General features: G+C 54.0%; 2 protein-coding genes across 4 annotated transcripts in view; both read right to left on the bottom strand.

The window, feature by feature from the left end:
- ARHGEF17 (Rho guanine nucleotide exchange factor 17) overlaps positions 1 to 22,961 on the bottom strand; it is a 56,011-nt gene extending 33,050 nt beyond the window's left edge. Inside the window, exon 1 of the mRNA XM_079788895.1 lies at positions 19,388 to 22,961. Within this exon, the coding sequence (XP_079645021.1) occupies positions 19,388 to 22,570 (3,183 nt within the window). The 5' untranslated portion in view covers positions 22,571 to 22,961. The remainder of the gene's footprint in view (positions 1 to 19,387) is intronic.
- Positions 22,962 to 30,950: 7,989 nt separating this feature from the next.
- On the bottom strand, positions 30,951 to 66,354 carry P2RY6 (pyrimidinergic receptor P2Y6). 3 transcript variants are annotated; one of them, XM_079788902.1, is made up of 4 exons: positions 66,208 to 66,354; positions 38,318 to 38,425; positions 33,262 to 33,350; positions 30,951 to 32,185 (listed from the first exon to the last, which is right to left on the bottom strand). In XM_079788902.1, exon 4 carries the CDS (start codon positions 32,150 to 32,152, stop codon positions 31,166 to 31,168), a length of 987 nt encoding a protein of 328 aa, XP_079645028.1. In that variant the 5' UTR covers positions 32,153 to 32,185; positions 33,262 to 33,350; positions 38,318 to 38,425; positions 66,208 to 66,354; the 3' UTR covers positions 30,951 to 31,165. The 3 variants fall into 3 exon arrangements, with proteins under 3 accessions (XP_079645028.1, XP_079645027.1, XP_079645029.1); XM_079788901.1 differs by lacking the exon at positions 38,318 to 38,425; XM_079788903.1 differs by lacking the exons at positions 33,262 to 33,350; positions 38,318 to 38,425.
- Positions 66,355 to 70,475: the final 4,121 nt, after the last annotated feature.

Below are 70,475 nucleotides of genomic sequence, written 5' to 3'. Positions count from 1 at the left end.
CATAACCCAAGCAAAGGACTAACCTCCCTGACATGTATTTAAAGGTTCCTAAAAATTGATAAAACAAAAAGGCCAACAGCCCAATAGGAAAACAGGCGAAGGACGTGAACTGTGCACAGAAGAGGGAAAACAAATGCCTCTTGGGTATGTGGGCAGATGACCAGTCTTACTCATCCTATCTAATAAAGAGGGAATATGCAAATTGACCGTCACATGGTCACAAAGATGGCGGTGCCCATAGCCACAAGATGGCAGCACCCAGTCCCCTCAGCCCCGCCGGAGTCACCCAGTCCTTTCAGCCCCGCGGGGTGGGGAGGGGGGCGGGGGGTGGCAGGCGCGTGGTACAGCTGGACCCGCCCTCAGCCCTCCAGCTGCCCAGGGCGGGCCCGAGGCACAGGCAAGCCTCGGATGGCGGCTGCCCGAGGCTCAGGTAACCAGGGCCGGCCGAGGCTTGTGCTGCTGGTAGTGGCAGCAGCAGAGGTGTGATGGGGGCATCGTCTTCCCCTGATCACAGGGTCGCCTCCCGCCCCTGAGGGTTCCCAGACTGTGAGAGGGGGCAGGCCGGGCTGAGGGACCCCCGCCCTCCAGTGCATGAATTTTCATGCACCGGGCCTCTAGTTATGAGATAAATACCAACTAAAACACACCAAGGTGCCATTTTCCACTTATAAGATTAGGAAAGTACCCCCAGGTCTGACTTGGTGAGGCTGTGGGAACCACGTGTCTTGGTGGACTCCTGTGGATAGCATCAAATTAGAATCACATATACCTTCTGTCCCAGCAATTCCACTCCTAAGGTGCCCTCAAAATACGCCAGCCTCCACACAAATGACCTATGAATGAGTTTGTTCACTGCAGGACTGTTTGTAACAGCCCAAGATGGAAAATAACTGAAATAGCCTTTATATCACACAGTACAAGAAAGAATACAGAAGCTCTGAAAGTGCTGATAAAGCAAGATCTGCAAGCGATGCTACGTGGAGAGCAGTGTGGACAGTGTGCTGCTGTCTGTGAGGAAAGTGGGGAAAAGACACGGCATTTGCTGGTATCTGCATATAGGAGTCATGAGAACTAACACTCAGGTGTTCTGGGGTAGGACTGGGTAGGACTACTAAGCGGCTGACAGAAAGAGACTTTTTGATATTTTTAAACCATATGAATATTTATCTATTCACATCTTAAAGTATACAGATTGAATTGTTTAAAACGTCCAACCAGCATGGCTCAGTGGTTGAGCATCGACCTATGAACCAGGAAGTCACTGTTGGATTCCCAGTCAGGGCACATGCCCGGGTGGTGGGCTCAATCCCCAGCTGATCAATGATTCTCTCTCATCATTGGTGTTTCTACCTCTCTCTCCCTCTCCCTCTCCCTTCCTCTCTGAAATCAATAAAAATATATATATTTAAAATAAATAAATAAAACATCACCTCATAACCTGGCCCCTGCTGCCTGCTCATGGCTCAGCTTTGAACAGCCTTTGCAGCCCTCCTCCTCCTCAGTCTTCAAAGGCTTCCCTTCAGCCTTCCTCAGGACCGGCCCTTCTGAAGGCTCCCTCCTGCGGGGGCACCCCCGGCTCCTCCAGAGTCTGGGCATCTCTGTCCCAGTCCTGATCACAGCCAGTGTCCTCATCTGTGTGTGTGTTGGGGTACTGCCTAGCCTACAGAACAGGACCAGGTCCCAAGGAGACTCCCAGAGAATGGAGACTGGATGAAGGGGGACTCTGAGTTTGGAGGCTTGTTTCCTAACTGGCCTCCTCCTGGACAATTCCAATCTCAGCTGTGATGCCCCTACAGGACATTCTCTCTCTCCACATTGCTGTCAGAATGGAGCTTGGCCTCCAGCCCTTCCTGCAGAGAAGAGTCAAAGTCCTTCACAGGCTACCCGAGCCCTCCTCAGGTCCTGGCAGTCCTGCCCTTTCCTGGCCATAGATACCGTCTATAAAGTGAGGCTGGAAACAGGCAACTTTACAGCAGGTGGGATTTCTGCCACTGAGAATCCAGCAGAGCCCAAGCCCACAGAGACCTCCCCACTTCTGCACAGCCCCCTAGCTCCTTTCCTACAGGCAACTGCCTGCGTGAAAATCTTGAGCCCCCCTCAGGAACTCAGCATATTGCCTCCCCACAAAGATGACCTTAGCCCAGTGGTCGGCAAACTCATTAGTCAACAGAGCCAAATATCAACAGTACAATGATTGAAATTTCTTTTGAGAGTCAAATTTTTTAAACTTAAACTTCTTCTAACGCCACTTCTTCAAAATACTCGCCCAGGCCGTGGCATTTTGTGGAAGAGCCACACTCAAGGGGCCAAAGAGCCGAATGTGGCTCGTGAGCCGCAGTTTGCCGACCACGGCCCTAGGCTATTCTTGGTGATCCCATCCACTTTATCCCTGGGACCCCTCCTCAGCCAGGCCAGGCCATCCCCCTCCCTCCCTCTCCAGTTGCTTTATGATTTCCCACTGATCCCCCAGTGGTCAGTGGTCCAGTGCAGCCACCATGGGCATTATCAGATTTAATTTTCACAAAACCCCTATAAATAGGAGCTATCATCATCATGCCCATTTTACAAGTGCATAAACTGAGCCACAGGGCGATGAAGTATTTACTCGTGGTCACACAGCAAAGAGAAAGAGCTGAATCTGAACCGAAGCCATCTGACTCCAGTCTGTTCTAACCACTACACCAACACATCTGGATGCAGGATCAAGTAGGAGCACTCAGGTTGACCCCTGACACCCTGGATGACCTGGCCCTTGTTGACCCACCAGCATCAAATTTCCGCACCCATATCACACTCTGGTTATAGTAGCTCCTCAACCCCACTCTACACACTGGGCCTCCACACGTGCTAGTCTCTCTGCTAGGTGCTCCCTCCCCGTCTTTATGCTTGGCATTTCCTACTCACCCAATGTTTATGGCGGCCAAAGAAGTGGGAGCCTAGGCTGTGGGGTGGGCCAGGTGGGCCGGTGCCTGAGTCCTGGGTCCTGAAGGCCTCGCAACTGCCAGGCTCAGAGCTCTGGCTTTCTTCTCCACTGTTCACATCTCCTTCTACTCACTCTAATCTCTGGGGAAGTCTCCCTTATTCTAACCTAAATTACCTCAACCTAGATGAGCCAGGGGGATTCCTGGGCCTCTAAAGAATGTGCCTCCACCTCTCCCCATCAATGACCAAGCTGGGCCAGCTCCGATCTCTCTCAAAGGGCCTCCCAGGGTGGCAGAGTCGGCAATTGGGGTCTTCTCATGGCACCATGATCAGGTTATCCTCTTGATCAAGTGGGGGTATAACCCAGCTCTATAGGCCCCTGGTGGGGGGCATCGCCTGTTCATAGGAGCCCTGAGGTGGGTGCTCCATTAGCCTGGCTCCCTGTTCATAGGAACCCTGAGGTGTGGAGCCTGGCTAGGCTGAACTTCTGAGCCTGTAGAGAAGCTGAAGGAAGAGGCCTGCCCAGCCCTAAACCTCTCCAGCAGGACCCCTCCACCCCAAACAGGGATTCTGTGCCTGAGTCCTAGGGAGCTCCATGGAAGTAGATGTGGTCCGAGGGGCAGACACACTCCCACCTTCACTTACCGTATTTTCCGGCGTATAAGACGACTGGGCGTATAAGACGACCCCCAACTTTTCCAGTTAAAATATAGAGTTTGGGATATACCCGCCCTATAAGATGACACCCGGCGTATAAGACGACCCCCGACTTTTGAGAAGGTTTTCCTGGGTTAAAAAGTCGTCTTATATGCTGGAAAATACGGTAAATCAACAAAATCCCAAGTTGACCTGTTTTATGGTTCTGTGTCAAGATTCTTCTAAAAGAAAGTGTTCCACTGTTCTTAAAAGCTTGGAAATTGCTGCTTGGGATCAAATCCAGACTTTCAGGGCTGGTCTTCCAGTCTCCCCAGGACCCACGGACTTCTCAGGAACCAGGGAGCTTTCATGGTGCCCAGCTGCACCCTGGCTTTTCCACCACAGGCCTTGCCTTCCCGGTTCTCTCTGCCTGAAGGGCCAGGCCCCATTTCTGCCTGTCAAGGCCCTGCTGGTCCTTCAAGGCTCCAGCCACGCCCCGTCCCTCATAAGCCTCCTCGTTCTCCTTCTTTCTGAGCCTCAGTCCTCTGTCAAATCGCTGGGCTTTTCCCCTGGGAGTGAGGCCCTGCTCCAGGCAGAGTGGGCTGAGGCTCTCCCCATTCACCTGATCTGGCATCCACTGCCCAGCGTAGCCCCATGATGGGAACTCAGGGGTTTCAGTGCAGGGACGACTGCTCTGTTCACATCTGTCCAGATGGATAACGCCTATTTGCATTACTCGTTGACATCTGGCTGTCCCTAACTATTCCACCTTCGCTGTCATCAAAGCTTTCTCTCCAGAAGGTATGAGCAATTCTCAGGCTGGGTCCTCACTTCCAATATCTGCACAGATGTCTGCATGGGTATGTCTGTCGGGACTGAAAAGGAGTGTACGATTACACATGTCTTTATGTCGTGTACCTTGGGCTTTGCCCATGTTGGGATGCATGCGGGGGTCTACAGTGTGGGAATTGCTGGTTTCAGGGCACACCCCCTCCATCCTGGCCCTGCCAGCACTCCTCTCTGCATCTCCACCCTGAGCTCAGGGCCCAACACTGGGTGTTCCCCAGCACCCATGGCCCAGGCCCGGCCACAGGGAAGGTGGCCTGGTAACTGAGGGGAGGGTGCCACAATGCTGCCTGTGGCCTAAGAGCTAAACCCCTAGGACAGGGCTCAGGGCCAGGGGCCCAGTGGGAGACAGGGCAGGAGGCTGGGGTGGGGGAGGCGGCCTGGGTTGGCTGCGGGTCTGGGCCTCTCCGGGCTCTTTGTCCAAATATGGAAGGTTCTTTTGCCTCCATTTGAGTCATGCCGGCCATGGCCCAAGAGATCTGCTTTCCAGATACTGCAGGCCGGCGGGACTGTGCCAGCAATGCCTGGTCTGCCCCCACCCACCTCTCCTGCCTCTGCCTGTGGCCCATCTCGGCACCCCTCCAAAATCCTGGGGCACAGCTTTCTCCACCAGCAGGGAGCCCAGCACCCACCTCAGTTGCTCTCCAGCACCAAGAGAAAGGGCCACATCGGGGAGGAAACACTCATTTCCTCTATCACCTCTCCTCACTTCCTGAGGGCCCCTCATATTAAACTGAGCTCGTCCATATTTATTTAGCAAGTACTATGTGCTAGTTCCTGGGGCTAGGACTGTGGACTGTAAATCCAGTTAGGCTCCCTTGTCCAAACTGAAATTCACTCTCTCCTCACATGCGCCCACCCTGGGGATGACAACACCCCACCAGGCAGTCCTGAAAGCCAGGAGCCTGGGTAACATGCAAGGATTCTGGAACCAGACTGTCTGGGTTTGAACGTGAACTATGCCACTTGGTTAGCTTTCCTAACCTGGGCAAACTACTTCCCTTTGGTTCCTCTTCTGTGTCACAGGGATGTGGGCACCTCCCCACATGGTACTGTGAGAATTAAATGAATACACGGAGAGTGATCAGACCAGTGCCGGGCACACAGGAGGAGCTCTGCTACTGAAAGGGGGCAGCAGCCCTGACCGGTTTGGCCCAGTGGATAGAGCGTCAGCCTGCGGACTGAAAGGTCCCAGGTTCGATTCCGGTCAAGGGCATGTACCTTGGTTGCGGGCACATCCCCAGTAGGGGGTGTGCAGGAGGCAGCTGATCGATGTTTCTAACTCTCTATCCCTCTCTGTAAAAAATCAATAAAATGTATATTAAAAAAAAAAAAGGAAAGGGGGCAGCAATAGAATTTGGGGAGCCAGCTAGTACTGTAAGAAATATTAACCATGCTCTGTTAACCATGATTGTTTTATTCTTTTTAAATATATTTTATTTATTTATTTATTTTTTACAGAGAGGAAGGGAGAGGGATAGAGAGTTAGAAACATCGATGAGAGAGAAACATCGACCAGTTGCCTCCTGCACACCCCCTAATGGGGATGTACCCGCAACCAAGGTACATGCCCTTGACTGGAATCGAACCTGGGACCCTTCAGTCCACAGTCCGACGCTCTATCCACTGAGCCAAACCGGTCAGGGCTGATTGTTTTATTCTGATTAAAGGAGGCACATTCTACCCTGGCTGGAGCTGACCTGGAGATGCAGCCCTTCCTCCCCATGTGGAGCTGCCTGTTATCATGGAAAGATCAACAATTATGCTGCAGAAACCAGGATTGCCAGCCCTTTGAAGATCCCAGCCCTTTTTGCACACCTGCAGGCCTTTGCAAACCTCTAGCCTGCCTACCTGTTAACTGCCCATCTGGCACTCCCTTTGGCTATTTCCCATGTAACCCCAGCCCTTGCATATCACTAAGCCCTTTGAAGACCCCTAGTTCTTTTGCATATTGTAAACTGCCCTTTGCCTACGTTTCCTTTGTACTTTTACTATATAAGCAGCTGGCTTATGGTGGGCTGCAGAGCAGATTTCTGTGGCTGACCTGCTGCTCTCCCACACTGCCGACAGTACTGGAATGAACGCTCATATGACTCAACCCTGTCTCTGCTTCATTGGCTTGAGTAGTGACGGGCAGCACGGACCCATTGTTTGTCCGGTTACACTACCAGTACTGTGACTCCCCACCCCGACCGCACCATATTCAGTCAGGTACTGCGAATTAGACCTCCTAAGACTTTCTATCAGCTTCCTCCTAGATGTCTCTGCTATAGACAAGAGTGAGCCTTGCAGCCTTGGAGTGAGGCCAGCCAAGCTAGGCACCTCACCCTCTTTGGGCCTGCGTCTAGTTCCCATCCCCACCCCTAATGAGTACTGGCTTGAGACAGTACACTTCGCCCATCTGCCAGCTCCCACCGCCTGGGTGCTCAGGCCTGAGTCCACACAGGGCTGGGTAAGGTGGTGCGAAGATGAGCCTGAGAACTCCCCAGGGGTAGGGCCCAGCCCATCTCCTCCTGCCTTCCGCACCCTCTCCACATTACTGTATTTAATAAATGTGTTTTGATGTCCCACCATGTGCCAGGAACAGGAGGGTTTGGCATGGGGGGGAGGCACCTGACCAGAACCAAGCATTAGGTCACAGGGTGAACTGGGGACCACCCACAATGCCACACCCCCAGAGCCTTGGAGGTCTGTCCACCCCCAAGCAAAGAGAGGTTGCAATAGCGGTGAGTCCTGGGGTGGGGGAGGGCTCCTGACACCTGTTGCCTGGGATGCCAAGGGGACCCTGCCCAATACAGGGCCCTCTTTCAAAGGCCTGGTCGTAGCTAGGGACCTGTCTGGCTCTGTTGGAGGCAGGGAGAGACAGAGGGTCAGAGGAGATAAGAGACGGACCGAAGGAGCAAGACTGAGGGAAGAGGGCAGGAAGAAGAATCGAGGAGGGAGGATAGAAAGCAGGAAGAACCCAGTAAGGGGAAAGAAAGTCTGGTGTGAATCAGTAGAAGAAACAGTGGAGGAGGAGGAGGCCCCGGTCCAGGTGAAGAGGTGGGGCAGGCGGATAAGCGGCTAGCTCCGCCCTCCTCCTCCTCCAGCCTTGGGGCCAGGCCCAGGGCTATTTTTAGTGGAAACTGAATTTAGCCGTTCCCTCGGAAATTCCTCACCCTCCCCAGGCTCCGCCCCTGCTGGCCTTGGGGAGAAGCCTGGAAGCTCTGGTCCCGGCGGGAGGGGAGCGGAGAGCCCAGGAAGGCGCAGCAAGGAACTAGAAGGGAACTTGGGCATCTGATGAGAAAACCGAGGCTCCAATCAGGCCTCCTATATGAGTTACTCCTCTTCCTACAGCCCCTGCCTTATTCTCCTCCAGGAAGGCCTCCTGGGCTGCAGGGCCACAGAATAGACTTGTCTCAGGTACAAATATGAGGATATTTTGTCTCCATCTATATGACCCACTACTAGCAAGACTGCCTGCCTGTCCACTTACCAGTCACTGTACCTCCAGCTTCCGAGAACCTGCACAGTCTAGAGCTCTCCTGGGCTCTGCCACATCTGGGACTCCCACTTCACAGATGGGGGGACTGAGGCCTAAACAACTTGTCTTGGGTCACAGCCAGTGTGATGAAAAAGGGGTTCTACAGAAAGTAACCTCACAGGGAAATCTGATTATAAATTCCCAACTGGGCAGGTCATGCTGGGTAGTCACTCCCTAGGCCTGTAACTTATTTAGTGAAAGGTTTTTAAGCAAGCCCTGTCCATTGTTCTTGTGCATCTAGGTTAACACACCGTGAAATGCCAGAAGTAATGCCACCCCCTCACCCTCCCCACTCCCCAAAGGCATAACCACTCTCAAGAGGACACAGAATTTTAACCTGTAATCTAATCCGGCCTTGCTTTCTCCCACCTTCTTGTAATCTTCCTTACTTCCTCCTTAATTTCAAATGCATAAAAGAAACTGCAAAACTGTCCTTCTCCAGAGCATCTGAGATCTTATTTCCTGTCATGTCATCAGTTTGGCTCAAATAAACTCTTATAAAAATTCTCTACAGGTTTGGACGGTTCTTATGTCGACACCAGCAAGGTGGCACAGGCCTGCCCCTTTCCTCCCCACGTGCTCCCGGCCTAGGCTGCTCCCAGAGGGCCGGGTGGGGATGCAGCCTGGAGCTCTGCCGTTCCCTGGGGACCTCATTGGGATGCAGGGCACTTCCTCTGGAGCAGGAGGGACTGGGGTTAGACCAGCATGTGGGCACAGAGGCAGGGACCTGAGCTGGCTCCGAGCCGAGGAAAAGTTCTTCCATGAGGCAGGGGGATGACTCACATGACCCCGCATCCTGTCCCAAAGCCTCATTGTCTAACCCCAGTTTCCGATAGGGCCCTTGAGCCTAAGTTTAAACCATCAGATTTTATGTCCAAATGATCTCCCTAGTAAGTCCTTTTCTCTCTAGCCCCACATCACCTGCTCCCCTCAGCTCAGGCCTCTCATCTCCGTTCCCTGCAGTCCAATCACCACCCAGAGCCAGAGGATGCTTTCCAATGTGCCAATCTCACATTGCTCCTCGAAGCTCCTAACCTCCCATGGCTCCCCATTGCCTACAAGACAAAGCCAAGGCCATTTAACTTGGCACTCGTGGCCTGCAACCTGGCTCCTGCACACACACAGCCTCTCTCTGTAAGCTCTGTTCGTTCAGAAACCTCCCTGCACTCTTGGCCTCAGACATACATTGAGGCTTCTTTCCTGCCTGGCTCAGAGGCAGCCCCTTAGACCCACAGTCCAAGTGTGGGGCTACAGCAGTGGTGAGGTGCCCAGGGCAGACGACTGGGCCTGGTCTACTGCTGCATGGCCTTGGGCAAGACCTCATCTTCTGCTGGGCCCCAGCGGCCTTTCCGAATAATGCAGGGTGAAGGTGGTTAGAAGACATGGGGCTGGGGGGGTGGGGGGAGAGAGAAGAGGGGGAACGGGGGTGGGTGGGGGGGGGACGGCGGGCGCCATCCTGGCATTCAAGGCCCTGCCCCTCTTTCTCCTCCTGCCTCCTGGCTTGCCCGAAGTTGTGTGTCTCACCATCAGGCCCCACCCCAGGGACATAAGAAGAGAGAGAGGGGGACAGTGAGAAACCAGGAGTGAGGCCTCAGTGACACAGGCAGCCAAGATGGAGTAAGTAGGACTTGGGGTGTGGGGGGGTCCCTTCCTGTGCTTCCGCCCCTTCCCTTCCACATCTGCTCCTTGACCTTCAGTGCCCTGTCCTGGGAAAGGACTGGATGTTTGTCCAAGGGGTTGGGGGGAGGGGGCTCAACAGTCCCAGGAGGCCAGGCTATGGGGCTGGCTGGCAGCCAGGAGCCTGAGCCTCCCTCCCTCCAGCTCAGGGGCAGGGCCTGCTCACCCCCTGGGAACCAATAAACAGGAAACAGATACCAACCTGGCGCTTGCTCCCTCAGCCTGACCCCCTCAATCACAGTCCCTGCCACCAGTCCCCCCATTGCCCTCCCACTGGCCCAGGACCTGGGCCAGCTCCCAGCTTCAGAATCACAGAACCAAGAAGTAATGATCTCAAATGGTCTTGAACAAAATCAAACTAGGAGGTATGACTCCTGGAAAAAACTCAGAATCCATTGCGAAACCACAAAATTCCGCACTCTGTACGGCCATCTCAAAAGCACACACTCTAAAGTGACCACATTTCTGAGAGCTTCCAGACCTGGGGTCATGGGCTGAGGGCTCCACAAGCATTATCTCTTTGGCCTTCACAATATCCTTAGTGTCCCCATGTTACAGAGCAGGAAACTGAGGCTCAGCTGAGATGAGGTGCCTTATTAGGTATCACCTAGTGAGTTAGAATCAGGTCAGGTCTGAGATGTTAACCCTATCAGTCTGACCCAAAGTCCACCAGGCACACAGACCCTCAGACTCCCTACCTTGCAGGGGACCAAGCCCCATTTCATAGGCTGGTTCCAATGGGTCTGGGGCTCTGACCCAGAGAGAGGGCTTCTGCTGTGCCTCCCAGGTTGAGGCTGGTGGTAACAAAAGGAGAAAGGAGCTGGAGGATGAAGCAATGACAATGGGTGCTTCTACCCAACTGCCCAGCCCCTCTCCCCCGCCCACTCCAAAGGCCCAGGCTGCTGGGCCACCTAGCCTACCCAGATGTAGCCAGGACCCCACTTGCCCTCCTATTCAGAGTTTTATCTTGTGCTTCAGAGTCGGAAAAAGATTCCAAGAATCTGAGCATCTTGGAGTGAATGTCTCTGAGAATCTTAGAATCCTAACATCTCAGCATCGCAGTCAGGAGGGGAGGAACTAACATTTCTAAAGCCCTCTTAGCATTAGTTCATTTACTTTGAACAACAATCCTTGGTGGAGTGAGGGGATAATTCACCCATTGTTTGGACTCAGAGGAGTCTGTGAATGCTTGCCCTGGGTCCTGAAGCCAGCGGGGGAGAAGGGATCTGGGCCGTGCTCCTTACCCACGGCACCCCCGTGTGACACCTTCTAGGAAGACCCTGGCCTCTCAGGGCATGAAGGAACCTAATAGGTCCAACAGCATCAGATCACCCCAGGGCTACTGAAAAGGGGTCGTGGACGCCTCTCTGGGGACCCAGATACCTTGGCTCCTGGCACAGGAGGTTAGGGGGCTCCTCTCCAGATGTCCCTTAGATCCACCTGGGATACCTGGCAGAGATGTGACTCCCACACCCTCCCTAGACCCCCACCTTCTGTCTTTGCCTTGGCTCTAAACTCTTCTGCCAACTACCCTACTTGGGAGCTGCTTCATCCCACTTTTTAGTCAGCAAACTCAGGGCCAGCCAACCTAGAAGCCAAGCCTGTCCACAAGGGACCCACTGGCTCTTCTGTCCCTCTCCCGCCAGCCAGGGCTCAGCCATCACCTGGACCCTACCCACCTCAGGAGCTGGGACCCTTGTTGAAAGCTCCGTGCAAGTAGGGATGATGTCCAACTTTCCCTGTGTGTACTCACTGCCCATCAAGGGCCTCAACAATTGACTGCTGAGTGATGACTGGCCAATGAACATGGAAAGAAATGACTGCAGGATAAATGCAGTGGGCTTGAATTCACAGGTTCAGCCAGGTAACCAGCATCTAGCAGAGGCTCTGGATCTCAGGAGCTGACAGCCTGGCCCCTCTGCCCACCTGTGGAAGGCAGAAGAAAGGTCCCCAAAGATGTCCACATCCTAATCCTCGGAACCTGTGAATATGTTACCTTACGTGGCAAAAGGGACTTTGCAGATGTGATTAAAGATTTTGAGATGGGAAGATTATTCTTGATCCAATGGGCACTAAGTAATCACAAGGGTCCTTATAAGAGGGAGGCAGGAAGTATGGATCAGAGTGAGAGAGAGACTTGAAGGTGCTATGTTGATGGCTTTGAAGATAGAGGAAGGAGACTAACCAAGAAGTGACAGCAGCCACCAGAAGCTGGAAAAGCCAAGGAAACTGGTTTTCCCCTAAAGCCTCTAGAAAAAATGAAATCCTGTTAATACCTTAATTTTAACTCCATGAAACCCATTTCTTCTGATCTCCAGAACTGTAAGATACCATTTGTTTTGTTTTAAACCACTGGAGAGTAATTTGCTCCAGAAGCAATAGGAAACTAAATGACCACCCATCTCCGCCAACCAAAACCTTGGAATCAGCTCATGTCCCTCCCACCTCAGGTAGCTCTGTAAGACCCCTCTCACCCTCTCTCTCTACCCAGGGAGAGTCTCAGAGCCCTGTGACTTCCCCAAGCCTCAGAGGAAGTTTTAACTGGCAACAGCAGCAGCACTACCTCTGGGGACAGGCCTCAAGAGTGAGCCCCACAGCCTGCCATGGGTGTGGGGAGAGTCCTGGTCTATGAGTGTATGTTTGGGAGGGGGCCTAGAGCAGCAGCTAGTGGTAGGGGAAAGGGCCCTGGGGGCCATACCAACGTTAGTCCGGCCTCACTCTCCTCCGTGGCCTAATGGGCTGCGAGTCACCAGCTGCCAGCACTTTGTCTACAACTCAGTGCAGCTGCCGCCTCTCCCAGCAGCTCTGGGAGATTTTATTCTGCTGCTCAAGAGCATGGAAGGATTTGTGGCTCTGAGAGGGAAATGGACTTATTTAAGGACACACAGCAGGAAAATGGAGTGGCTAAGGCTAGAACTCAGGCCTCCTGACCCTAGTGCAGACCTCCTATGTACTACACCAGGTCATCCTTGGTTACCCCAGAGTTCCTAGAGGGGACCATGGACACCCCTCTGGGGGCTCTGATACTCTTGCTGAGGCCTTAGGCCCCTGCATGTCATAGGCTGGAGCTCCCCACTGTTCAGGGACCGGCAGCCTGGCAGTCTTCTTCTGCCTCTGTTCACCCCTGGAATGCCCCAGAGACTGGGGGTGGAAGTCGGGGGAGTGAGGAGGGATCAATGCCCGCCCATTGGGGGTAACACCAGCTCCAACAGACTCCTGCTTCCCAGGGGACCCAGGGCCCCTGTTTCAGGGCCTGCCAGCAAGGCGCCAGGCTGCCTGGGCACACTTCCCAATAAGTACACCAGGGCTTCGAGCCTTTCTGGGAAACAGGCTCCCTCTTCCCCCGCCCTACCACCACCATCCCCGCCAACTCGGCTCAGTAGGAACTCTGTGGGGCCAATATATGACCCGGGCATCAGGACACCTGGGGCCAAATCCCATACTTGAGCCAAGGGCCTTGGGGAACCTCTGCCCACTGGGGGCCCTGCTTTTCATCCCTATATTGGGCCATGGCAATGACCACCTACTTGGAGGACCAGATGGGAGGGACAGGATTGCCTTGTGGTGGCATGCGCTCTCTGTCCTAGGAGACATGCAAGCTGAAGCTAAGGGTGTCGTGGTGCCTGCAGAGGAGACACCAATGGGATGTGGCACTGTCACGGTCCTCACTGGGGCCCTGTGACAGCCCTACGCTCCCAACCTTTGAGCCAAGCTAACATGGGTCTGCAGGGGACAGCCCGTGCAACCTACAGTCCCGGTCTACCCCGGGGGCTTTGTCAATCTCCGCTTCCCCGCCCTAAGCAACCCCTCCCACACTGCCCAGCCTCAGCAGCCTAAGTAGCTGCATGCTCACCTTGAATGCTCGAGTCCAGGCCCTCCCAAAGCCCTCTGTGCTGCAGCAGAAACCCCCCACCGGACTGACCACCTCTGCCCCACTCCAAGCCACCATCAGCTCTTGCCCGGATTATCCCAATGGCCTCCTGACTGGCCTTCCTGCTTCCACCGTGAAGGTACAATCTACCCCCACAAAGCAGCCAGAGCAGGTCTAGGAAGGCCTAAATCAGATCAGGTACTCTATTCAGAACCTTCTAACAGAGCCTGCCCCATCTCACCTCAAATAAATGTCAAAGACCTTCCACTGGCCTATGACAGTGGTCGGCAAACTGCGGCTCGCGAGCCACATGCGGCTCTTTGGCTCCTTGAGTGTGGCTCTTCCACAAAATACCACATGCGGGCACACACGTACAGTGCGATTGAAACTTCGTGGCCCATGCGCAGAAGTCGGTTTTCGGCCCTCAAAAGAAATTTCAAGCGTTGTACTGTTGATATTTGGCTCTGTTGACTAATGAGTTTGCCGACCACTGGCCTATGAGATCCACCTTGTCTGGCTCCAACCCATTTCCACCCTTCCTTACTTCCCTGACCTCATTTCCTACTCTGCTCCATCCACATAGTCCTCTTGACAATTTCTCACACACACTTCTACCTCGGGGCCTTTGCACTTGCTGTTCTCTGCCCAGAATATCCTTCCCCCCAGACCATAACCTGGCTTGCTCTCACTTCCTCCAGGCCTCTGCTCCAACCTCATCTCCTCAAAGAGGCCTTCTCAGACCTCTCAATCTAAAATAGTATACCCTCCCGGCCTGGACGGCATTGATCATTGGTTAGAGTGCCGTCTCATGCACTGAAGGGTTGAGGGTTCGATTCCTGGTCAGGGCACATACCCAGGTTGCAGTTTCAATCCCTGGTCGGAGCGTATGGGAGGCAATCAATTGATGTTTCTCACATCAATGTTTCTCTCTCTCTCTCATCAATGGAAAAAAACATATCCTCGGGTGAGGATTTAAAAAAATAAAATAGTACCCCCTCCCTGTCACTCTCTACTCCCTTATCCTGCTTCATTTTGCTATGCAGCCCCTACATCTCTCTGACTCACAACGTACCCATTTACAGGTCTCCTCTAGTCTGGAAGCTTCATGAGGCCAGGCCTTTGTGTGCTGATGTATATCCCCAGGGCCTAGAAGAAAACCTGTGTCTAGAGACTGTGTTTGCTAAATGGATGAATGCATTGCCCTATCAAGGGTCACCCAAGTCTCTGAAACAAATTCTGCATGCAACCTGCCATATTCTTTCCAACCAACCTCCTAGCCTCTGTTCACGCTATGCCCTCCTCCGAGAATCCCTCCTTCTCTTCAGTTTTTTATAAATATGTTTTCATTGATTTTTTTAGACCACCAGGAAGGGAGAGGGAAAGAGAAACATCTATCAGCTGCCTCCTGTACACACCCCAACTCAGGATTGAACCGGCAACCTGGGCATGTGCCCTTACCGGGAATCAAACCAGTGACCTTTTGGTGCACAGGACAGTGCTCAACCAACTAAGCCACATCATCCAGGGCCCTCTCTTCAGTTCTAAAGGCAAATTCAAGCACAGCCTCCTCCAGGAAGCCTCCCCTGCCAGCATGAGGCCAGTCCCTCAACATCCTACAGCCCCTTCAGTCTGCTTCTAGATTCTGAAAGCGCTGAGTGTTTCAGCTCCCCGGGCAGCCTGGGGGCGCCTCCCCTCTACTGTGAGGGGGGCATGTGTAGCCTGAGAGATCACAGATGGGAGGGAAGAAAGCAGGAGGGGCAAGTTCTTACCCTGGGTTGGGGGCTGGGGACAGGATTAGCAGAGGCTGCCAGCCTCCCAAACCCAGCTGGTCCCTGCAATGTGGGGCTGGAAAATGTCAGGCTCAACTCTGGTCCATCCTCCAACTCTTCTCTGCCCGGGGGAGGGGGGATGCGGTGCGAGGGTGCGGGGGTGGGGGGGTGGGGGACTATTCCTGGGTCACTCTCGCCCCATTAGCCCAGGGCCTTTGGAAGGGAGGGGGGGCAGCAGGGAATAAACAGAGGAGAGGGACAGCCCTAGGCCTGTACTCCCCCTTCCCACCCTCCTCATGCCGGGTGACAAGACATTTAATAATAGATATTGGGTACTGCTCAGAATTCCAAATGTCCTAATCGCCTCCCCTCCCAGAACCAGTTTCCATGGAAAAATCATAGCAAAAAGCCAAGGAGGGAAAGGAGAACCCCCACTCCCGAGGGTTCCTGCCAAGGAGAGGCAGAGATGGAAGGTGACGAGGAGCTGCAGCCCAGGCCTTCCGCTGTGAGGCCAGAGCTGCCTGGGCAGGCTGGGCGTGGGGGCTGTGTCTGCTGGGGCAGGCAGTGAACGGCAAGGCCAGGGTTCTGGTGCTGGGGCCTGGCTCTGCCCTGCCTTACTGGGTGAACTCAGACTCAACATTCTCCTTTCTGAGTCTTGAAGTTCTTCCGACTCCAACCCCCAGGCTCCAGTGAATTAAATAACCACCATAAAGGTGTTCAGGCTGTAAGAGGTGTGCAGGTGAATCCCCCATCCCTGACCCTGTTCCTCTACCCAGATGGCAGGCCAACCCTACCAAGAAATAGGGACCTCCTGGGCCCCTTCAACTCTAAGACACTGACATTTGAGGATTCAGTGCGAATCCGAGTCTGACATTCTAAGAATTCAGCACTGTAAGATTCCCACAGCTTTCACATTTGAAGAATGACACATTCAGAGTGTCTGGCATATAGAAAGCACTTAAAAAATGTTAGCCACTGTTACTGCTATTCCAATATGCTCAAGTTCTGTGAGTCCACCCATCTGATTCTGACAGACAAGTCACTTCCTGTTTCTTGTCTGGATGTGGCGATAGTTGTCACATCTGTCAAATGGGTACCAAGTATCTGAGGGCAGAAGGCTGGACCCCAAGACTGCTTTGAGGCCCAGGTGGGGGAAGCCCTGAAGAGTTGCTGATCGTCCAGGCTATGCTTTGTGGACCTAAGTGGAAATGCCAAGGGGCTTGGGAGGCTCCCACAGCTCTACCTCCTCCCGCCAGCACAGAAGCAAGCAAGTGTCCGCAGAATAAAGCCACCCTGCCTTATCTCTCATTCCCTGGGCTCCTGGTTCTTACAGCTCTTGCATAGACCTGCCTTCCTCTCCCTTCCAGCCACATGCCATCTCCTCCTTTTCCCTTGACCACCCTGTAGACTGTTCTTCCTCTAGAGCCTCAAAGAGTAGACAGTCTAACCTCCCATTGTACAGATGGCAAAACCAAGGCCCAAGATGACTTTCCAGGTCTTATAGTGGATCAGAGGCAGAGCCCGGCCTGGTACCCAGGTTCCCTGCTCCCAACAAATGGTGGCGGGGGGGGGGGGGGGGGGGGAGGGGAGGACAGGGGAGGGGGGAGAACACCATGTGAAGGGCAAATATGAACTCGGCTAGGAGAGTCTTCTACACAGCCTGGGGTCAGGTCTGGGGCCTCCTCTACACCAGGGCAGCTCCTGGCTGGGTTCACACTGGTTTCTGCCCCATCAGCAAAGTGTGAAAGCCTCTTCTCTTCGCTTATTCTGGAGCCCACACCACACCATCTCCACCCACAGTCCAGGGAGCGTGACTGGAGCCCTGGGCCTAAAACAAGGGAACATTGTCTACACCACGGAGGCCAGCAGGAGGGGGTAGACAGCTGCTCCCCATCTTCTTGGAGCCAAAAGGAAGGGGACAGCAGGAGGGATTTAGGCTAGCAGATGGGAGAACTTCCAGACTTTATGAGGGGATAGGGAATTAGGAGATGGTGAATATCTTCTGAGCCAATTCAAGTCCACCAGGTTATACTGAGGCCAGGACTGCCTAGCCCTGTGTTCAGAAACCAGTAGGTAGCAGGGAGGAGGGCCCCAGGCTGGTCACTAGAAGCAGCTGGAGGAGTGGAGCCTGTTTTTCCCCTCTCTCCTGCCCCCAGGAAGGAGGTGATTGTACTAGCCACTCACTGTGCAAGAGCCTGTTAGACAGACCATTACCTCCATTTTTACAGAAAGGGAAAGGTGAGGCATGGAACAGAGATGTGACTAATCCAAGGCCACACAGGGACTCGGAGCCGAAGCTCAAACCCTGTCTGCTGTGATAGGCTCACCAATTCTCTCCCCTCAGAGGGGACACCAAGCTGGGCCTGGAGGGGTGGGAGGCCTGGAAAGGCAAAGGCTTAGAGCTTGGAGAGAGCTTCCACTGAGGGCAAGGAGAAGCCTATGTTATGGGCAGGTTTGTCCCACTGCATAGGCCCTGGAGGGCAGGGGGACCCTCAGCTCCCCGCTGAGGTCAGGCAGGCAGGGAATGTGCTGGAAGGTATACCAGGAGCCAATTCTGCAAAAACTCCCACCTCCTCCCTGGATGTCAATGCCTCTTCATAGGAGTAACAGCCTCCCCCCACCCCCACCCCATCCCAGTCTCCTCGAGTCCCTTGGTTCACCCCTGCTCTCTCCCCTAATTTAGTCTTCAAGGCTCCCAGAGCAGATAATTATATAGGAAAGAGAGCTGGGGAGGGGCCCCTGGCAGAAGCTGCCCTGCTCTCACCCTCCCCCAAGCCCACGTTCCAAAGACAACAGGCACTGAAGTCAGGGGCACCTGAGCTGCCTTACCAGGCTCAAAGGAAGGACAGGCCCCAAACTTCCCCTTTTCCCATTCCCTGCCTGCTGACTCTGCAGCCTGTGGTCTCCGTGAGACACCAACCAGAGCCAGGACCAGGGGGAACTAGAGACAAGGAGAGAAAAACAAAGAGAACGAAAATTCAGAAGGGGCGTGAGAGCGCTGGGAGTGACCAAATTAGTCCAGCATTTAGCGGTTCCAGGCTCTTACTCAGGCAGGGAGCACAGTGGGAGTACAGGTCACGGTTAAATAACCCTGGGGCCATCCCCGTGACAGGACCAGAACCCAGAGCCTTGAATCTAGCATCAAGCACCTGGAACCTATCTGAACCCACAGCCAAAACTCCAGGGGCACCTGAAGCCAGAGGAAGGGGAAAGCATCTCAGAGTCAGCAGGAAGGAGATGGGGTGGCGAGAGGATGTAAGCAGAAGGATAATGGACCAGAACCTCCACCCTGACCCACAGAGGCAATCCTGCCTGTGGGGGTCAGAACCACTCTCAAACTCTCAAGGTTGCAGTCTGCTGAGCTCCAGCCACCCCCTCCCTGACCTGGCCCTCCCCTAGCGGCCCCCATTCTAATCAGAAGAGGCTCCAGCAAACCTCAGGCCCAAGAGTGCCCCAACTCCAACCCATGACTCCCCCCAAATTTGGCATCACCAGCTGGAGACATAAAACCACCTTGTCCACAATGCCCCTGATTTTATAATGGGGAGGTTGAGTCAGAGAAAGGCCAGGACCATCAATGTACTTTACAGAGCCCTCTCTACTACTCCATAAAGTCATGCCTGTATCTCTCCAATTTTCCCAGGCCCAGGGGCAGACCTACACTTTAATCTACCAGAGGAAAGCCACTGCAGGAGGGCAAACCCATGCCAACTGTGGGCCCCCAGCCCCAAAACATCCTACAAGGGGTCTGGCTAATAGGGCAGCAAGGCTCTCTAGAAAGTTCCATCACTCTCCCATCTCCTTGTGTATTTAAAACAAAGAACCAGATAGGAATCTCTAAAGTCAATCCCTGAAAAACAGCTAAAGGACGAGATTAAAACCCTGTGTAATTACCACCCAGAGCACCTTGGAGGGGTAAGAACCTTTGAGTTAGCACTAGCAGAGGCCCGAAGCCCCTGGGGCCTGAACAGGTAGAAGCCCTCTGTCATTAACACTCTTAAAACTGCCTGAGCACTTCCAGGACCAGAGAGGCACCCTCAGACCTGGGTACCGGCCCAATGAGCACCGTAAAAGGCTCCTGCAGAAGTCAGCGCCCATGGCCTCCTCTCAGCCCACCCTGAAGGCCCCCCACGAAGGACTCACCACCTGCGGCTTGCTGAAGCACTTGCTGGCCGGGGCAGGCTCTCCTGGAGTCCGGGTTGCCTCCGGGGGCTTGGCCTCAGCAGAGGGCGGTGCAACCACTGGAGTCAAGCATGGCATATCCACTGGCACTGGCACTGGGGCAGGCACCTCGCCAGAGCGGAGGGTCAGCATGTACTGCTTAGTGACATCCTCGAGGGAGGGTGCCTGCAATGTGGGGTGGGCTCGGGCAGGAAAGCCCATGGGCTCTGGCACAGCCACAGGGGGGCCGACAGAAGTGGGTGGCTCAGGCACCACGATAGGGGTGAAGGTGGCAGGCACACTGGCATGGCGAACATGTTTGGAGGAGGGTCGGGCCTGACTGCCCTCCTCTCGCGGTAGCTCCTGATGACTGCTCCGGGCTGGGCGCTTCTTGGAGCCACGGCGGATGAGCCGCGGGGACAGAACATCAGCCAGTTTAGGGTCCAGGTGGAAGTCATGGTGGGCACTGGGGCAGGTAGACAGGGGTTCAGGCAGAGCCACCTCAGACTGTGCCCGGCCCCTGGCAGGACTAGGCTCTTCTGGTTCTGCCTGTCCATCGGCAAGAATGGGCTCACTGCTGGACGGAGGCAGCAGGGGCTCAACCTCTCGGATGGGCTCCCCTCCAGGGCCCTCAAATCCAGGCCCTGCCAGTTCCCCACGGCGGCTGGGGTCACTCAAAGATTTCTTCTTGGGGGCTTTGCCAGTCACCCTGTCGTCCACCACACGCCCCAAGGCACCAGGCTCTTGAACAATGCTCTGCATGACCTCCTGGTATCCCTTGCTCTCTTCACTGCCCACAGACCAGTCACTGTGGCCGCTGGTCAAGCCCTCATCCACAGCTGGGGCTACTGGAAGCCCTGTTTTGGGGCTCAGTGAGCCCAGGAGGTTGCTATCCACAGAAAACCCAGAGGGCTCCTCAGAGGTGGCAGCCCGGTGGCGCTGTGGAATTGGGTCACTTAGAGACCGGTAGGCCTCCCCTGCCTCCCCATTGCTCAGTTCAGTCCCACCAGGGCCTGAAGGTGGGGCTTTCCGTCTCCTGCGGAGGGCACCTGGTGTGGGAGGAGTATCAGGAGCCACCAGGGACCACCCTCCCACACTGTCTTCAGTCCCAGGGAGCTGGCTGGTCTGGGCTGAAGGCGAGTGAAGGGGTCGCCATACCCCTGTGGTGCCCAGGCTGCAAAAGGCTGAAACAGGAGGCTCAGGGTCTGCCCCAATGCCCTCATCAGTCAGGCTGGATTCAGGGCCGGAGAGCTCCTCCTGGGACCGCTGCCCTTGGGTCATGTCCCCTGCCCACTCGGGGCTTCCAGGGGGGATATCACTTCCATCATCCTGCTGGGCACCCATGCGCTGGATCTTCTCAAAAACCTGACGGGCCTCTTGGACATACTGATCCTGCACAACGAGGGGCAGTGGGTCCTCCTCGGCACCTGGGTCTGCCAGCAGGAGCTCAGAGGAGCTGGGCTTTAGGGAACCAGCGCGGGGTTGACGGCGGGCCATGGGCTTCTCAGAGCAGGTAAATGACTTTGTCCTTCGAAGGGTGGCTGTCAAATCCTTGAGTGTGGGGCGGGTGCCAGGTGCTGCTGGGGCTGCTGGGGCCATGGACCCAAGTTGCCCCCCCACGCCACCTGCTGACGGTGAGTCTCTGCCATCTAAGGGGCTACTCCCGAGGTCCCCGGGGCGCCCAGCAGACTTTCGGACCCTCAGCTCTGAAAGGTCCGAGCGCAGGAAACTGAGCAGCGTCAGGGTCTCTGAGGCAATGTCTGGATTTGACAGGGACTTGCGCTGCCGCCTCTTGTCCAACTCCAGTCCTCCATCCCTCAATGCCCTGGTGGTGCCGACGGGTCCCTTGGTGCGGGTTCGAGCCTGGGACCTTAGGAAGAGCCCTTCTCCAGCTCCAAAGCTAGGGGAGCGATACACACCCCAGCTCCCAGAGCCCCGGCTCGCCCACAGGTCCTCATCCTTGAGGGTCTCCGTGCTGGAATAACGGCTGCTACCACAGGAGCCCGACGGGCTGGCCAGGTAGGCGGGAAAGCTCACCTTAGCCACTCGGAAAGCTCCCCCCACAGTGTCCGACAAAGACCGAAGTCCCTCCTGGGGGGGACCCGGCACACAAGGAGGTGAGGCAGCACCCCACTCCCGGGGTCCTTCCTCGCTAGGGGCTCTGGGAGATGGTGGGGGCTCCAGGCTTCTGGCTCCCCTAACGGAGTCCATGCTGCTCAGATTTAACCCACGACTGTCTGGCTTACAGTCCTCCTCCAAGAGGGAGCTCCCAGGCGTGGGCCCCGGCCTCCCCCTCCAGCGGTGGCTGCCCTCACCATCTTGGTCCTCTTCACTGCCGGAGGAGAGGCCTCCGTGGTAGGCCGGACTCTGCGCCCCGGGCGGCAGCGGCGGCGGGCCCTCCTCTTCCTCCTCGCTGGAGCTGGCAGCCCCGCCGCCGCTGACAGGATAGGAGGCCACGGAGGAGGAGGAGGAGCGGGAGGCCCGGGTCCCGGCCTGCGGTTGGGAGAAGCTATGCCAAGAATGTAAACCATCCGCCGGACGCTGCGCCCGCTCCTGTTGTTGCTGCTGCTGCCGCCGCCGCCTCCCCTCGGTCCCCGGGCCGGGCAGCGGCCGCGCAGGACGCAGGCCCGCCAGGTGGAAGCACGTCCGAGGCGGCGGCGTCGGTGGTTGTCGGGGCTCCCGGGCCGGGAGTTCCCACGCGGCCCCGTCGGGGCTGGGCGTCCCCGAGGCCTCGGAGTCGGCACTGGGCCGCCTGGAGCCCGGACCGCCGAAGAGCTTGCGCATCTCGGTGACGCTGGGCCAGGCCCCGCGCACGGCACCTTCGGCCGCTTCTTCCACGGCCCCGGGGGAGACGCCCCCGTCCCGGGCCCCGGCGGAGGGGTCCGGCCGCGGCGCGTCGAAGCGCCGGGAGAGCTGGCGCACCGACGGCGAGAGACTGCGGAGCGGGCGCGGCTGCGCGGGGGCGGCCGGGGGCCCCGACGCCAGCTTGGACACGCGCCGGGAGGGCTGGCCCGGGACGGCCGCGGCCGGCCGGCACGAGGCGCGGCCCCGCAGCCCGGCTGTGTCCGTGGCCCCCTCCTTCGGCCCGGGCCCGCCGCTCCAGCGCTCCAGCAGCTTGAACGAGACGCTGCGATACAGCGGGGGCCGGGGCGCCCCGTCCGCCATGGTGGCGGCGCTCACTCCGGGGGGGCTGGCCTCGGGGAGCCACGGCCAACCCCCCCCTCGCCCCCGCCCCGAAGGAGCGCAGCGGCCGGGATCCCAAGGCCTGGGCGCCGCAGCCGCAGGCGAGGGAGTTTGCGGGAAGAAGGCGCAGAGACCAGCGCAGAGCTTGATCCGCGGCGGCTCAAGTTTCTGCGGCCGCGGGCGGCTTCGGCTCCATCCCGCGCGGCCCCTCCCGCCTCAGCGCCGACCGCCCGGCCCGGCCCCCGCCTCGGCCGGGGCGACCCGGAGCATCGCGCGAGGCCCAGCCCGGTCCGGATCCCTTCCGCCGCTCTGCGCCCGCCAGCCGGCCTGCCTGCCGGCCTCCCTCCCCGCGAGCTCCCGCTCCGGCTCCTGTTCCCTCCCTCTTGGCTGCTCGATCCTCGCTCCCTTTTGTTGCAAATAAACTTTGTGGCGGAGGAAAGGGGGCGGGGGGCGGGGCCTCCAGCCCCAAAGAGGGGGTGGGCTCCCCGCGCGCGAAAGGCTGGGAATCGGGAGTAGGGGGGGGAGGGAACGGGGAGGAGCCAAAGGAGAGAACTGGAGCGACCCTCGGGGCCCGAGCTGCCCCCAGAGGACTCACTCCGACCCAGGCGAGCGCCGAGTGTGGTCAGCTCCGCGGACACGGAGCCCGGGCGGCGCACCCACTGCGGTCCCGCCGCTTTCGCGCGGAAACACCTCCTGCCCAGGGACCAACATGGCAACCTCGGACCCACACGCCCGCACACACCGATCCTCAGGTACACGCCTCTCCCAGGCGGGAGCGGGGCCGGGCTTGCCGCCAGGGGGAGTAGTGGGCGCCGCGGGCGGACCCGGGCTCGGGCCGCTCCCTGCCCCACCCTTTCGCCACGCCCCTTTTTGGGCCGTCGGAGGAGAATCTCGCTGTCACTGCGACCCCGTCCAGCCCCTCGGGCCCCCAAACGCCCCGCCCCTCCCACCTCTGCGGCCCGTCCGGCTCCGAGGGTCCCCGAACCAGTCCCACGCCTTGTGACCACGCCCCCGCCCGCGCTCAGGTTTCCAGCTGCCCGCCCTGCGCCGGGCCGCCTCCGCCCCTTGAGCTCCAGGGTACGTGGCTCTTGCGCCCTCTACCGGCCGGGTTTGCACCCCCTCTCCCCTGGAAATCCTGGACAGGTAAAGCAGCACCCACCACCCAAAACCCCTCGGAGGGTAGGAAAGATCACCTCCTTTACTTCCTTTCAGTTGCTGCCTAGTTCCTTCAGGAGCCTTTTAAAAATGAATCCCTTCACAAAGTGCACTCCCTCCTTCGGCCTCCCGGTACCGAAGGAGCTTCGACAGGACCGCCCTCGACTTGCCGCAGCCAAACCTACACTCCTACCTGCGGCGGCTCCACCCTCCTGACCGGAGAGGTGTGGATGGCTTCTCCCTCCCACCTCTGCCCCCAAGCCTCTGCCCCCAGTCTGGTTTGGCGAGTCTCGCCTCGTAGGGAATCCTGGGGCTTTCCCTTCCCCACCTGCCTCTACCAGGTCCCATTCATCTTCCCCGGCCCAGTTTAAATGCATGACAGCCTGCCCCTGAGTGGGCGAATGGGAATTTATGCGGTGTCTCGGATGTATTGGCAATATTATTTCATTTGGTTTATTTAGTCCTTGAACCACCCTTGCAGGTAGATATTATTACCCCTCCTATGGGTCATGAAGGAGAAGTAACTTTGACCGGTGTTAAAGTCAGGACATGGCAGCGACTGCTATGACTCCAATTCAGATTTCAGGAGCTTCAAACACCATGTTCCTCCAGACAGCCTTTCCTGGTGCCAGCAGCCTCCTCCTCCTGGGGCCTGGGCTCACCCTCCCCTGGAACAGAGAGGATCCTTCTGGTCCCCTCAACCCAAGAGGACTGTGGCTGGGCCTAAGATGGGAGGACCTGGGAGCAGGAGGCCCTGGTCCAGATGAGAGGGGCGGGGATGGGCAAAGGGCAGGACGGTAGACACTTGAGGGATTGCCTGACTCCTGCGTGAGAGAAGCAGGACTCACCCAGGACCCTGGGCCCTGCTTGCTGCTTCCCTGGGGTTGTGGGAAGTTTCTGTGGGGAGAAACTCTTTCTCTGTGACTTGCGACCAGCCTCTTTCCGGCAAGTCCCTCACTGCAGCTTTGTCTCACTTCTGCCTGGAAGGGGCAAGCACATTTCTCTCTCTTTACTGGGAAATTGATGACAAGGAAGCAAGCCCTGCCTGGCTCAGTGTCTCTCTGCGCTTGCCTTGCTGTGTGACCTTGAGTAAATCCCTGGCCTCAGTTGCCACATCTGAAAAGTGAGGAGTGGGTCTAGGCTCCCCCAGGGTTGCCTCTCTCTGACTCTATTTGCAGTCAGACTCTTGTCTCTTCTAGAGTTTTCTTTCTACTCTTTTGAGGCAGTTGTAGTATGGCAGGGCGACCTTCATCCCAGGAGTCACTGCTCTCTTCCAATAATGGTGTCCCCTACCACCTGAAATTTGTACTTTTCCAAACTCACACCCTGTCATGTTCTGTTTTCACGTCACTTCTGGGATAGCGGTTCTTATACCCGTTTCACAGATGGGCAAACTGATGAAGAGTGGAGACTCCGGTCACAGGATCCCAGCATCCTGCAGCTTGGCTGTGAGATGAACTGGCTTGGGGCTTTGGATCAGGAGTCCCCTGGGCGGGGAGGGAGGATGTTTAAGGATCTAAGCTGGGCCTCCCAACAATGGGGAGCTCACCCAATCAGAGAGTGGCTTGGCCACTTACCGCTCCTCATGAGTCCTCCAACCTCCAGCCCCTGCTGATTCAGGATGAGACAAAGTTATCTTCTTGGCTCAGAGGGACCTTGGGTGTTTTTAGTCCTCAAAGCACTCATCTGGGAGGGGCCTGGGAGCACTGGGCATCAGGGTGGAGAGAGGAGCACTGAGCTGGGAGTCTAGAGCCGGGTCCAATGCAGTCACCCTTACAGATGTGTCCAGTGAACCTAACAGGTCACTCTTCCTCCGGGACTCAGGCTCCTCACCTGTGAAAGGGGAAGGAAAACAATAACCCATCTACTCCGTGAGTCTACTCAGCAAGATCACAGCTACAGAACCCATTGGAGACATCAAGGTGGAAAGGTTATGATGGTCAAAGTCATGGATAATGTTGGGCCTCGGGTAGTTAAGGGGGAGAAGGATGAGGAGTAAGAAGCAATGAGTACTGAAAGGAGACGTATGTAATACTTTAAATTAAAAAAGGAGGAGAAGAAGCAGTGAGTTCCAGGAAAGATCTCTGACTCCTGACTCCTAAGAAACCTTCTCTGCCCTCATGTTGGGCCAGGACCCCTGTGGTCCCCAGCATCTCCTGACCATTCCATTCCAAAATCAAATAGAAATGTCCTGAGATTTTCCTGTTTCTTTCCTCTATAATTAGACCCCAAGCGCACCGAATTGGATTATTCATAACCTTTTATGCATGACACATTCTCTCCAGTTATTTAATTGACTCCCACGGAAAACCAAAACAACTAGGACCTTTACAGTGTCCGACATCTCATTATATAGTTCCCCCACCCATTCTCCTACTGCCCCACCGCCCAAGATAACCATCGCCTCCTGTGCCCATCATTCCCTTCTTATATAGCTTTATTGCATCTGTAGATTACTTTAAAGTATACGTTTTAATTTTAGTTGTTTTTAAGTTTACCAAAAGGGCATCTTGCTGTATATAATTTTTGGGACTTCTTTTTACTTAATATTATGCTGCTAATATTTACCTATATCGTTGTATGTTAGTGTAGTGCATTCTGTCTGCGTGAAATATTCCGATGTGTGAATACAGCATTCATCTCCTCTCCAGTGGATGGGCACTTGAATGTTTCCAGGTGTTTGCACTTGCGAATAGTGCTGCTCTGAGTGCTGGGCGCACTCCAGTGCACATTCGCAGAAGTGCTGGGGCCGTGGGCCGCGTGGCTACTCAACATGCGTAGGCGTTGTCAAGCTAGAATCGAACATCTTTTCTGGCTTTTTGTTTTGTTTTTCTTTTAATCTTTACCCGAGTATATTTTTCCGTTGATTTTTAGACATGACACGTTTTTGTGCAATATTTTGAAATATTGATGTGAGAGAAACACATTGATTGGTTGCCTCCTGCACGTGCCCAGGCCGGGAAGGAGCCTGCAACCAAGGTAGTGCCCTTGACTGGAAACAACCCAGGCCCCTCCGGTCCGCAGGCTGACACTCTCTCCACTGAGCCAAGCCGGCTGGGAGGGCTTTTCTGGTGTTTTGATTATCTGCATTTCCTTTTCTAAAGTGCCTCTTTGTGCCTCTTATCCATTCTTCCGTTGGGCTATAATACTTTGTTGTACTTGATGAAAATTCTGCTCTAACCTTTCCATGCTCAGCACCCCTGGTGGCCTAGGGAGAGCTGATGGTTGTTCACAGGTAAGGAAATAGAGGCTCGGAGAAGTGAAGGCGTTTGTTCAGTCACAGGCTGAGTGACAGCCCTTCTCTCCTGAGCTAATGCCTTCTGAGGCCATTGGGCCTCAGCGAAGAAACCTTCTCGGCCCTTCACGCTGTGCAGGGCCCCTGTGGTCCCCAGCATCTGCTGACCATTCCATGAGCTTATTGTCTTCCTAAGGCAGTGATGGCGAACCTATGACACGCGTGTCAGCACTGACACGCGTAGCCATTTCTGATGACACGCGGCCGCTGAGGCGGCCGCATGCCAAGGATGAAACATTTGCTGCTCCTGAGGATGAAACATTTGCGAAATAATGTTTTTTCCTCAAAGGGACACACTACCCGAGTTATGCTCAGTTTTTTGGCGAAGTTTGACACACCAAGCTCAAAAGGTTGCCCATCACTGTCCTAGGGAGACCTTCTGTGCCCCTGGCCCTCTGTATGTTTTTCTGAACTCTTCTCTCCAATTGTAATGATCCGGATGTGTTTGTGGTTATTTCATTATTGTCATTCTCCATCAGACTAGGAACTCCCCGAGGGCGGGGACCCACTGCCAGCCTGGAATACAGTAGGTGCTCAATAAATGTTTACTGGATGAACTGTCTGTTTCCTTGTCTGCATCCCCAGCCCCCCGGATCCTTTCTGAGGGTTGGGTCTGGGTCTGAGCTGCCTCAGGGTTTCCAGCACCACCGCCACCTCCAAGGAGCACAGAGAATGTTTGTTAAATGAATGAGGGAGGGAGGAGGCAGCTGCATCCATTACTAGGACAGATCCAGTGCCCCCAGGCTTTTCCTACTTTGAATGGAAATCTCCCCAAATCAAGCCCGGGTTCCTGACTCTCTGGCTCCCCCATGTTGGCACTCGCCTTCTCCGCCGCCCTCCCCCGCCCCCCCTCCCGCCGGCCTCAATTGCTGACCTTCTTCCCTGAGCCTGGTCTCCCTCAGAACCATCCTTTCTTTACTTCACCCATCACTTAAACTTTCTTTCCTCCAGCCCCTCCCTCCCTCACCCAACTCCACTGCCTCATCACATCACCATAATTCAGAGACGCGCCCCCCCCCCTCGCCCCCGCCCCGCTTCTACCTCCCCTCCTCTGGCTCCTCCTCCTCTCCAGTCCCCTAATGTTGGTGTTCTAGGACTCCGTTCAGCCCCCCTTCTTACTTTCTTCTTCAAGAAGCCCATCCACCCCCTCAGATTCCAGCCAAAGGTGAGGTAACCACGCCCCAGGTTTGTACCTTCCCAAAAACCCTTCCTGGATGTCTCCAGACCCTGTTGATCCTAGCTCCCCCCCAGGTGGAGGTCTCCACCCCAGTTCAGGACACTGCCTGGCCTCCACCCTGGTCTATTATCTCAGGATGGAATCTGAGTAAAGGGGTTTGTTTGGGCTGTGGCTAACAAAGATGTAAAAAAAAAAACCCACACACTACTAGGGCTTAAAAAAAGTAGATACTTATCTCATGCAAAAATCTGCATTTAGTGGCCCCAAACTGGAATGGTCAAAGACCCCAGCTGGCGTGGCTCAGTGGTTGAGTGTCGACCTATGAACCAGAAGGTCACGGTTCAATTCCTGGTCAGGGCACATGTCCAGGTTGCAGGCTCGGATCCCCAGTGTGGGGTGTGCAGGAGGCAGCAGATCAATGATTCTTTCTCATCATTGATGTTTCTCTCTCTCTTTCCCCCTTCCTCTCTGAAATCAATAAAAATATATTAAAAAAAAAAAAAAACTAGCCTCTTTCTTCTGACATCACCATGTGTCTATCTCACTGTAGCCCCCCAAAAATCAAAGTTCCTCTTGTCCAAATTGTAAGCCTCTCCAGCAACAGTAGTGGATTCCCAAGGTGGCCGGGCCTGGGTCTCCCACATCCTCCACCAGCTGCAAGACACCTCTGGCATCACTGTGGAGTTTAACTCCCCCAGGGCCCTTTTCTGAAGGCCCCATTGCCCAACAGCCTTGGAGATGAGGTGGGGCTAAAAGGAAGATACTGAATCAGTTATACAGTCCTTCCTTGCCCTATCGCTCTGCCCGTCCCTCTCCTCCCTCTACCTTCTGAAAAGGAAGACTTCGCCATGCTGGTTCTATACAGCATGTACAGGTTCATGTACAGGGCCTGTGTGGTATACCAGCAGCCAAGGGCAGGCCGGACTGTTCCACAGAAGGGAATAAGGCCCAGAAGAGAAGTGAGGGATATGAGGGGTGGGGTGGGGGAGGAGAGAAAAGGAGCAGAGAGGATGAGGCTCTGCAGAGGTGTGGCTGAGGGGAGAGGTGCGCAGGGGCAGAACGGGGGAGGACTTGGAAGGGCCTCGCCTGGTATTTCCCTTTGCTGCCTCCTCTGGACCCCCAGTGAAGATGTCTTTACAAGCCTTTTTAAGGCTCAGGTCTGTGTTTGAGGTGCGTCCATAGGAGATGGCCTCCAGGCAGCCTTCCAGGCACCCGCAGGCCAGAATGATGGAGCTGAGAGGGCAGAACAGAGGAAGCCAGCAGCACAGTCTGTCTTGAGACTGGTCAGCAGGCCCCTGACCAAGGGGCCTCCATGTAGCAGCCTCCTCATGGCCCTGGGGTGGCTCTTTCCTCTGTTCTGCCTTGAGATGGCTTTTAAAGCTCTGGTCTCACCCAGCTTCTTCTTCTTTTTTTTAAATATGTTTTTATTGATTTCAGAGAGGAAGGAAGAGGGGGAGAGAGAGAGAGAAACATCAATGATGAGAGAGAATCATGGATTGGCTGCCTCCTGCACGCCCTCTGCTGGGGATGGAGCCCACAACCCGGGCATGTGCCCCAACCGGGAATCGAACCATGACCTCCTGGTTCATAGGTCGATGCTCAACCACTGAGCCACGCCGGCCGGGCCATCATCCAGCTTCTTAACGCCCCACTCCTCACACACCCAACCCCTGGGCCGAGTTGAAACTCACTTGCTTTACCTCCAGGCGCAGCGCATCTCTGCCTCTGGGTTTTGTCTGCACAGTACCTTCACCAGGAGCAGGAGCCTCCTCTCTGCCTGTTGGGTTCCTCCCACCTCAAGCTCCACCTCTTCTAAGAAGCGCTCCCTGATTTCTCCTTCTGCTGAGCCCCTCCTGCCATTGGCTGTCTGGAGAGTGGCCATGAGACAGCTCTTATTTTTTTTAGCTTTCACACACCGGAGGCCACGTGCAGCCCACCCCAGCTCTCTGCCTGTCGGCCCCAGGGCAGAGCCTAGCATAGGGCTGGCCCAGGCTGTACGAACATGCTCCCTCCCCACTTCTGCTGGCAGAGCTCCCAACAGCCTTTAACATCTGGTTCAGATGCTCCTCCCTTCCCCCCAAAAGATTTCTCCTGACTTCTTGATCTGGGTCATGGGCATCCTCTGAGCACTCCTTCCCCGCAGCCACGCTTCCCTCAGCCACAGCCTTGACATCCCTGAGTCAAAACTTCCAGTAGCAGAAACCTCCCTCTACCTTCTGAAAAGGAAGACTTCGCCAAGACTTCTCTTAATCAAAAAATGATGAGAGAGAATCACTGATGCCGGTGGAGGCAAAGAAGGCCGTGGATAGAGCGTCGGCCTGCGGACTGAGGGGTTCCAGGTTCAATTCTGGTCAAGGGCATGTACCTTGGTTGCGGGCACATTCCCAGTGGGGAGTGTGCAGGAGGCAGCTGAATCAGTGTTTCTCCCTCATCAATGTTTCTAACTATCCCTCTTCCTCTCCCTTCCTCTCTGTAAAAAATCAATAAAATATATTTAAAAAAAACAAACAAACAAACAAAAACAAACTTCCAGTAGTTGGGAGCCGGTATGTGTCTGGTTCTTTTGGGGCCCACAGCCAACCCAGGCCTGAACACACCATGCCAGTAAAGGTTTGCTGAATGAATGGAACATTATACCCAGCTCCTATGCATCCCTCAAAACCCAGCTCCAATGCCTCTTCCCAGAAGCTCTCACTCCACCCACCCCCATCTTCCCTCGCTCCCTTATAAGTGACTCCAAAGCAGGCAGCATACTCCTCAATTACAGTACACGTCACGTATATTTGTGTGAGCAGCTTCACATGGCCTCTCCACCTCTCCGTGGCTCCCGGGACCTCCTGCAGAGCCAGGCGCAGGCTGCTCTGAGTCTGTGCCCACAAGGCCTGGTCCAGAAAAGGGGCTCAATAAATAGCTGTTGGTGAGACATCGGGGTCTGTCCTGCCCGGTGGGCTCAGCGGCCCTGCCGCTGCCACTTGGCGGTGAGTTTCTGGAGCAGTTCGTGCGGCCGCCTGCGGAACTTCTTCTGGGTGAAGTAGAAGAGGATGGGGTCCAGCACGCTGTTGGCACTGGCGAAGGGCCGCGTGCCTTTGTAGGCGGCTGCGAAGGCCTCCAGCACGGGGCAGGAGACGCCGGGCGTGGAGCGCACCGCCAGGTAGGCTGTCTTGGTGATGTGGAAAGGCAGGAAGCTGATGGCGAAGACGGCCGCCACCACCACAGCCATGCGGGCCGCCTTGCCACGCCGCTCCTGGGCCACAGGCCCTGCTGGGCCGTCCTGGCGGCACAGGCGGCGGGCCAGGCGGCAGTAGCAGGCCAGCAGGGCGGCGAAGGGCAGCAGGAAGCCGATGACTGTGAGGGCCATGCCGTAGGGCAGGTACCGGGTGGCCAGGGCCGGCGAGCTCAGGTCGTAACAGACAGTGCGGTTACGCTGGATGCCGGTGGAGGCAAAGAAGGCCGTGGGCAGGCACTGGGTTGTCACAGCCAGCCACACGGCTCCGCACACTACCCAGGCAGCCCGGCGGCCCCCACGCTTGTGCCAGGGGGCCAGAGGGTAGCAGATGCCCAGGTAGCGCTGGAAGCTGATGCAGGTGAGGAAGAGGATGCTGCCGTGTAGGTTGGCATAGAAGAGGAAGCGCACCAGGCGGCAGGTGAAGTCGCCGAAGGGCCAGTGGTCGCCCCGGGCATAGTTGTAGATGAGCAGGGGCAGGGAGCAGGCGTACAGCAGGTCGGCCAGGGCCAGGTTCAGGGTGTACACGGCCGAGCGGGTCAAGGCCCGGCGGGACGAGCAGATCTGGACAATGACACAGATATTCAGCGGCAGGCCAGCCGCCAGCACCACGGAGTACACGGGTGGCAGCAGGAGTCGCTTAAAGTTCTCTCGGTAGACACAGGTGGTCGGTGGCGAGCCCAGAGCCTGGCTTGTGTCATTGTGCCACTCCATGGCTGCCTGACCGGCTTCCTACATCTGGAGAGGCTGGGAGAGCAACACACAATCTGTCAGTGACCACATTCCCTGACCACCCCGTAGGTCCTTGTCTGCCCCTCTCCCCACCCGAACCATCTCCGATACCACCCCACAGAGCCCCACACAGCCCTCACAAAACCTGGAATACAAGAGAGAGAAACATAGGTTTGTTGTTCACTTATTTATGCACTCATTGGTGGATTCTTGTATGTGCTCTGACCGGGGATTGAACCCACAACCTTGGTGTATCAGGATGATGCTCTAACCAACTGAGCTACCCAGCCAGGGGTAATTTCTATTTATAATATCTATTTCTCACCAGACTTTCTGGTGAACTTTTATTTTTTTTAATATATGTTTTTTTTATTGATTTCAGAGAGGGAGGGAGGGAGGAAGGGAGGGAGGGAGGGAGGGAGGGAGGGAGAGAGAGAGAGAGAGAGAGAGAGAGAGAGAGAGAGAGAGAAGGCCGGGAGGGGAATCCAGACGCAGTGGGGGGAAGTGGCTGCTTAATCAAAAAATGATGAGAGAGAATCACTGATCTCCTGCCTCCTGCACGCCCCCTACTGGGGATTGGGCCCACAACCCAGGCATGTGCACTTGACCAGAATCGAACCCGGGACCCTTCAGTCCAAAGGCCGATGTTCTATCCACTGAGCCAAACCAGCTAGGGCTGAACTTGTCATCCTTCAAAATCTGAGTCAAATGTCTCTCTTCTATAAATGGAGATGGATGGACTTTGATTTGAATCCCAACTTACTTACTGGCTATGTGACCCTGAGCTATTGATCCACCTTCTCTGAGTGTCAGCTTTCCTATGTGAAGAATGGGGGAATGGTGCACCTACTTCTCAGGATGTTATGAGGTCAGAGGCACTAAACCACGCCATCCAGGGCTCTCCCGGGCACCCTGGCATTTGGAGATTGTGGTCCTGGTGGGCCTGCCTGCTTGACTCTCCTTCACAGACTGGGAATCTCCTAGGAGAAGTGCCAGGTCTGGTGCCTCTCTGTCCGAGTCCAGCCCCGGATCCAAGGCACAGAGACCGTGGTAACTCTTAATGAATCAACATGAACAAAATATTCACACACCGTGAGCCGACCAAGGACAGCATCTACCTCCTCGGCCTGAACTCCACCTTCCAAAGCCATGGTCCTTCTTTTGGCTGCAGTTTTCTTATCTGTAAAATGAGGGAAGGAGGTGATTCAGGAGTTCCCTAAGCCTCCTTCCACTCGATTTAAGGCTACCAAGGCTGGTCTGGCAGAGCCACCGGAGCCACAGCGCCCTCTGGTGGCTAGAGTAAAAACAGCTTTCCTGGAGGCAGCCGGCAGAGGGAGCAACCACATCAATGGCTCACTTAACAGGGAGGGGAATCCAGACGCGGTGCGGGGGGGGGGGGGGGGGGGGGGGGGAGTGGCTGCTTAATCTTAGCGAATCGGAGGCGGAGCCCAAGTGGGAGTTGGAGCCGGAGCCCAACCGCCTGACTCAGGAGGCATCTTGGTGTAGCCCATGGACATGGAATGTAGAGGTTCCAAGCCCAGCCTCAGAGAATCAGGCAGGCTCGGTTCAAATCCTGACTTCCCTTCTTCCAGGCTGTTCAACCCAGGGCATGTCACTTACCTTTTCTGGGCCTATGTCCTCATCAGAAAAATGTATGCTAGGCCTGACATGCAGCAGGTGCTTAATAAACGCCGTGCCTTGCTGTTCTAGCCTACATCTGATCCCTCCACTCATCCCTTCAGGCTGAGGTTTGGGGGAGCCAGTAGCCCAAATGCCTTAAGGATTTGCCCCTGGTGGATGAGCAACTTCTTGTTGCTCACTTCTCAACTGGCATTTCCCCATTTACTGGTGTCCATAGAGAATTCGCTACTTAACTCCCGTGGACCTGTAAGGCAAAGCCACTGAGATAGTGAGTCAAATCCTCCCCTCTCTCTATGTTACAGATGGGAGAAGCTGAGGCCCAGAAAAAATACAAAGTCCTGCAAAGGCACTCAGAGGGTGACAGAGGGTTGAGGCTGAGTACATGGGCTCTGGTCCAGATGCCCAGGTTCAAATCCCGGCTCTGCCACGTGTGAGCTGTGTGGCCTGAGGCTCATTACTCAACCCCCATGCCTCCGTTTCCCCATCTATGAAATGGGGTAATATAGTACCTGCCTCACGGGGCTGTTGTGAAGATCAGTGCTTGGCACAGGGCAATTGGTAGCTGTCCCTAATGTGGATATACCTGCTGAGTAAAGTTACGAGATTTTTAAAAGTTATAATAGAGCAAAACATAACTCCCCACACTAATTTCTTCCAACTTGAAATTTGATTTTGATGAAAATATTTTACCCAGATTCTGGGCAACTGCAAAATGATGATTTTTGGATTCTCCAGTCTGTTATATCACACACCATATCACCTTTAGTTACCTAAGATTCTTGTGGATTTTATCCCATGAGTTAGGAGTGCTGGGTGTCCAGCTCACCAGTTAGACACAAGGGGGAGGCCAAGGAGGAGGCTTGGCAATACCCCCACGGTAGCCAGGAAGGCAAGATTAGTACAGGCAAGATAAAGTTTATCCATTCACCTCTTCATTCATTTGTTCAGGCCATTCTCTCATTCATGCATTCATTTTCTGGTTCCTGCATGCTAGGCATTTAACGAGTTTTTACTGCCTGCTGGATGCATGAGGACACAGTATATGGATGCAGATGAAGGTAGATAGATACAGATACAGAAATACATATGCACATTTACCTATACTTAAACAGGGTGGGGCAAAAGTATGTTTGCAAGAATAAACTGTCTATTCTTACATTTTTATTTATTAGTTATTGTCTTATCTAGAATAACAACTATAAACCTACTTTTGCCCTACCCAGTATATGGACTAGTCTGAGGGGGGAGACCAGTGCGATCCATAGGATGGAAGAGACTTTTCAGAGGAGGATGAAGGAGGGACGAGTCCCTGATGGTCGAGGAGGGTTGCCCTGGTGGAGAGGGGTGTGAGGACGCTTGGGGTGTTCCCAGGTGGGGAGGAAGGTGGAGCAGGCAGGGCCTGAGAGGAGAGCAGCCTGGTGGGGCAGAGGGTCCTGGGGAGGAGGAGGAAGCTGGTGGAAGGAACCTGCTGTGCCCCTGAACCCTTCTTTGAGAGGCCTGTCACCCTCAGACACACCCCAGAGAGCCCTCTGACTTCCGTGAAGGATGCAGGGCTGCACGAGAGGATCCAGGGCAAACCTTCAGGTCTGCTCCAGGCCTGGCTGTCACCTGGCTCCCTCATCCATTCTGCCTTCCCAGGACGTAGGAGGGGTGAGCTGTTCTCCCAGTCCTGGCAGGAGGTGGTTCCGAGAGACAGAGACAGAGAGAGAGAGAGAGAGAGAGAGAGAGAGAGAGAGAGAGAGAGAGAGAGAGAGAGAGAGAGAGAGAGATATCTTGCCCCCTGCCTTCAGGCAGCAGCGACATTGGTTCCCTACAGCCATCATATCTGTCACCCATTCTTAGACCCTGAGGCCCCGACCAGCTCAGACCCCAGCCACTTCCTGGGCTCCAGCTACTCTGCCTGTGGTGGAGTTTCTAGATGGTTCTGATTACCTCCTTCCTTGCACCCCTCTGTCCTATGGGGAAAAGCTCAAACTCCTGTCCTGACAATCAAGCTTCTGCTGAGCCTTCTAGCCTCCTCTGAAGTACCCCAGGCCCCTCAATGCTGCCCCTCCACCACACTGTTCCCAAGACACCGAGACGGCCAGCAAGCCAGGCTCCTCCCCAGCCGCCCATCTTTACTGTTCCCTTCACACAAAGTGCCATTCGACCCATCTCTGTTCCTCAAAACCCTGTGTCCATCAAGCCCCAGATCCAATCTTGCGTCTTCCTTTCCTTTTTAAAAAAATATTTTTTATTGATTTTAGAGAGAGAAGAAGGGGGGAGGGAGAGGGGCGGAAGAGAGAGAGAGAGAGAGAGAGAGAGAGAGAGAGAGAGAGAGAGAAACGTCAATGTGAGAGAACATTGATCAGTTGCCTCCCAGAAACTGAACCCACGACAGGAATCGAACTGGTGACCTCTGGGTGCACGGGAAGATGCTCAACCAACTGAGCTCACCGGCCAGGGTGCTTCTTCCTTTTCTGATCCCCCAGCTGGGTGGAGTCCCTTCCTCTGGGCACCCCCAACTCTGTGGACCTCCTTTGGGTCAGTGCTAAGCCCAGCCTGCCTGCCCACAGTCCCTGTGTCCAACCCCAGCCCCACTCCACACTGGCCCATGGCCCCGAAATGCACCAACACTCACATGCAGCCTCCTGCCCCTGAGCGCCGCCGTGGCCGAGTGTGTTGGAGCGAGGGGAAGCCAGGCATGCGGCTCCACACCCTCAGCCCAGGCTGTGACACCTCTGATGGGCGGGCAGCTTCCTCTGCTTCCCGGCAGGGCGGTCTCTGACTGAAATAGCCCCTGTGGGGGCCACCCCCTCCCTAACACCCCTAACACCAAGGGCTGGCGGAAACTGGGCCTAAGAGGAGCAAGGAGGTCGAGGAAAGGGCTCCTTCCCGGAACCCTCCCCCACCCCAGCAGAGGAAAGAGGGTGATGAGGAGTAGAGACAGAGGGGCTGCTGGTCCAAGGTCAGCCCTATAGAGCCGTGGTCGGCAAACCGCGGCTCGCGAGCCACATGCGGCTCTCTGGCCCCTTGAGTGTGGCTCTTCCACAAAACACCACGGCCTGGGCGAGTCTATTTTGAAGAAGTGGCGTTAGAAGAAGTTTAGGTTTAAAAAATTTGGCTCTCAAAAGAAATTCCAATCGTTGGACTGTTGCTATTTGGCTCTGTTGGCTAATGAGTTTGCCGACCACTGCTGTAGACTCAGCAGCTTCTTTTCGCCTCAGCCTCTTCTCAGTCTTCTCATCTGTCAAATGGACAGGTTAGTGACGAAAGAGCTTCTGACTCCTCCTTCAGCTGTCACACCCAGAGCCATCTTCCCAGTCACCCACTCCTCCACCCACCACCCCCACCTCGTTCTCCATTTATTCAATAGCTCGTTCGCCGACGTGCCCAATCCTCTATGTGGCTATCCACTTATGCACGCTCTCCCTCCCTTTTTAGATCTCTTCCTTTTCTCCAAAAGCATTTATTGCACACCTACTATCTGCCATCAGATATTCCCACATTTCCCCTTTAGCCGGCCCGGGGCTCACTGGGAGCGATAGGTATGGGCTGTGGGGTTAGAGGTGATGCCTCTGAGAACTCACCTGAGTGAACTTCTCCTGCCTGTGCTGGTCCTCCCCCGACTCCTCCAGGACTCAAAGCTGAGGGCCCAGATTCTTGTTCTATCTCGGCCCCTATTCACTGTGTGATTCGGGACAAGCCCCTGTCCCTCTCTGACCTTCTTGGTAGAATGTGGTCATAATGGCCACCGGCAGGCGGTGAGGATGAGCTGCCAGAGGGAGAGAGGACCCTTTTATTCTGTACAGTATGAGCACTGACCTCACCCCCAAACCCATTTTACAGGCCAGCAGAGTGAGGAACCAAGTCAGGGCCAAAAGTTTAGACCAAACTGAGAACATTCAGGTTTGAATTGCTGGTAAACACTTGGTCAGTGATGCATGAATTGAACACCTCCTGCATATTCAGGTCCGCTAGGAGGTTGCTTGCGCAGGTGAGAAGCATGGATCTCCTGGCCTGATCTGAGCTGTGCTGGGATCCAGAAGGGCAAGGAGGCCTGGCCTTCAGTCCAGCAGCCAGTCCTCTGCTGAACTCCTGTGGCCACACCCCACCAGGGTGTGTCCCAAGAATGGCAGCAGCTCCAAGGGCTTCCTGGGGGTGTCAGCCTCGGGGCAGGGCTTGGGACTCAGTTCCTGCCACCTGGGGGGAGAGCTCAGGTGTTAGGGCTCCTAGGTACACCTGGGAGGGAGGGACCTGGAAGGGCTCCTGGAGAAGACATGTTTGTTGCTGGGCCTTAAAGGGCCAAGGGGACTTGGACTTGGGGAAAGTGAAGGGACATCCCAGGCAGGAGGCACTGAGGTGGGGATTGGGCCTACTTTGTGTGGGAAATGAAGGATAAATATTGTGGCCAGAGCATGGGATGAGGGAGCAAAGAGGGACCAGAGGGGAGGCCCGAGGGGGCTGGCCCATCATAAAACCCCCAAGCAGAGCCCAGTGCCACTGCCCAGCCTCAGCCTTCCCCACCTGGCTTCCCAGCCTCTCGGCCTACGTGCAAGTTCTCTCCTCTGCCTGGGACGCTTTCCCCAACCCTCGCCGAACAATCCTTGCTTCTCCTTCCTGTCGTTTTCTCATCTGTGAGAGGAGAATGATCATTGGTACCTTCCACGTAGGCTGGTGTAAGAATGAATTGGAACGAAACCATGTATATGAGGTGCCCTGGCACACAGTAGGTACTCAATAAACATTTGTTCAATGAATGAATCCATTCCAGGCCCAATCGAAACGCCCCCATGTTGGGTGCCCTCAGCCCACCACAGTCTCCACTACTTTGTGGGCCCTCAGCACCCAGTACCGTTTCCTAACTGCGGACGGACCCTGTGCCAGATGTTTTCTCTGCAGTTCTGGGAGGGGGGCGTGGAGAGATTCTTCTCCCCATTTTACAGATGAAGAAACTAAGACTGAGGAAGGGCCAGTGAGTTTCCCAAGGTGTCCCCCAGCCAGGTGGCATTTCAACAGGGTCTTTCTGACTCTCTGGCCCCCTTTCCAATGTTCCCCCCAAGTTCAGGGGATTCCCAGGGGAGTCTTCCCCGCGCTGAGGGCCGATGGCCATGAGATGGCGCCAGCAGACTGCTCTGGACCAGCGGTCGCCAACCGGTGGTCCGGGAGGTCGGAAAGGTTGGACCGCTGCTCTGGACCCTCAGCCTCACCTTCAGACGGGCGGGCCGTGCGGCAGGTCTGCACGCAGCAGGGGCCTCCCTCTAGGGCTGGCACTGAACAGCCTGAGGACCAGTTCCCAGCCTCCTCCCCTTTGACTCCCTCCCCAGCCTTCCTCCTCCTTATCGTTCCCAGATAAGCTCAAGCCCTATTCCAGGCCCTCACCTGTTCAACGTGGCTCACAAGAGCCACTGGGGACATTGGTGGGATGACGGGGCCAGTGCTGAGCCCGGTCCCTCGGAGCTAGAGGCCCTGGGAGTATCCACCACCCCTTCCCCTCCAGGTGCTCTTGGCAGAAACGCCGAATGCAGTCTCTCCCCCCCACAGAAGGGACAGCCTTTTTACAATTCAGGCAACAGCCATGGGTCAGTTCATGCCTGCAGAAGCAATTCAGGTTAGACGTAAGGAAGCACTGACTAGGGCTGAAGCTCCTTGGGCTGCTTGGATCTTTCGGTCTCAGGACACCCTGCAGATGACTTAGCAGCCTCCCCTCTTCCTCTGCCCCCGCCCCAAGGACCTCATATCTGGAAGGGATGAGGAGGCCCGCTGGCCAGAGGCAGGAGCTGGAAGCCTGAGTCACGCCTGCCAGCCAGCCAGGAACCAGCCCAGACCAGGCTGGGTGTGGGAAGAGGCCTCCCAACCTTGGCTGCCCTGCCTGCTGGGAAACGAGCCCGGAATCCCCCTTGCCCAGCCCCTGGCCTGTGAGTTTAGCAGCAAGGGCACAGGATGGCGGGGGTCAGGACTCAGCTTCCTTCCCCTGAGGAGTCAGACAGGCCGGGATCCATCACCAACTTGCTGTGTGACCTGGCACGGGCTCCCTGCCCTCAATGAGCCTGCGTCTCTGGCGGAGAGACCGGGCCAGTCACGGCGCCTATCTGGCAGGGTCAGCGCGTCCTCTGTGCTCCAGTCACCAACCCATCCCTGACCCAGGCAGCATCCAGCCCCCTGAAGTCCACCTCAGGCCAGCCCGAGGCCAGGTTCCCAATGCCAGGGTCTCTCTGGCACCCAGAAGACAGTGGGCGGGGGCCGAGCCACCCCCCTTTCGGAGGAGTTTTGGCCTCCGCTGTGGTACCGGGCTGACCACAAAGGCAGGCAAACCTGGCAGGAGGAGGGCACGGGGAGGGCAGGAACGCTGATTTCTCTTCTCTTTCCCACTTCCCCTCCTCACCTCCGTCTCCACAGGAGTTAAAGCAGGAACTGAAACAGCCATCTTGAGTGCAAGGAAGGGGAAGCTGTAGCTTTGGGGAATTTGGGGCCGGAGGCTGCTTCCTTTGGTTGCTCTCCAGCCTCTACGGGCTGAGCAAAGAGGGAACTTGCCTCTCCCGAGCCTCCGCTATGTGCCAGGCCCCAGCTGGCCATCACGGAGCTCACGTCGTCCCCCACAATCTGGACATGGACGTGCACCAAGCTCTGTGCAAAATGCTTTACGTGCCACGTCTCATTTCCTCTTCACAACGGCCATCTCCGCGCTACAGATGAGGAAGCTGAGGTTGGCAAAGGTAGCAACCGGTCCTCTCTTGGAAATGAGATGAGGAGGCCAGGCACCATGATGGCCCTGGTGAGCCCAGGGCTGAGAAGTCACAAGTGGCCCTGGGCTGGCCTGAGAGAGAGAGAGAGAGAGAGAGAGAGAGAGAGAGAGAGAGAGAGAGAGAGAGCAGGGCCCAGAAGGCAGCAGTGACAAAGAGGGAGAGTCCGTGGTGCCTGGTGTAACAAGTCATGCCCTTGGGGCGGCAGCTCCTCGCACCCAGGGCTCTGGGAGATCCCAAGACCCTCCCATAAACCCCTTTTCCCTGGAGCTGGTGTGCGAGGGTCTTTGTTCTTTGCCTGGACCCCCCAGGATGTTCAGTTTTTTTCCCTGTGGAGGTGTATCACTTGGGTCTCTCTTCAAGCAAGAACCAGCCGTTTAGCTGCAAGCAGCGCAGTTGGCTGACAGCTTCCGCTGGTGTCTTCAGGACCCACCCATCCTCTCAGATAGCCAGGCTCCGGCCGGCTGGGAAGAGATGGCCCAGGTCCAGCCGCCCGGCCTGCCCTGCAGGCAGTCATTGTTCCGCTCCTCAGCAGTTTCTTCCCCCCCAGTTCCCAGACCCCCTCTGACGATTAGGGCCCCACCCCCTGTTATTCCTTTGCGGGACCCCCTCCTTCCTTGCCTGGAGCCTTGAGGCTCTGGGAGTGGTGGGCCTGTGGCCCAGGCCTGTCAAAGAGAGAAGAGTGGGCTCCTTAGGCCCCACAACTGGCTCAGGGGTGGATGGGAGACCTTCGCTGGGTGACTCCGTCAATTCTGGAGCTTTTGCTGGGACATTGGGAAGGAGACAGATTTTCCACTGGGTTTGCAAAGCTGGTAGGAACTGAGCCTGGAGCCGCTGGCACCAGGTGAACTGTGAGCCGGGCACTGTCCTACGCACGGCAGGTATTGTCCGAGGTAAAGCCCAGGGCTGGCAGAGTTGAGAGCGGGAAATACACAGGTTCCTGGGCGCCCTGTCCAGCTGTGCCTGCAGCTTCCCCTTCCACGGACCTGTGGGTGGGGTCTCAGCCCATTTGACCTGGGGTTCTGTCACTTGAGATCCGGAGTCCTGCCTATGGACCTGCACCCCCATGCTTCCCTCTCCCAGTGATGGGCAACCTTTTGAGCTTGGTGTGTCAAACTTCGCCAAAAAACTGAGCATAACTCGGGTAGTGTGTCACTTTGAGGGAAAAACTAACTCCAAGACTCTAGTCGCAAATGTTGTATCCTCAGGAGCAGCAAATGTTTCATCCTCGGCATGCGGCCGCGTGTCATCAGAAATGGCTACGTGTGTCAGTGCTGACACGCGTGTCATAGGTTCGCCATCACTGCCCTCTCCTCTCCCCACAGCATCTGTTCACAGCTTTGGACCCTGAACCCTAACACTCCTGTAGGGGAGGCTAGAACTGACCATGTACCTGGAGGCCACCAGCAGAGGGGCAGGTGGGGACTGAGGGGCTGTGAGGTCAAGCCTAATTCCCCCAACAGCTCCCAGAGTAACCACTGTGTCATCTCCATAGGTCCCGGGCAGGAAATTGGAAAGCTGGAAACCTGGGTGCCAGTCCTAACTCACCTTCTACTTGTTGTGTGACCCTGGGGAGGTCACTTCACCTCTCGGAACCCTACTTTCCTGAGCTACTTCACTGCTACAGTGTCTTGGCTGCTCAGCAGGCACCAGCCATGGAGCTACGTGCTTTTATTGCAGGCTCTCATTTGCTCTTACAACAACCCGGTGTGGTGATTTGTACTGTCCCAATTTTAGAGACGAGGAAACAGGCTTAGAGAAGGCTGGTGGCTTGCCCAGGGTGGCACAGGGAGTCAGTGGTGGGCCAGGACTAGGATGCAGGTCTGAATAATGATAAAGTCTGTGCCCAGGAAGAGAGGTGACAATTCCCTGTGGGAAGACAGAGGCCCGAGGAATTAGGAACTTGCCCAAAGTGTCCAGTAAATCCACCATGCCACCTGCCTCTCAGGAACACAGTGGCCTGAGAAAGGACAAAGAAATGGTGGCCAGGAGATAGGGAAGAAAAGACCAGTCCAAGGATCAGTGTCAGCCACACTCCCTCCATTCTGTAACGTTGTTAAGAATTGGGTACAAGGTCTGCTTTGTCTCCGGGGCCCCAGAGAACAGCATGGGTGCCAGCTCCCAAGAAGCGCTGGGAAATGTTGAAGGAGGGGACCCAGCCTGTGGAGATGAGCCCTGTGGCTCTGTCCTTGGTGCTGCCTGGATCAATAAGATTGTAAAACATCTTTGTCTTGGATGACGACAGAGAGGACGTGTTAAGGGGGAAATAAAGTAATGGAGTAGCACCCCTGAGCCTTCCTGGGTACCCCAGCCCATGACCCTCCAGAGGGCAGACCACCAACACTGCCTGAGTGTTTCACACACCGAGGCCCCAAAGGTAGGCAGCTTTGTCATGGCTCTTACAGGTAAGGTGTGGGTGTGGAGGAAGCCTGAGAACCCCTCCCCTCCCCTGAAAGACAGGCCCCTGCCTTGGCCCTGCTCACCATCCCTAGCACCCAAGCCTACCTGGCAGAAATAAGAGACCAAACTGGACCTCAAAGTCCAGGTGTCAATGACAGGACTAGCTCTGGACCCTCAGGGCCAGAGAGACCTTAAAAGCATCTGACCCAGAGTTCTCCCCAACCCCCGAGAGAAGGAGGCCCCCTGAATCCTCTTGGACAGGACTTGTCTGGCCTCTGCTGGCATACTTCCCGTGACAGGGAGCTCACTCCTTCCCTCCCGGGCCACTGCATTCCACCATGAGAAAGCTCCATGGGAGATGTGCTTTGTCACACCAACCCCTGAGATCTGCCCCTTGGCAATGCTTTTTCCCTAGTCTGGCCTGCCTCTGGGCCACCAAGCCTCAGGACACCCTACAGAGACTGCCCCAAGACTATTCATCAGTCGATCTTCCTTCACACTGGGCAATCCTAGTGCCGATGCCCAGCTAGGGATCCTAGTGGTGGAGCCCATAAACCAGGCATGAGGCCAGGGGGCCCTGACCATTTCCCAATCTGAGGACCAAGCCCTTTGCCTCTGTCCTGTCTCATTCCCTGCTTGGGTCCTGTGGGTATGGGGTGGTAAGAAGGGCAGCATAGTCTCTCACCATTTTTGGAAGAGGAAACTGAGGCTGCCAAAAGCTTAGAGCAGTGGTCGGCAAACGCATTAGTCAACAGAGCCAAATATCAACAGTACAACGATTGAAATTTCTTTTGAGAGCCAAAAACCGACTTCTGCGCGTGGGCCACGAAGTTTCAATCGCACTGTACGTGCGCGCCCGCACGTGGTATTTTGTGGAAGAGCCACACTCAAGGGACCAAAGAGCCGCATGTGGTTCGCGAGCCGCGGTTTGCCGACCACTGGCTTAGAGTGTTACCAAGGCTACCAGTCACTCGGTGGTCTTCCAATCAGCTGGACTGCCTTCCACCAAACCCCAAATCCTCACCTTCAAACATCAGCCATGTGGGACTGGGGCCCCATTTGTAGCCAACTCCATGTGGTGTGGACGGAGCAGGCATCAGAGGGTAGCTGAGGCAACTGTCCGGCTCAGAGTGTAATGTGAGAGGTCAGCAGTGACACGGGTGGTTCCTGTGAAGAGTGTGCTGTTGCATGTGGAGAGTGAATTAAGGACAGAGGACCCCCTGCTGAGGCCACTCAGGGGTCTTTGGGAAGACAGAGGAGGCCTCTGTCCCCTCGGTGTGTGAAACACTCAGGGTATGTTTGTATTTATAGGTCATCAGAGCCAGGTCCCGACGGGCCTCACATGCCAGGCTACACATGTGGCATCTGCATTGTGGGTGCCAGCCAAGGAGCCTGTGATGGTTTGTAAAGCAGGGCAGAGGTGTGATCAAATTTTGAGATTTAGGGATCCCATGTGCTGCTGCATGGAGGACAGATTAAATGGGTTATAATCCAGGTCAGAGACAGTAGGGTCTGAAGTGGGGCCCTCCCCTGGGACAGAGGGGCTCCAGTCTGGGCTGGGGATAGGGCCCAATCAGGGGCCTTGAATGCCAGGTTCATAGCAACCTTTCATCCCTCTTCTACACACCCCTCCACAGCCCTGACAGCCAGAATGCTAGAAAGACAGTCGGGAGGAGGCGTGGCTTCTCAGAGATGCCCTACTCCAGTCCTCAGGTCATGGAGGGAATCCAGGGTCCAGAACAGACAAGAGGATGGCCTATAGCCCTTTAGTGTGCCCATGGGGGGATCCTGCCCTAAACCCCATTCCCATGCCTGTTTCTCCACTCTGCCCCCTCTCCTGGGGAAGGAAGGGCCTGGCTTTGGTAGATGGGGACTTGGAGGAGTCTGGAAAGATGACTTGCTCCTACTGCCAGGCCCATGCAGGCCCTCCCATCTCCGACTGGGGAGGGAGCCCTTAGATTCTAAGGCTTAGAGCTTCTGGAGTTCTCTCCTCTGCTTCTCCACACCAGCTTGCAGCTGGGGAAACCAAAGCTCAGAGAGGAGAGGCATTGGGCTCCTGGGATATAAACACAGCGATCTGGCCGATGGGTGTCAGCTGCAGAAGACAGAATACTTGGGTCCTAGACCTGGCCCTGCTGCCGGGCAGCTGGGTTCCCGATTCCTGAGGACACCCAGCTGGTGACTGGAGCTCCTACAGCACAGCTTGGCCCTGGCCTGGCCCTTGTGTTCAGCATTGTTCCCAGGGCACACGCCCCTCCCAAATTGGTCTGTGTCTCTGCAGGGCATGGCTGAGGAGAACAAACAGGAAGGAACCACGTGCCACCTGCTCCAGGGAACTGTGGGTCTGGGCTGGTGCCTGCTCTGGTGGAGTAGCCCCGGCTCCACCCTGCCCAAGGGAGTCAGGTGTCCCATCAACACAGCTCAGCCAGGGTGGGGCTGGTGGGGAGGCCTGGCTCGGGTCCCTGGGGCTTGCAGACGCGACCAAGCCTCCTCAGTGTCTGGCCTTGTGCTTGACTGGGTCCTACCTGTGTGTGGGCTGGGCCGGGGGAGAGCATGGGACTACATGGGAGATATGTAACTGTTTAACGTGGTCAGTGCCAGGTGCCTGGCATCTTCCATCTCCCGGGAGAGGCCAGTGGGGCAAGGCCTGCTCATTGCCATTTCCCTGGTGGGAAAAGTGTGGACGAAAAAGGGGCCGCATGCTAAACCTGACAAGCTCAGGGGAGGCCTGCTTGGCGGCCTGACAAACTCAGAGGCCTAAAGTACCCACATAGGAGGGTCTGAGATTAAAACTTTCCAACTAAAAGCAGGTCGTGGCAGGTAGTCACGTCCTAGGCCGGTATCTTCCCTGACAAAGGTCAGTCTTTACCTAAACTGAGCCTGGCTATTATCTTTTTGCACTGAGGATAACAGACCTTTGGAATGTCAGGGCAATTTCCTTATTTTTCCAGACTCCCAAGAGCACAACCACTGCATCAGAGCAGATATCACAAATACCCTCATTGTTATTGTTATTGTGCTAATTGTTGACTATTAACTATCCTATACCCACCAATGTGTCTAATCGTTTTATATTTTATAAAAGTATGTGTTTGCTCATTTTATATTTATCCAATCCCTGAGATTCACCCCCCCCTCCCCGCTCTCTTCCGCCTCCCTAATCTATCACCAATGAATTTCATGTAACCCCCTTACATCCTGCCCTTTGATCCTGATGTATAAAATAAGCGCTAAAACTGCCATTTTCTCAATCCATTGAGATTTTACTTCCTGGCAACTATTGTCAGTTTGGCTCAAATAAACTCATAAAAAAGTTCTTACAGGTTTGGACGTTTCTTACATTGACAAAACTGAGGCCCCATTTCAAATCAATCACCAAGCCTGCTTGGTCTCCATCCTTACTGTCCCCTTCTGTGAAACTGTCCACGCACTCATCCTGTTGTCTGTACCTCAGCCTAGACTGCAGCCACCTCACGCTCTCTGTCTTCCATCTATCTCCCTGACCAATCAATCCACTTCCTTTCTGCAGCCAGAGGGATATTTGCTCAGCAAAAACCTGACCTCACCACTCCCCTGCCCAAGTATTTCATGGCTTCCCTGCGCCTGAGAATCAAGGCAAAGCCCAGCCCTGCTGACCTCTCTGTTCTCAACGCCCACTCCTACCCCTCCCACGTAACCTACAGGGCTCTGAGCTACTTTCAGTTCCTGGGACCAGCCGTGTTCTCCTTTGCTCCCTGGTCAGTGCTCTTTCTGCCCCTAGACTGCCTGCTCCCCACATCTGCAGCTGGCAGGCTCCCGCTGTGAACTCAACAACGGAGGAGACCCAGGCTCTGTCCTCAGGAGCTCACTGGAAACAAGGGACACGTACCTGGAGGCCCATAATCCTAGGCAGACATCATGCTGCGGAGTCCTGAGGGGGCCCAGGCAAAGAGATGGCTCTGCAGGCACGGAAGGCTCAGTGGAGGAGGCAACCACGAAATGGCCAAGCGTACGTGGGGGCAAAGGCATTTCGGGCAGAGGGCACAGCAAGGGCAGAGGCTGCATGAGGCGCCCTGAAGGAAGGTGACCACAGCTGGAGCTGTCAATGCACCAGTAAATGTGGTTGGAAAAGAGTCCAAACAGAATGATAATGATGCCATTGTTGAACCTTACTGTGTGCCGGATGCATATTATTCTTAATCCCTGTGAGAGGAAAGAACTGGTGTTATCTCCATTTTACACCAGGCACAGAGAGGTTAGCGGACCTGCCCAAGGTGGCACAGATAGAATGAATGGTTACTGGGCTGTGAACTCAAGCCATTTAACTTCAGAGTCCATGGTCTTAGCTCCTGCAATACACCAGGTCTAGGAAAACCCAGCCACGCTATTGCTCTGCTGACTGCCTGGGACCCAGCTTGACCGGGGCTCGCCCTCCCACCAGCTGTAGGGCTCCAGAAATGCTGCCTCCTCCAGGGACCAACTAAAAGGGTTCCCTCTTCCAGTGCCCCCACGGGAAGGTGAGGAAGGTGAGGAATGCCTTTCAAGGTGAACCTCATGACCCTGGCCCCCTCTGGAGAGGAATGTTTGTGAAGCATTTCTTGCTATGGGGAGCCCCCTCCCCCATTCCATGGTAACCTTGTTCATTCAAGGGGGGCACCTGACCCAAAGCTGATCAATCAGGGCATCCATCCGGACCCGTGACCAGTGACTGGTTCAGGGGAAGCCAGTCAGAGTCTGTTCCAGGAACTTTGGTAGAACCACATGGAAGGTTCTCTCCCTTTTCCTCCAGGATTATTAGCTGTGAGGACACCTGGTGCTTCTGGGAAGATCTTGGATGAGAGTGTAAGAAGCCAGTAGGAAGTCAGCAGAAAGGATACAAAAGGAGAGTGGGGATCGCATCACTGACTCCAGCCACGTCTGATGTAGGTCTACTTTGGACCCTTCCTTTACACAAACTAGGACCTTTACTGCCCAAGCTAGTTGCATTGTCATTTGCAATCAAAACAGCCCTGACCAAAAGGATACCAAAATCACAGGCAACAACAGAAAAAAACCCCACACAGATAAATTAGAACTCATCACAATTAAAAACTTTTGTCCACCAAAGGACACTATCAACAGGATGGAAAGACAACCCACAGAATGGGAGAAAATATTTGAAAGCATAGATCTGAGAAGGGGTTAACATTCAGAATATATAAAGAACTGCTACAATTCAACAACAATAATAAACAGGACTCAATTCAAATATTGGCAAAAGACCTGAATAGACATTTCTCCAAAGAAAATATCCAAATGGCCAATAAGCACATGAAAAGATGATCAAAGTCACTAATCATTAGGAAAATGCAAATCAAAACCACAATGAGCCCTGGCCAGTGTTGCACAATGGTTAGAGCACTGGACTCAGCACTGAAGGGTTGGGGGTTTGATTCCTGGTCGAGGGCATGTACCTAGGTTGCAGGTTCCATCCCTGGCCCTGGTTGGGGCACATTCGGGAGGCAGCCAATTGATGTGTCTCTCTCACATCAATGTTTCTCTCTCTCTCCACCCCCCTCCCTCCTTCCCTCTCTTTTATTCTCACTAAAAAAAATAAAATAAAAATCAATGGGAAAAATATCCTTGGGTACAGATTAACATTAACAACAACAACAACAACAACAACAACAACAAAAACACAATGAGCTACCACTTCACACTCATTAGGATGGCTATTATTCAAAAAAACAAACTAGGAAATAGCAAGTATTGGAGAGGGTGTGGAAAAATTGGAACCCTGTTCACTGCTGGTGGGAATGTAAAATGGTGCAGCTGCTGTGAAAAACAGCTGGAAGCTCCTCAGAAAAAGAAAAATAGAGTTACCATAAGATCCAGCAATTTCACTTCTAGGTGAAACGAATTGAAAGCAGTGGCTCAAACATATTTATACACCAATGTCCATAGCAGCATTATTCACAGTAGCCAAAAGGTAGAAACAACCTAACTATCCACCAACAGAAGAATGGATAAACAAACTGGTATATCCACCCATACAACAGAATATTATTCAGCCTTAAAAAGCAAGGGAATTCCGGTACATGCTACAACATGGATGAACCTTGAAAACATTATGCAAGTGAAATAAGCAAGATGCAAAAGGACAAATACTGTATGATTCCACTTACGGGAGGTACCCAGAATAGTCAAATTCATGGAGACAGAAAGAAGAATAGTGGTTACCTGGGGCTGAGGGAGGGAGTGGTTTGATGGGTACAGTGTTTCAGTGTGGGAAGATAAAGTTCTGGAGATGGATAATGGTGATGGTTGCACAACACTGTGAATGTGCTTAATGTCACTGAATCACACATTCGAAAGGATTAAATGGTAAATGTTATGTGTGCCATAAAAATATATATAATTTGTCTTTGCCCCTGGTTCCTGACACAGAGCTCCTAAACCCCTTGGAATTTCCTGAATGATAGGAGCATCTCTTGTTCTAATGAGTTGGCTCTTGGCAGCCCCCTAGGGAACTTCAGGATGGTGGCTGGTCGCCAAAGCTTTGATTTGGTCTTGGAACTTTCAGCCCCATCCCCTAATCTCCAGGGATGGAAGAGGGGCAGGAGATTGAGTTCAATCACCAATGGCCAGTGATCTAATCTAACGAAGCCTCCTCATAACCCTAACCAACAGGGCTCAGAGAGCTTCTGGGCGAGTGAATGCATGGGAATGCCGGGAGGTGGTGTAGCCGAGAGGGCATAGAAGCTCCGCTCTGCACCCCTTCACCCATCCCTTGCTCTGTGCATCTCTTCCACTTTACTGTTCCCGAGTTATTATCCCTTAAAATAATCCGGTAATAGTAAATAAAGTGCTTTCCTGAGTTCTGTGAGCTGCGTTAGCAAATTATCGAACCTGAGGAGTGGGTGGTGGGAGTTCCCAATATGTAGCTGGTCAGTCAGAAGTATGGGAGGCTCAGAACTTGCAACTGGCATCTTTACTAGGGAGGGTCTTGCGGGACTGAGCCTCACCTGTAGGGTCTGTGCTAACTCGCAGAGCTGGTGTCAGAACTGGTTGGTGCAAGGAGAAAACTCTGCCCATTGGGTATCAGAAAAGCTGTGAGTAAAAATGTACATTTTACCACCAAAATGAATGAAAATGTAAAATTTATGTTACATATATTTTACTATAATAAAAAAATCATATAAACAAAAAACAGCCTCGACCATTATATCTGTGTGTCAGGAGACAATTCTCCATGGGTCTCTCAGATTTCTGCATGGCTGGTGAGCAGAGACAGACTGCCCTTGTTCCAGACCATTTTTTCAAGGATGCTTGCATAGCAAACAGCCTTGGGAGACAGTGATAGTGTCTCCCTCTGGAGAAAAAGGCCGGTTTGTTGACTGTCTAGTCTGACAAAGATGGTGTCTTCCTCTGGGGCAAAGGTCAGGCAGGCCTACTGCCCATTATAAAATATTCGAGCTGCCCCAATGTCCAGCTTTCTTTCTTGTAATGCAACTCACTGCATGGGCAGGTATTCTTTGGCGTCCTTTGCACTGCCTTGTGGGAACCGGGGCTTGAGGGACCCGTGCTAAAGCTTATAGTCTCCCTGTTACTATTGCTGTGAGAAACAAAGTTCTTTGTCTCTAGCCAGGAGTCAGGTTTTCTGCCAGCACCCACTGACACGGTAGCTGGCTAACTTGCTAACGTGCAAGCGTGGTAAAACGGCAGCTCCCTCACAGTTCTCCATCCTGCTTGCATCAGAATCTCAGGTGGGAGACACAGGGAACCTGTGTTGTTGACAATTCATTATGACAGGCTTGTGAGAATCCTGCCCTGGAACTAAGCCCAGGAAGAGTTGGTTCCCTAAGGAGCTGGCACTTTCCCTCCTCTTGGAGGCTGCGTCTCTCTCTCTCTCTCTCTCTCTCTCTCTCTCTCTCTCTCTATATATATATATATATATATATATATATATATATATATATATATATTAAATATCAGAGAGAGGAAGGGAGAGGGAGAGAAGGATAGAAACATCTATGATGAGAATCATTGATTGGCTGCCTCCTGCATGCCCCCTCCTGGGGACCATGCCTGCAACCGGGGCATGTGCCCTGACTGGGAATCAAACCGTGACCTCCTGGTTCATAGGATGACACTCAACCACTGAGCCTCATGGCCTCGCTGCATCTCCCTTTTTGCTTTAGCTGCTAGGAAGCTCAAAGTCAAATGTTTCTGCTCTCCTATCTTAGGATCAAAGTTAGTCTTAACCTTCTGGGTACCTTATATATTCATGCTACTGTTTTCTTTTTAATTAGGATGTACTTCACCTACAATAATATTCACCCTTTAAATTCAGTGAGTTTGAGTATATTTACTAGACTGTGCAACTATCTGTACTATCTAATTTTAGATATGTTCATCACCACAAAAGAAATCCTATACCCATTAGAAGTTAGTCCTCATTCTTCTCTCCCTCCATCCTGTGGAAACTACAGTACTTATCTACTTTCTGTATTTGTGGATTTGCCTATTGTGGATTTGCCATTTTATTTCTGGCTTATTTTGCTTAGCCTGATGTCTTCAAGATTCACCTGTGTTGTAACATGGATCAGAATTTCATTTTATGGCTGAAGAATATTCCATTGTATGGATAGGCCATATTTTGGTTATCTGTTCATCAACTGATGCACATTTGGGTTGTTTTCACCTTTTGACTATTATGAATAACACTGCTATGAACATTTGTGTGTAAGCTTTTGTGTGAATGTATATTTTCAATTTTCTTGAGTATATGGCTAAGAATGGAACTGCTGGGTCAGATAATAGCTCTATGTTTAACTTTTTGAGGAACCGAGACACTGTTTTTCAAAGTGGCTGCACTGTTTTCCATTCCCGCCAGCAGCGTGTGAGAGTTCCACTTTCCCCACAGCCCCGGCAACCCTTGTTTTCATCTGTCTTTTTCATTATAGCCATCCTCGCGGGTGTAAAGGGGTATCATATTACAATCTTGATTTGCATTTCCTTAATAGCTTCCTGTTTTAAACTGTCATTCCCATTTTCCCATCTTATTTTATGTATTTCCGATTTGAGGCCTGACATCTTTTGTGGACAAGTACCCCGTGAGGAAGGAGAGGCAAGGGTTATCAGGCATCCTGGTTTTGAGTCCTCCCTCTGCTTCTATTAGCTGTAACCTTGAGCAAGCTTTGTAACACTCTGGGTCTCAGTTTCCCTGCTTATCGAACATGGGTTACAGTGTTAACATTTCATGATTGTTGGCCCTTATTGTAGAGATAAATCTGTATGAAAGCCATGGTGGGGCCTGGCACAAAGTAGGCGAACCTCACTGTGAATCTGGGAGTCTGACAGGGAGGTTTCTGGCTTGGTCTGGAGACATAGGCTGGGGACGGTTTATAGTTTAATGCAGCGGTCGGCAAACTCATTAGCCAACAGAGCCAAATATCAACAGGACAACGATTGAAATTTCTTTTGAGAGCCAAATTTTTTAAACTGAAACTTCTTCTAACGCCACTTCTTCAAAATAGACTCGCCCGGGCCGTGGTATTTTGTGGAAGAGCCACACTCAAGGGGCCAAAGAGCCGCATGTGGCTCGCGAGCCGCAGTTTGCCGACCACGGTTTTTAATGTATTATCTGCTTTATCTTTTCACAACAGAGGCATTTCAGGGTGCCTCAAATATCAGCGTCTCTGTGCCTCTGTCTCCCCTTTGTGACATGAAAAATGAGACTATACGCCACAATGCCAAGTGTCGGTGAGTCCGCGGGGTTTATTCTAACATCTTACCCACTTTGTCTCTGGCCTCAACCATCAGACTAGCTGCTGCCGAAAGGGGTATCTCCGCCTCAGGGGAAGGGCTGTCCAGGGGAGGAGGGACGTGAACTAAAATTTCCTAAAAACCTACGAGTAATGTTAGCCGCCTTATTTTATCCACTCTCTGAGCTGGTTAGGTAGGTTCTATTATCCCATTTTACAGACTGGGAAGCTGAGAATCCAAGAAGTTAAATAACTTGTCTGAGAACCCACAGCCAGCAAATGCTGGCCCTGCATTGAAACCTAGCTCTGATTCCAACATGTGATTTCTTTTTCCTGTGCAAAGTGTGCCTCCCCATCCCCAACAGAAAGCACTCAGGGAACGCCAGGCGGACCTGAATAGCTGGTTCTCATCCCACTGGCCCGACAGAGAAATGTCATCCTTCACTCTGTGCACAGATCTGCCTGGTAGGTGCCACGAGTCAGCTCTTTCCTGGGGCCACAGACAACCCCCGCTCCACTCCAGCCCATGAAAACAAGCTGTGCGTGGGGAGTCAGGATGCTACGTTCTGCCCCGACGACTCCTGACTTAGCCCACCGAGCCCATCAGTTCTTTAAGCAGCGGACTGGATCGACTAGCCCCTAGGTCCCTAGGCCATCACCATAGACACGTAACTGCACCGTGCACAGGCCTGCCCTCCGATGGGAGCTGTTAATGACAGGGCAGGGGGAACAGGAGGGTACCTCACACGCCCAGGCCAGGGCACTTGTCCTTACTAGACATGCCAACAGTCAGAGGGAGAGTCAGAGCTGGGAGAGCAGATCCCTAACCCAGACTGAAATAGAAACTCATGTCAGAGACAAATGGGGAAATGGCCCCTAGACAGGAGGGGATGGGGTGGAGTGTCCCTGGGGGGGGGGGGCTATAGGCACACACAGCCTCTGCCACAACGGGCACCTGTCACCAGGCTCTGCCAACTCACCCCTCCTTCAGGGAGGCCATTGCCCCCCAGGTCCCACACTGAACGAGATGCTTTAACTTCTTTGAACCTCAACCTCCTCAGTTGCAAAATGGGGATAACAATAATCTTGGCTCCATTTGCTTTTATGTGAAGCACTTAACACATAGTCGGTGCTCAACAAATGACAGCCCTTGGTACTATCACTTAACCTTCTCTTTCAGCTCAATATATATATATATATATATATATATATATATATATATATATATATATAAAATATATTTTATTGATTTTTCACAGAGAGGAAGGGAGAGGGATAGAGAGTTAGAAACATCGATGAGAGAGAAATATCGATCAGCTGCCTCCTGCACACTCCCTACTGGGGATGTGCCCGCAACCAAGGTACATGCCCTTGACCGGAATCGAACCTGGGACCCTTGAGTCCACAGGCCGATGCTCTATCCACTGAGCCAAACCATTTAGGGCTCTTTCAGCTCAATATTGACCAACTAAGTTATTTATTTGTTTTTATCATTCGTTTATTCATTCAGCCAACCAGCAAGCACACGCCCACCAGGTAGGCCACAACAGTTTAAGAATAAAGTTTTTGGAGTTAGGTGGGAGTTAAAACCCCAGCACTGGCGGGGTAACTCTGGGAACGCCATTTCCTCTCCCGGAGACTTCATTTCCTTGCCTGTAAAATGGGAATAATAAGAGCACCTCCAGCGGGCGCTGGGATGTTGACAGAGTCCCTGGGACAATGGAGTGAGAGCAGCCAGCACAGAGCCTTGGAGGGAAAAGCGGTGGCAGGTGGGCTGCACAGAGGAGCCGGCCAGCCGCCAGCCCCGCGGACCAGGCCGTGCTGGAGCGCCAGGCGGCTGGCCTCCAGGGACGGCCACAGGATGAGGCAAGGGCGGGAGGGAGGAGCAGAGTCAGTAGGCTCAGAGACAATTGCTAGGTTTCCGGACCACGGACCGATCCCTTTCTGGTAAACTAAGAAACAGTGAGGAAACACACACAAAAAAACACTTTTACAAAGTTTAGAGGAGAAAAGCCCAAGCCAAACAGGGAGCCTGGAGGGGTGTGGAGTGGCTGCACCCCACCGAGCCAGGGGAAGGCGCGCACTCACACACACTGCACACACGTGTGCACACACTCACAAGCTGCACATTCTCACTTGTGCATACACACTCCAGGGCTTTCACACACATGCAGATGGACCCTCAGAGGCAGAGCACGTTACAGTTTGCAAAGAGCCTTGTCATGTATGATCTCATATGATAACACGGGGTGGAGAGACTGTCCCTGCGTTGGCTGAGGACCTGTTCTAGAGATGGCAAGAGATGTGAATCCCAGAGACCCTACCAGGCCAGGACTGTCCCATCGGCTGTACCGCCTCCTTTCCCCCAGGGGTGGTGTCAGCGGGAGTTGAAAGGCAACAGAAACCCCAAAAAAGTTTACCCCAGCTCCCCCAGATACACTCGTTTACCCTTTGTTCCTCTTTAACAAGCCACATCTTGACTTAGGGACACACTTTCCCCGCCGGTCATGGGGTCAGCTTCAGGGTCTCTTGCAATGAGCTGGGATGGCACCGGCCAGAGCTTCCCAGGGACCTCCTCTGGGGACTCCCATCTGGTCACCTAATCACGGCAGCCTCTCCCACCACAGGCTCCTCCTCAAGGGACCCTCACCAGCATGGGACACTTAACAGTTTTCAAATACTTGGGGGGAGACCACTGTTATCCCTGTTTCACAGAGTAAGAAATTGAGGCCCAGAGCGGGAAAGTCTCCTGTGCCACTCAGGACTCAAACCCCAGCTGAGGTGGTTCCCGATCCTGCCTCCACTGTTCCACTCCCCGACCATGGCCCAGCCCGGTCCCCATACCTCCATCTCCTCTGCCCTCCGCGCTGCACAGCCTGCAGGCTCCAGGCACAATCAGGCAGCGGAGGGAGGAGGAGCCCCCCAAGTCTGCTCCTGCTCCCACTCCGGTCTGCAATGGCTGCAAGCGGACTGCGTAGGGCGCTCTGAGAGGAGGTAGGGGCTCAGGGATCCTCACAGCATTGACCCAGGACACTCACCCAGGAGTCAGTGAGCTCCACGTTGGTCTGTGAAGTGTTGGAGCAAATTCTGACCCGGAGCAGCCCCTGCTGCTAGCCAATTTCTGTGCCACAAACTGTCACGTGCCTGTCTCACAGAAGTCCCAGAAGGCAGCCGATGAGGAAACCGAGATATCTGAAGAGGGGAAGTAACTCGCCACAGCACAGAGCTGGCCAGCTGCAGGCCTGGGACCCAATGTCCAAGAACCGCGGTAGGCAAACTGCGGCTCGCGAGCCACATGCGGCTCTTTGGCCCCTTGAGTGTGGCTCTTCCACAAAATACCACGGCCTGGGCGAGTCTATTTTGAAGAAGTGGCGTTAGAAGAAGTTTTAGTTTAAAAAATTTGACTCTCAAAAGAAATTTCAATCGTTGTCCTGTTGATATTTGGCTCCGTTGACTAATGAGTTTGCCGACCACTGCCCAAGAACATACCAGCTCAAGTCCCTAACACCAAGGCTGACTCAGCCCCTAACCAGCTGCAAGCTGTCACTTCACCCTGAGCGTGCTCATCAACTCAGCCTGAAGTGCTGTGGGGAAGATTGAGTGAGGTGGCATTTAAGGACCAGGGCTGGACACAGGGTAGGCGCTCATCAGGTGACCATTTTTCTCCTCCTCCTCTCCACCCCCACCCCTCAGCCCTCTCCTGGCCTTTCTCAAGTCTGGAGAGAGCCCTGGTCCTCCTCATTGCTGTCACAGGGAACGATTAACCTGGTTTTCTCAGCAGTGCCTGGAAGGTCCATTAAGAGTGGCTGAGGCCCTGAGATTAATGGCTCTGTTGACTGCAGCTCTGACTCCACTGGTCCAGATGCCATCCTGTCCCCTTGGGGACTGAGGATGGCTCTTCAGATTGAAGGTGACTTGGAGGAAAATCTGAGCCCGGTCACCATCCCCTTCCCTAGCTCCAATCCATCCTTGAGCTTGGACTTGATGAGAAGGAAGCCAGGGTGGCTCTGCCTCAGGCTAATGGTGGGACTGATGGCCCCTCCCACCCATAAGATGAGTCCTCCTTCTCTTTCTCCTCCTCTTTTATTTTTTATGGGTACTTATTGGGTGCCTTCTCTGTGTAGGTAATGTTTAAGGCATTTGAGAGCATAAAACAAAGAATTGCCCTTGTAGCACCTACATTCTAGCAGTGGAGACTAGTTTATTTTAGTTGATGAGTAGTGATTAAGAACTATAGCGAAACATAGGGAGGGTGAGCAGCAGAGTGCCAGTGAGCTGCAATTTCAGACAGGCCATTCTGGCACCGTGGGGATTTGCTGGGTCTTCTTCTCACACCATCTCCTGCCCAGCCTGGAGGAGCCCCCAGGCCCTGAGCCCCCTCTCTGTGTCAGGCCCTGTCTTGATTGATCTCAGCAGCAGGCCAGGGGCCCAGGCTAGGGGCTCCCTAGGCACAGGCTTCAGCTCAGGACTACCAGGGCTTCCTTTACAAGCTCAGAGAGGGAGTGCATTCTCCAACCAAGCCCAATGTTCCACCGTAGAGAGAAGACCTTGGGCTCAGAGGGGCAGAGACGTGTCTGGAACACACAGCAACGGAAAGGCGTCCTTGTTCTCCTTCCTGCCTCTTCTCGGGCATGTGCACAAGGGTGGACTACGGCTGAGCCTCACAGCAGAGCGCTGGCCTGCGATGGGGCTGTCTGTGCCCTCAGCCAGCTCCTGGTGAAGGTGTGTGAGGTGCTCATCTATTGGGCCCACCTGGGGGTCCCAGCCTGCCCCAACCTTCCAGTTCTTACTCTCTCAGCCCCAAGAAAGCGAAAACTTCTCCCAAGCCCAAGTTCAGGAGACGAGTTTTGGCCAACTATGCCTCATGTTGCTGTGTGACCTCAGGCAGGTCCCATCCCTCTCTGGGCCTGGGTTCCCTCATCTGTCAAATGGAGGAAATGGAGGCACCTACCTCTCAAGGCTATCATGAAGAACAAGAAAGACACTGGAAAGAAGGCAGTTTGCAAAACTTAGGTGATACCTAGATGACAGGGGTTGTCATATGTTCAACAGCCTGGCTTATCCGGATTCCTCTTCATGCTTGTGAGGCCCTGAGTCAGCCCCCAGAGCAAGCCCTTGACCTTTGACAGGAAGTAAGTGGAAATTCCACAGAACAAGTTCTTCAGAAAAGACAAAGCCACTTCTGCTCCCAACCATCCGGCAGGCAGCTCAGGAAGGGCCCCTTCTCTGTCCTCGTGGTGAGAAGGTGAGGAGGGAGCGATGGGAAGGGGCAAGGCTGGGGGGCCTGGGAGCTTATGCCGGGAAGAGAAGGAGCAGGCCTGAGGGAACAGTGAGGGTCACTCATCTCCCACCTCAGGCTCTCAGACTGGGAAGGATGTAAGTTCATAAATGACAGGCATATGCATGTTTGCATGGGGGGGCGGGTGTCAGCCATGTGTGGGTCTGACCTGGAAGTTGCACATGTACTCACATGTGTTTGGAATAGCACCAATGTATGTTTTCTTGTGCCTGTGTCTCAGCATGTGATGTACACATATGCACACACATGCCTACTCCTGGGGAGCCCAAAAACCCAGTTCACAGGCCTTGTTTTCCCGGGGGAGGGGGGCAGCTTTTGTCACAATCCCAGGCTGGCTGAGATGCCATAGGCGATTTGTGGGGTTCCTGGTCACTGCAGGTTCTCAAATTTCCCCAGGGACAAAAGCACTTAGACAAGAGGAGGAGGAAAGCTTAGAGGATTAACTCGGGCTCTCCCAGGTCAGCCCTGGGTGTAGGCTTCTGGAGGAGGTGGTTGGGAGGGGGGTTGGTGTGTGCCCAAGGCCAAAGCCCTCCAGGGGTCGTCAGACCCTCCACAGCCGTTCTCCTTCCTTTAGTCACAGCAGGAACCCCTCAGCCCCTGTACAACAGTCAAGCACCTCACAGTTTACACCTTGCATGTCCCGTTGCACCAACATTATGCCAGGCTGACCTTAGACCCTGCCACCAGAGGCCCCACCCCCCAAGCAGCCACTGCCAGCTGGATTTCAGGGTACCTCCTCCTGGCTCTGGGCTGGGCTCACCCCTCCCTGAACCTTGGTTTCCCCAGCTGCAGAATGGAGCTTTTCCTGTCCACGTGAGTCAAGGGCTGACAGGAATACCTCACACACATCTGGGTACCCAAGACCACTGCCCATTGGTCCTTTGCTGCTTCCAGAAGCCAGGAGGAAAACGCTACCCTCAGCCCTCTGTCTGAGACAGGCTGGTCCTGGTCTGATAGAGCAGACTCGGTACCTCTGGGATTCAGATCAGATCCTGAAGAGAGCTGGCACCACTTCAGGTTTGCAGGCAGCATGCCTGGTGGTCCCTCAGACACGGGGGGGGGGGGGGGGGCTGGTCCCTCTTCCTGCACCTGTTTTCCTTCTCTGCAACCTGGACGTTTTGCAGCTCTGTCCATAGTCTGGGGTCTGTTGTCTACCATTGCAGGAAAGCACAGAGGAGCCACAGAGACCTGGCAGAAGAGGAAAGAGGGTGTGCCCGCAGGTACAATCCTGCACTGGGGCGTGCACAGCACACCCAGACCCTGACGCAGCTCCATACAACCCACACAGGTCCACATGTGTGCATATGCCCAGGCACCTGCCATACCAGAAGCACCCCACTCCCACCATGCACACCTGCCCCGCACAGGTATGCATCTGCATGCAGCTCAGCATACACAGGGCTCCTGAGCAGCTCAGCAGCAAGTTTCACACAAGGAACTTTCAGGACCAGAAAAGAGAGGGAGGGGAAGAACTGAGTCCTCGGATGCCCAGGCTCTTTGTCGGCTCTCACCAACGGGTTACCAAGGACACAGATGTTGTTCAGTTTTTCCTCCTCAGCCATCCTGCACAAGCCCTAGCCAGAATGCTCAGAGGCCCCACACCTGTCCAGCCAGCCACCAGCCCTGCTTGTCACTAGCCTAAAACGAGGCTTTAGATGTAAGGAAAAATATCCTGTAAGTAAATTACATCTAGAAAATTAATATTTTAGAAAATTAATTGTAAGGCTAAAAGCAAGACACCCATGAAAAACACACAAGGTGACAAAACAAGCCAGAGGAAAATCATTTGGGCAAAAATTGAAAAAGGATCCCCAGTCAAATTTATAGAAAATATTCCTTTATTAACTTTTGGTCGAGAATATGTTTGTATATTTTCAGAAAACAACTCCGAGACCATGTGGATTCCAGCAAGAGAGGAATCGACAGGACAACTCCAGCCATGAAGACAGAAGAGAAGCAGTCCAGAGATGGAAGACGCTGACGTGGTCTTCCCATACTAGCAGTTAGCAGCTGTGCATCACTGCAGGCTGCCCAGGACCAAACCAGAGGGAGTCGGACCTGCATTACCACCATTTGTCCACCATCCAGAACTGAAATGTCAGTGCTGACATGTACACATAAGGAACTGTTTGACATTGAAATTGGGTCTCAAAAGAACTGTTGGCCCAGAAAGAAACTCACTACACACTGATTCATTTGCCTGTCACCATAACCATTATTGCTTGTCTCATTTTCGGTTCTTATAAGTGTATTTCTAATAGCACATGATCTCACTCATCTAGGGGAAATAATGAACAACATAGACTGATGAACAAGAACAGACCCAGAAACAAGGAGGCATGGATCAGACTGTCGGGCCTCCGGGGGAGGGTAGGGAAGGGTGGCGGTAAAGGGGGAGATCAACCAAAGGACTTGTGTGCAGGCATATGAGCCTAACCGGCGGTTAAGGACAACAGGGGGGTGGGGGCATGTGTGGGGAGGGGTGTGGGATGGGAATGGGGGGACGAGGACAAATATGTGATACCTTAATCAATAAAGAAATTTAAAAAAAAGCAAAACAAACAAACAAACAAACAAACAAAAAAACACACACGAGGCTTTAGGCTAATTAATCACTGGATTTGGAAGCTCGAAGGACAGAATGTGAGAAAGTGGAGTTCTAGCAGGGACAGGGCCATTCCCAGGCAGAGGGGGCACAGCCCCCCCCCGCCCCCCCGGAGCCTCACTTCACTAGACTTCAGGTTCATTCATGTACTTAATCCACTGAGCTCTTCTGAGGCTGGTGACTTAGTGGAGAAGAAGAGCACCCTTGTCTCAGACTCAGCTCAGGGTCCAGCCTCCTCAGGTCTTCAGGATGGGGTGGGGGCCCCAGTCCCAGGCTTCTCTGTCACCCTCTGGATCTCGGGGATGGATCCCAGTCACAGCCTGACCTAAGTCCTCACGTACAGACCGAAGTGTGAACTCTGCTCAGGATCACAGGCATCACCTGAGAGCATGTCAGGAATGCGCTCTGAGGCCCCACCTACTGACTCAGACCTCAGGCATAGATGTGCACACTGACATTTGAGAAGCACTGATCTAGAACATTCCACACAGAGCTGGCCCCTCCTCCTTGTCAGCCCGCCCTGGATGGCTAAGAGACTTTCGGGTCATAACTAACCTGGCAAGCACACAGCGCTTATACTATCTCATTTAATCCTCACATGCCCTTTTAAGACAGGAACCATCATTATTCCTGTATTACAGATGGGAACATGAGGCACACTGAGTGCTTAATAACTTGCCTGAGGTTCTTAGGGATAATAGTAGCAAAGCCAGAATTTGAACACAATGCTTTGAACCAATACACTGCCCCCTTCAGCAGCAATAGCTCCATGTGTGGGTAGGGGTCAGTGTGGTGGGAGAGGCCATACAGAAAAGCGGCCCGGCTGGTGTGGCTCAGTGGTTGAGCATCAACCTATGAACCAGGAGGTCACGGTTTGATTCCTGGTCAGAGCACACACCCAGGTTTCAGCCTCGATCCCCAGTAGGGGGCGTGCAGGAGGCAGATGATCAATGATTCCCTCTTCTCATTGATGTTTATATTTCTCCCTCCCTCTCCTTTCCTCTCTGAAATCAATATACATATTTAAAAAAATAAGAAAAAGAAAAGTGAAAAATCCAAGGAGCCAGTGGACCTTCTCATAAAAATCAGGAAATGCTCGATTTTACTTATTGATTGCTTTAGAATTTACAACTCTGTCCATAAAGGAGCTCAGACAATACTCACATACTACCTCAGGATCCTATTAGACCAAGGACAGAAGAAAACAGCAGTAGAAACCTAGACTAAGATGGCCACTGAGCTTCCTAGCAGCCAAAGTAAAAAGGAGGGAAGGTTGGGGCTGGAGGTGGGGAGGCTGTGAGGATTCCAGAGCTCGGCCAAAATCACACAAAGGGGCGGAGACAAGGGGACCAGTGAAGAGCTATTTGGGAGGCAGGTTCAAGGGGGCTTGACAATTACATGGGGGAGTTAAGAAGAAGGAGAAATGGAGGAAGACACCCAGGATGCACCCAACCCCTCACTCTTGCCAGGTGGCTGGAGGACAGAGAACACCCAGGTAAGGACCGAGCACAGTGCCTCACAGCAGGTGCCTGGGAAATGCGTGCCACCGGCGCCGCCCTCTATTCAGGCCAACACCTGCGCAGATGGGAGCCATCCCTCAGCCACCCTGCCTCACACACGGGGGGCCCAGGACCCTTCTGGCCTCCACTCTGCCACCAGCTTCCTGGGGGCTTCTGCTCACCACATGGGCCCTCTGAAGCCATAGCTCCCTCCTTCAATTATCAGCTCGGGGGCGGGGGCAGGGGCAGGGGTCGATGATCATGGGGAGATAATCATGGAGAGTTTCCTGAATCCACAGCCCTGCTGCCTGAGGCCCAGGGCAGGGCTGGCAGGAAAAATGCTGCAGGGCAAGGGGTGACACCCAGGAGTAGCCACCCCGCCCACCCCGCCCAATCTCTTAAACTCTCAGCCAATCCTGGGTTCTTCCAGAGGACAGCCTGCCCCCCCCCCCCCCCCCCCCCCGCCCCAGTTCTTTTAGTTCTGAGATCAATTTCTCACACTTGGGCTGAGGCTGGGTGGGGAAGAGGGGAAGGGAGACGGGAGGGAGACGGGCCTTCTGCTCCCTTTTCACATCTCTTCCTCTGATCCTTCATTTGCTCATTCGTTCCTCACTCGTTCAACTGTTTACAGACTGGTCCAAAGTCCAGGCATTCCACAATAGTGCTGATGTCCCCAGTGACGGGAAAGAGAGGTCAGGGAGTTTTAGCGCTGTGTGTCCATTTGCCAGATGAGGAAAATGAGGTCTGGAGAGGGACGGTGACATTTCCAGAGCCACACGGCTGACACAGGGACCGGCCATCAGCTCTCCATTCCCCAGTCCCTGCTGAGTTCCAGCAGGGCGGCACATAAATGTGCTGTTTCTAATAACACCTCTCAGTCTTCCTACCACCCGAGGTCGTCTCAGCGTCTCTCAGACAGAATCCAGTTTTCCTTTGGGGTCTCCCACTTCTTTTTCTCTCCTTTATTCCTGTCCATGTTCCCTCCAGGAGCCGGTGACCCTACCCTTCCCTTATCCTGAGGGGACCGATGACAATCTGGATCCTAACCTTTCCCCCTCCTGGGCCACCCCCGCCTGAGAACCACAAGTTGCTCCAAGAACCCCCACTGCCCGGATGAGGAGGGGCCTTTGTTACCCATCCCAGAGGGCATGTGGCCATTTCCCCAGGGAACCCCCCTCCCCCAAGAGGAACCGCAATGGCTGTGGCTGGCTAGGGAGGGGCCTTTCCTGGGGCTTCTCAGGTAATTTCGCAGAGTGACCCCTGGTAAGTCTTCCCCGGTCGTCGGTAAGCTAGAAAGTGTCCAACTGCCAGAGCGGGGTCAGAATCCTCCAACATCTGAACTGGAATCAGAGAATGTTACAGCCAGAGCACAGAAAGTTAGCGTTTGGGTCATAAATTTCCAGAATGTTTGCGTTGAGATTACGGACTCTTAGGAGTAAGGCTGTAGAATCATAAACATTTACAGCTGGGATTGTGGATTAAAGGCAACCGGGGCCAGAAGTGACGCCACATCGCTCTGTCCCACGTCGCTGAAAGCTGAGCAGAGAGAGCTGGCCTTGTCACCTCGCCAACAGGGGCCGGACCCGGCCTCCGGCAGAGTGCGTGCTGGAGCCCTCCCTGAGCAACCCTCAGGGCCTCTGGGCCGAAGCACTCCCTGCCTGAGGACACGGGGACAGTGGTCCGCCTCTGCCCTGGACCCAGCCTCACCGCCAGCCCGTCAGAGCGCCCCGTCACCACAGTGGGTATATTTAGGTGCCCTCCCTAAATATGTTTCCGCAGCTCCCAGCACTGCCTTTTATGTCCCCTCATCCTCTCAGGCCTCCGGCACTTTCTCTAAGCTGACCCGATAAAGTCACTAGGAACAAGGGTTCTTGCTCTGCCAACACAAATGTTTCCCCCCCAGAATCCTCAGCCTGAGGGTTTTTCTGGCCCACTTTAGCCTGGAGCTCAGGCCCACCTGCTCGAACTCTGACCTTGCAGCCTCCCTCCAGCTTCCAGAGCCTGCCTTGATTTTCCTCATTCTAGGCAGAGAGCACCCCTACCCCTACCAGTACACACACACACACAAGGGCACAGGCTAACATTTTCCTGTTCCTCTGGTATTTGTCAGGAGAGAGAGGCCTCCATCCAAGCTCCATGGCTGCCCCTGCACTTCTTTTTTTTTTTATTATTTTGTAAATACATTTTTATTGATTTCAGAGAGGAAGGGAGAGGGAGAGAGAGATAGAAACATCAATGATGAGAGAGAATCATTGATCGGCTGCCTCCTGCACACCCCCCACTGGGGATCGAGCCTGAAACCCAGGGATGTGCCCTTGACCGGAATCGAACCCGGGACCCTTCAGTCCACAGGCTGATGCTCTATCCACTGAGCCAAACCAGTTAGGGCCCCCTGCATTTCTCCTCCGGCCTCCGTCCCATGCCCCATCCCTGGCCTTGCCAGAGACTTGGCATCTTCCCATTTCAGACTGCATCTTCCCAGAAGCCAGTCACTGAGAGTTCAACACTGATAGAGCCTGGGGACAGGAATGGCTACCCCAGGCATACTTAAATGGGGTGGGGAGGCCTCTCAGATTCCCACCTGCCTGGTTCATGGGGAATCATTGGTTCTGTGGGAATTGAGGGTCCCTGGGTGGGCAGGAACCCACTCCTGTCAGGGTCGGGGAGATCCATCGTTATAATCATAGTTTTGTCACCAGCACCATAGTTTTATTACCAGCTGTTAAGGGTTCTTCATGTGCTGGAGACCGTGCCAAGCACTTTATATCCAGAGACTCAGTTCTCACTATAACCCTACAAAGCAAATACTGGTAACGTCTCCACTTCATAAAGGAAGAAACTCAGGCACAGAGAGATTTTTACCCCAAGTCCTCCATGTACAGAGTGCGGGAGCTGGGATTTAAACCAAGCCTGGGTAACACAACTACATCAGCTGCCTCAATGCCTCTCACCTCCATTACCTGGCTCAGCACACCACACACAGGACACACATCTCACAACACGACAGTCCCAGGTGGTCACTGCTATGGGCATCCCCTCCCCTGTGGTCCTCTGGGGTTCGGCAACCTCTTCTTGCCCCACCCGTGGAGCCAAGGCGAGAACCTCATGGGTGGTCAGGGCTCCTCCCCAGAAGCCAGCTCCCCTGTCCCCACACTAGAAATAATCAAGACAGAGCCCACACTGTCCCCCACACCACCGTGACCCCCTCCTTCATACACAGTGCCGATGGCCTTCCACAGCTCCAGCTTCCTGCCACACAACGGTGCTGACACATGCACACACACAGCCACACCGCCACCTCCCCCGCAGGTCTGGGTCCTGCCGTCCCTGCGCGGAGGACAGGGAGGAGATTTGTACTCTCCAGGTGCCCGAGGGCTCCCATCACAGGACAGACCTGCTCGTTAGCCAGTGAGTCAACTCACTGGATGGGAACGTATCAGACCGATATATTTACACCAAAAGAAATGCAGAAATGTTACAGAGGAATGCAACGTCCACATGAATTTTGAAGCGTGAAAGATGAGACTTCAAAGAAGCTTCCAGTGTGTGCGAATGTGTATGGGACTATTTGCACTGCCTCCACCCAGATCCGGGGCGAACTTTTACTCTCCTAAGCCCTTAGGGGTGCTGGGTGGGAAAAGTCAGAACCATCCTGGGGTTGTGGTAACAGCGGCATCAGTGTTTCTCACCTCCATTACCCAGCTCAGCACGCCACACAGGGCTATGGATGTGCCACACACAGGACACACATCTCACAACGCACACAACACACATGTATGCACCAATGTGCCTTGGCTCCCGACATATAGCATGGGCACACACATGGAACCCCTGGGTTGCCTTGGCACAGTCACCCAAAGCTACAGATAGGTACCCCATACACTTCTTGCACGCTGACACACACCACAACCCATTGGTTATACTGGGCACACCACACACACCACACACTACTCTCTCTCTCTCTCTCTCTCTCTCTCTCTCTCACACACACACACACACACACACACGCACGCACTCACCCCCATAATCCCACCGGGGCCGCAACACGAGCCTGGAGTGGACAGAACTGCACTGTACCCCCGCCCCCTCCACCCGCGCACCCGCACTCCCGCCCCGGGTCTCCGCCTCCGCACAGCCCTTCCTCACCTGGGCGGCTTAGCACGGGCAGGGGCTGAGCCAGGGACGCACTCACTCCGGCGCCGGGAAGCAAACCCACAAACCCAGGGGCAGCACAGGCGGCGGCTGCAGCTCCAGCTCCGGTCCCAAGCGTCTCGTGCACCCCGCGTCCCGCTCCTCAAGCGCAAAGGGGCGGGGCAGGGGTGGGGCCAGACCTAGCGGGCCGGGCCAGGCTACCCGCCCCTGGGGAAACAGGCACCGGGGAAAGGCGCTCTGGGCTAGGACCTGGGACTCCTGGATTCCCAGCCAGGTTCCCTGGCGACTCCTACCCTTCTCTGGCCTCATTTTCCCTCTTTGCATTGGGGACAGTGGCTTAAGGGGTGAATCCTCAGAATTGGCTCTGACATGGGATGGTGGAAGAGAGGGAGGGATAACTGTTATTTCTTGAGCACGTACTATGTGCCAGGTACCTCATTTAATCACCATAGCAATTCCAGAGTTCTTTTTTTATATATAACGTATTTTTATTGATTTCAGAGAAGAAGGGAGAGGGAGATAGAAATATCAATGATGAGAGAGAATCATTGATCAGCTGCCTCCTGCACATCCCATACTGGGGACTGAGCCCACAACCCTGGCGTGTGAACTTCCCGGTTCATAGGTTGATGCTCAAACACTGAGCCACGCTGGCTGGGCTCCAGAGGAGTTCTTAACTCCATTTTACAGGAGGGGAAACCGAGGCACAGAGAGCTGATGTGACTTGCCCAAGATCACACAGCTAATAAATGGCAAACCCAAGATTTGGATCCAGGCAGTCTGACTCCAGAGCCTAAGTACCCCACAGCATGGGTTGGTGACACTTTCCACACCATACATTGCCCCCGGTCCTCATAACAACCCCAGGGCGTGGTGTTACAAATCCATTTTAGAGTAAGAAACTGAGGTTCAGGGAGATTACTTTATCCCAGCTCACCCAACTAGTGGGGCATCACACTAAAGAGGGGATGGGGCGGGAGTGATGCTGGGGATGGTGAGTGTCAGGATGGTGTAATGGGACAGCACCTGGCCCGTAGTTGGTGCTCATCAGTGTCAACATTCCTCCTGAAGGCCACTCCCCTTCCTTTTCTTCTTTTATCTTCTAATATCTCTGTGGACAGTGGCCTTCAATGCCATCATCCCTGAAACCTTCCATGACGTGTAGCCCTCAGACATGCTGGGCCCTCCTCTCAGCAGCCATTGCAGCTTTTATTCCACAGTTACTGAGCCTTGCAGGGGAGCTCAGTTGGTGAGAGCGTCATCCCAACGTGCCAAGGTTGCAGGTTTGATCCCTGGTCAGGGTACAGAAAAGAATCAACCATTTAAAGAGTGGAACAACATGTTGTTTTCCTCTCTCCCTTTCTCTAAAATCCATGAAAAACAAACAAACAAACAAACCAACCATTATTGAGTTCCTACTATGTGCCAGATTCTGTGCTAGGTGCTGAGGATATATATGAACAAAACAGTCCAAATAGCACTGGCCTCATGGAGTTTATAATCTGGTGGGGAACACAGATGTTACACAGAGTTGCATACGTTTATACATAATTATACACTACAGAAAAGTGGAGGGTAGAGGAGAGATCACAATGGGAGGGCATCTAGTTTACATTGGAGATTTGGGAAGACTTCCTGGAGGAAGTGCCATTTAAGCTGAGACCGGAGTGAGAAGTTGGCCTCAGCAGGTGACAGTGAGGGGGAGAGTCCCAGGCAGAGGGAACTCTACAGAGGGCTTGAGACAGGAAAGGGATTGTCACGGTCCAGGTAATAAAGCACAGCCAAAGTGTGTGTGTGTGTGTGTGTGTGTGTGTGTGTGTGTGTGTGTGGTGGAGCGGGGGGGGGGGGGGGGATGATGGACAAGCCAGGAGGCATTGTTGGAGATGGGGCTGGAGGAGCAGCAGTGGCCAGCCCAGCAGGGCCTTGTGGCAATGGTCTGGAATTTGGCCTTTATTTGAAAAGCTGTGGAAGTCACCAAAGTGTGACACAATCAAATCTCACTTTAATAGAGCTTTCAGGCTGCTGGATGGAGAATGAGGGGCGAATTGGAGGGGCAAGGTGGCAGCAGGAGCCCAGCTAGAAGGCTGCTCCATCTGGGAGGAGATGATGGTGACGGGCCCAGGGAGGGGGTGGAGGGTGGAGATCTGAGGACAGACCCAGCGGTGTTTGGTGTCATGGGCTGTGGTTGTGGCCATCTCTCTCTGAAGAAGGGGCCTTGAGGCAAGGCCTTATCTGCCAGCCTCTTTAGAAAGGTGTTTGCCTGTGACTCAGTGGACTTGGGCCCCTGGAGACCCATCACCTAGGGAAGCTGTCTCATCTGCCCTCATGGTGGCCCTTCTAGAGCTTCCCTCTCCACAAGCCTTAACCCCTGACACCTCAATCTTAGCTGCTGATTCCATTTTCTACCTTATTTGCCAAGACAATCCACTCATCAAATGCTCACTGGCCCTTCCCTGTGCCAGGCAGACAGAACTGAGACAAAGCTCAATGGAGGGGTCTCTCGTAAGGTCCTGCCCCAACTTTGCTCAGCATCTGCCTCCCCAAGTTTCCAAGAAGGGGCTCTTCCTTCATCTGAAGGTGAAAGCCCCAACCCTACCCAGAGCTGCTGTTCTGCTTCTGCCAGGTCCCCACACCCTTGGGCACCCCACCATCTCCTGGTTCCCTTCCCTGCAGGCCTGTTGTCAACAAAAGTTAATTGCCACCAAGCTAATGTCAACAATAGTCTCAAATCTGAGGTGCAGAAAAAGAAGAAACTTCAGTCAGATGAACAGCGTGCAAAGCTGGGAAACACAGCCTCCAGTGGAAACGGAAAGTGCACTCCACTGAGACAAAAGGGAGGCTGCCTTTTAGAAAGTCCCCGCCCTGGTTACTAATTGGTCCATTTTATGCAAATAGAGACTCCAAATCTGCACTGTCTAATTGGCCCAAACCTCAGAGTCCGATTGGTTAGAATTGTGCATTCTGATTGGTTGTTATGGAGCTGCTCTGATTGGGCAGTATAGATGCAAATGAGGATTTGGCTGTGCAGTTCTGATTGGACAGGGCAGGTTTCAGTTCTATTGGTATAAAGACAATGCCAGGGTTGACTCAGTTGTCAGGAACACAATGCAAGAGGCTGGCCGCTCGGTCTGTGGCTTTTCCCTGAAATGCGGTGTGCTTGAGAGGCCTCTGTCAGCAATGGCTGCTAGACTCTGGTTATGAAGTTGGGCCCAGTTAACCACAAGGAGTCCTTCTTGGCAGATCTATTCCTTCCTGGGGCTCACACTATGAACATGCTCCAGCATCTCCCCAAGCCCTGCCTTAGAGCCACCTCCTCCAGGTATTGCTCCCCTGTCCCCCTAACTGCCAGGGGTTGGTCAGGGAGGAGTTGCCTCCTCTGCCCACTTATCTAGCCTCTATGCCCAGAACGCTCCCAGTGACCTCCATGCCTCTGAAGGAGTGCACAAGAAGTCACGCCACAGACACATTCAAGAACTCTCCATATGGCCCCACAACAACCTTCCCCATTCTCCTCCTGGCTTCCGGACACCTCCCAGGGCTCTGTGCCCCCGTCTTTGCTCACTCTACACATTCTCCCTGCGGAAGGGTAGTGTGCTGGACAATTACAGTCCCCACATTCAACCAGCCTTTCTCCTGCACACAGACCTACGGCTCCTTGAACAGATCCCTTTCGCGGATTAAAGCACCTTCTTCACTACAATAATCTCCCCCCTCTCCCCCCGCCCCCCGTGTCCTGTCTTTGTGATGAGACCATCAGCCCTGGCAGCTCCTCCCAGCACCTGAGCACTCAGACAGAAACCAGCCCCTCCTTCCATCCCAACTCATAGCCAACATTGACTGAATTCCCACCAGATGCCAGGATTAATGAAGAATTTCTTAAACAAAACCAACACCAAAAAAAGAAAAAAAATTATGAAGGAAAAAGTTTGTAAACTCAAGCATAATAAAAAAATTTTAATTCTGTTACTCCAAATACACACATACACACACAAAGAGACAGACCACAAACTGGGGGAAGATACTTGCAACACAGATAACAGACAAAGGATTATTATGCAGCATATATAAAAAACTCCTATATATCAATAAGAAAAAGCCAAACAACTTAACAGGGAAATGAGCAAAAGACACGAACAGTCATTTCACAGAAGAGAAAGCAAGTATGGCCAATACACATATGAAAATATGTCAACCTCACTATCAACCAGGGAAATGTCAGTTGAAACCACAGTGAAGTACCATTTTGTACACACGAGATTAGC

This window comes from Cnephaeus nilssonii (genome assembly GCF_951640355.1).
Source record: "Cnephaeus nilssonii genome assembly, chromosome: 13".
Taxonomy (NCBI): domain Eukaryota; kingdom Metazoa; phylum Chordata; class Mammalia; order Chiroptera; family Vespertilionidae; genus Cnephaeus; species Cnephaeus nilssonii.
This window is presented reverse-complemented; position numbering and strand designations above follow the sequence as displayed.

Bases quoted from the DNA above. Each gene is read 5' to 3' on its own strand.
- P2RY6 (XM_079788902.1), bottom strand. From the start codon at position 32,152: ATGGAGTGGCACAATGACACAAGCCAGGCTCTGGGCTCGCCACCGACC.